This window comes from Crassostrea angulata, chromosome 2, assembly GCF_025612915.1.
Source record: "Crassostrea angulata isolate pt1a10 chromosome 2, ASM2561291v2, whole genome shotgun sequence".
Taxonomy (NCBI): domain Eukaryota; kingdom Metazoa; phylum Mollusca; class Bivalvia; order Ostreida; family Ostreidae; genus Magallana; species Magallana angulata.
In genome coordinates, this window is record NC_069112.1 from 10,678,419 (window position 1) to 10,750,507 (window position 72,089).

Here is a 72,089-nt window from a genome sequence, read left to right on the forward strand (position 1 = left end):
TGCACGACTTATTCAAATTTCATAATTTCAAATCACATGTAATTAATCCAAATATGTTAACAAGAAGTGGTTTTGAATATTGAGGTCCTATCTCTTCTTTCTTTGTCTCATATAAGCTACTGATTAAAGGTATAATGACAGTTTAAATGAGTTTAATGAATTAAAACGACAATTTGGGTTTAGATTTTTTTAAAGTTTTTGTTTATTTTCATAAAACTCATAAGTATCCCATAAATATCCACAGTATCCATACTGTTCGTACATGGTTTGCTGTCATATTGACAGCTTCTTTTTTTTCAAAAATTAGTTTTCCGATTTTAATATTTACAATGCTTCAGTAGAGCATTTTTGTTAGGCATCAAAATTAGAGTGTAATTAGTTGAGTTATAATTTTCATAAATATTATCTTTTTTAACTCTGGCTTAAAATTAATTATATGGAATTTTTATAAGCTAAAGGCATATTTTACAATATTAAGAAATGCGCATTATAATCAATGTTGAACTATTCACTTGTAACGATAACAAATATGGTTTAGCCGACACATGTTTGGTCAGTAACCAAATTGTTCGTCTCTTGTCCCCTAAAGCAAAGTGTTTCTATTGATTTCATAAATATTCATCTTTTAATATCTGTTATTACACATACTTTTTTTGCAAATTTTTGAAAGTTATTTCATCATTGCAGTACAGTATTTTGATAGGTTATTGAAATTTCTTCTCTTGGTGGACCAAGTTCTTGATAGTGTTGATCTTCATCAGTTTTTATAACTGAGTCTGCGTAGTGTTTGGACCTTTTCCAGCATGAAGAGTTGAAACCAAGAATAGAGACCCTCTTGGTGTAAATTCCCCTTAAACAAATATGTTAGACAGTGAAAGCGATGCTTGTGAGAATTACAACACACATATTGAGCTATTATATCGTGTAATCAATTTACTTTATAATGTAAATGAACATCAGATTTCTAAATACATAAGACAACGATAAACTTTGAATACTTTGAACAGTGAGATTACCTAAAGAAAGACTCACCATACAGCAGCCGGTGAACAAAACAACGTTTATTATTACCGATACTAGGAGAAATATGGTTGATATTGAGATTTCTTCATCATCATTTGAATTTTGTAGAACATCTGTAAATCAACATTAAAATACTGAGATCAGTTTTATAAAACATTAGATGAAGATTGCATGAATAATTTAAATGTATTGTTTATTACTTACGCTCATTAGATGGCAAATTAGTATATCCCGGATTACAGCCATGTTTGCAGTGTCCATTATGTTTTTCACACGAGGAATTGTTCAGACAGTGACCACTACAGTTGTTTACACAGTCAAAACCATAGGTTCCGTCAATACACTCTGTAACAGAAACAGATTATTTAAGATGATGTACCTTAAATTATATAGTCCCTGAGCAAACGTTGAGCTAAAAAAATTGCAAATACAGAATGACCAGTGGCATAACACAGAACGGAATTGGACGAACGGTAAACAGTGGGCGCACACAGCACGCAAATGGTGTGCAAACGCAAAAGCAAAGTGAACGGTGGAAGCACAGAAGGCGAGATGAACAATTAGTTCAGAATAACTCGGAAGATATTACCTGGCAGTATCTCAGAAAGTATACAGAAAAAGACAATAAGATTTATTTTGATTTATTTAAGAACGTGGTCTAAAATGTGAATTAAATTATATGCATTAAATTCTAGACAAGGTTTGAAAAAAAGTATTGAGAATGAAATTGAATGTAAACGTATGCTCAGTTTAAGGACATTTAATCCTTGGTAATTTTTTCAAAAATCCTTTACAGTGTGTATGTCGAACAGTTTAACTGTTTGTAAAAAAATATTAAGCTTATGTATTAACGTGGTTACAAAAATATAGCAAAATGCTTTTAAAGTTTAAAATATACAATAACATTGGAGAAATTGGCCTCAAAATCTATGCAAAATTAAATTGATATTAAATTTAAATCATGTCCATTATGACACATGTTTCTCCCTTTTGCTTTCAAATAAAATCATTTTATAATATTTTTATGGGCTGAAAAAAACCCTAAAGTTTCTTTGTTTATCATTCTAAATTGTTAGTATGCTAAACGAGTGTCATGATCATTTATTTTTATATATTCATGTCCAATATAAACATTTTAAGACGTTTTTTCATGAAGTGACGAAAAGCAATTCCTAAATATCCTTATTCTTTCAATATTCATTTAAAAAATAAAATGTTCTCTTTGGTGATTCTTGCGTGATATAGAGGTTGCGACATTGTAGAAACAATACATAATCTGCTCTAGCGTGTAATGTATTTTTTTATGCTACCTTTATAACCCGCATGAATCATTAAAAACACAACTTTATTGTTTATATTTACAGTTTATATTTACATCTTTTCATTGAAAAATTTATGTATTAATTTTAAAAAATAAGTTAAATTGAATAAATTACTCTGCTAATGTACGCCAGTACATTAGCAAAAAAAAAAAAAAAAAAAAAAAAAAAAAAAAAAAAAAAAAAAACCCCAAAAACCCCTAAAAACCCCCAAAACAACCCAACAAAAAACCCAAAGCAAAACAAATCAGAACAAAAAAAAACCAAAAAACAAAAAAACCCCACAAAAAACCCCCCGAAAAAATAAAACCCAAAAAATAATCAAATAGATAAAAGCAACCTAAAACAACCAAATCGTTTCTTATGGTTATTTTTTAACTTACTTAGGAACTCACAAATGTTAATTTGGTGAACTATATATATACTATGAACAGTCGCGTTTGAAATCATCTTTCCGTAAGTTCTATAGTCGATACAACGACCTTGTCAGCAAATACAATCTTCCACTTGGTCGCATGCTGACTGACGTTTTTCATACTAATTGTTAGACCATAATTTAATCATCTAATTGTCCACGGACTTCCTTTTTCCCCTGATTACGACAAAGAGCAAACGGCGGGTGTAACTGGTCAGAAGAGGATGGTCCCTCCTCCTAGACACCTGATCCTACCTCTTTTTTCTTAAACATCCGTCCTGCTCTGCTTTGAATTCGTATTTCGCTTTTTGTTGTTTTTTTTTAGATGATTGACTTTTCATTTTAACTATATATATAAGTAAGTGGGAATTTTCTTTTAAAAGCTGTCGTTTTGTGTTTAAAATTTATGATTAAATAATAGTATTTACATTCATTCACACTATCGAGAGATTGTTTACTCCGTTAAACTATTAACTATCAAACCCACAACTTTTCAAACTTTCTTTGAGCCAAAAGTTTTGTTATAAAATACTTTAAGACACTAAATCCATAAGATTCTTTTTCTTTCTACTAAAAAAAATCCTGGCGCTTTTTAAAACGAATTGACATCCTTGCTGTTTCAAAGGTATTTCCCGTGATATAAAGATTGTGCCTCTGTTACAAGAAGACCCTGTCCAACCAGCATTACATCCTTCGTCACGTGATTACAAGTATCATTGTTTTTACAATGGCATGCGCACAGTTGACTGCAGTTTACACCAAACCAGGTTTTTTCAAATTCTGTTAAGACTCCCCCCCCCCCCCCCCCCGAAAAAAAATAATAATTAAAATCAAAATAAAACAAAACGTCATCACTTTTTCAGGATTTGAAAATTATAAATCACCATTATAAATTATAAATTACCACTTAAAACTATTTATGGTTTAAAGAGTATATATGTCGAATTGATGTAGGCTGTTTGTAAAAAAATGTATATTTGTTAAAGCAGAATTGTATCCACGCTTCATCCACGCTTACATGATAAACACTTTCCATCGTGAATATGACATGTGTTCCGCTAACAGTTTATTTTTACTATATACTAGCTACCTTCTGTGCAATTGTCCCCCATCCAACCTGCATCACATGTACACAATCTATCTGTTTGTTGACACGTGCCAGATTTACAGTTAGGAAAACAAACCAGTGAACAATTTCTGCCATAATATCTTTCTTTGCAAGCTGAAATATAAAACTAAAGCTTTCTACAACATGATCGAATTATCTTATGCAACCTATGATTTTTTTCTAAAGTAACAGATGATGATGACTGGTTTTTTTTCCTTTTTGTTGTTGTTGTTGTAAACAAATAAGATATTGATTCTTCTATGAAATCGTACGCGTTTACTTTAACCACATCGACTTATATAAGTTTTATATTAATTTTGGCTAAACAGGTGACCAGATTTTAATGCATTCAACTTTTATCTGAATATTTGTATTTTAAAACACAGAGACAAACTGCACACATGTAGGATGAAAATAAATGTATATTGTATGAAAACTTCTGCAAAAAGCAAGTTATAATTACGAAATCTTACAGGAACAATAGCCATCTGTGTGTCGACATACTATACAGTTAGGAGGGCACCTCATGGTGCAGTTTGTACCGTAGAACCCGTCAGCGCATGCTAAAAAGTAAAAACAAAATATATTTAGATAAGCAAACATGAGCCAGCAAACATATATTTCGATGTTTTTGCATTGGACTTTGGTTAGGAACACATAACAATGTTATTTTAATGTTATAAACCCCAAACGCGCAAAGTTAATACAAATTATGTTTCAAATTATTTTTATTCATATTGATAATGATGAAATGTTTGTTAGCTTATGAAATGTTGCATATCTAAAAGCAGTAGAAACTCTGATCAATATAAGTGATTCATATTCGTACAATTGTTACATAGTTTTCCCGTGTAGCCGTCTTTACAACCATGAGGACATACACCGCTGACGTGGTCACATGGTGCATTGTTTATACAATGACCGCTGCATCGTTCACTGCAATTTGTTCCGTATTGTCCAGGTATACATACTAAAATAGAAAACACAATTTAAGATAAAATGAAAATAATTGATTCATTTTCTACAGCAGTTAACATTGCTGTTTTCACAGAAAACTCACAGAAAAATATAATAAAATATGTAAACAATTTACCTTTGCTACAGTCCCTGTTAGTATATCCCGGGTTACATCCCCTGTCACAGTGCCCAGTCTGTTTATTACATGGAGAGTTGTTCAGACAGTGACCACTACAGTTGTTTATACAATCATATCCATAGGTACCGTCACCACACTCTGTAAACGTTTAATATATTTCCACACTATAATGTTTATGTAAATAATCAAAGCATGTTTTAGCACAAAACATGCTTCAATTATTTACATTATCAAAGCATGTTTTAGCACAAAAAGTTTAAATAGATTACATTCATGTATCTTAAAAACATCGGGCACACTCTCCTTATTGATGAGCAAGAATATTGGGTTTTGGAGAAATTCTTTGTACTAATAATACTCTAAACAAAAGTAAATGATAATGTATTGCCTTTAAATCCAGTATCTAGCAAAATGACATTTTGACGATAAATGTAGACAACATGCCATTACATAGAATTTTATTTATATAATTGTTATTATTTTTTTATTAGAAAATTCATACATTTGTATCAATATATATTAGATATTTTATTTTAAATTTTAGCAATAAAAACTATATAAATTTTATAGTGATTGACGACAAATAGAGCCACTACATAGAGTTTTATTTATATAATTGTAATTATTTTTTTTAATCAAAAAGTACATACATTTGTTTCAATGTATATATTTTTTTGATATTAGCATAAAAAATATGTAAATTTAATAGTGATAGAAAAAAAGAAATAATAAATAATTACCTTTTTTACATATATATCCAGTCCAACCAGAATTACACCCTTTGTCACACTGACCAGTCACGTGATTACAGAAAGCATCGTCTCTACAATGTCCTGAACACAGTTGGCTACAATTTTCACCAAACCACCCTTCTTTGCACTCTATTTGATAAAAAAGGCCCTCTGTCACAACTTTACCTGGTAGTAAACATGTATAAAAACATAGTTAAAGAGTCAATGTATTTTACACAAAAAAATAAGATTGATTATTAACTCTTTTTCTTATACATCGTTAAACTATCACTTTACCTATTATATATGAGTTTTTTTTTTACTTGAAATCGATATACGTCCTACTTGTTTCACACGATATTTCAGTCCATCCGGGTTTACATGTATAACAGTTTCCATTTTGTATGTGACATGTGTCGTTTTTACAGTTGGTGGGGCATGTCATGTTACAGTTACTACCGTATACTCCAAATTTGTTGCACCCTTTATTAAAATTATAATAAGAATCATTAAATTATGATATCATATTGCTGTGTAGAGTTCTAGCATTTTTAATTTAAATTCGTTGAAAATGTCTTCAGATCGAAATTCCATAATATTTCAATTTTCCTTAAAAAACGACTTCACTTCTGCTGTTAAAACACAATGTACCAAACACCAAGCAAACTTTCATGGATGATAATATGAATGTTCATGTTTACAGTATATGTGTTTACAATTTTAAATCAGTTTTAGAAAATTGCTGTTCTCGCCGTTACTCATTTACTAACGCTGTGACCTGCCATTTTAACATGTTTTTTAATAACAAAAGAATTTCACCAATAATGGACCATAGATATAAGCATTAAATGAAATATTTTTAACACCGTAGTGTCAATAGTTGCTGTCACTTGAGCATACAGATTATCATTACACGCTAACAATAATTATCTAATTAATCTGCTCACCTAAAGGCAGTTATTGACACGACGACTTCGAAGTATCTCATTTAAAGCAAAATCAAATTATAGCATGTTGACACTGGATGCAATTAAAGTGTGTATTGATGACGTAGAACAGCCAAGCATTGTGTTTTAAGCGATTCTTCATTGAGTTATAGTGAGTGTAACGTGATATTGAGAAATTGATGTCTGTAGCAATCACCCATATATTGTATGTGCACAATATATTTGCACAAAGCAAATGAAGTACGTCTTCCATAAGGCAACATCAATATGGATATAATGTTATCTAATATCCTTGTTCAAACTTTTAAAATATAATTTATACCTTACTTCGTTTCGTGTCGTGTTCATTGTAAATCCATGTAAATAAGTAAACAATAATGCGATATATTATTTCAAAGATTTTTAAAAATTGAAGTCTAAACTCTTCAAACTAATGTCCGCGTGATGCATGTTTGATTTAAAATATCTTAAAAAAGATGTTATCGATTTACTTTTACCTTCCTGAATACTCGTATCAAAATGCAAAAAGTTAAGTAAACCAGTAGAGAAACTTAGAATTCGGATTGGATTATCAAAAATCTGTTACATTGTTCGATTTTTCAAATAGTGTTTATAATTTTTTTTCTAAATGACGATAATCCCAATCTTTTGTAACGATATTTGTTATCCAAAAATTTTAAAATAGGCCATTTATCTAATATTTTGAATGATTAATAACACCTTAATTAAAAGGCAAACACATACTCTAAAGAGTTTATAATCCCATTAGTTGGAATTTTTTGCATTTAAAGTAAAGTAAACCTTACGACTTAAACACAACAATTACACAACAGCTTGTTTACTTGTATTTAGTGTCAAACACGCCACCCAGTAAAAGCGTGAAGGTATGTACAAAGTACAGAGTTAGTGCTGCGGTTAAATGCAATGCAGAATTATATTTGAATATATGTGTCATTATATTAAAAGATCATAGAAAGTAGCTTACCTTGTATTATTACTTCACACATTTCATAACAACAGTTTCCAGTTTATATCCGTCAGGGTAGATAACTCCATCAAGTCGTTCGTTGTAAAAGATAACGTATCGTCCATGTTCTATACAAACTGTTGAAAAGTTAAGGGGCGGTAACTGTAGACCGTCTTTGTAACACAGAGTAAACCCTAATATGTCACCAGTATTTGACACATACAGCGAAAATCCAGCAAAAGGACCACGCTGTCGGTTTTCTATAAAACAATTTCAAATATATAATGGATGTTGGGATAAGCGAGATATTTTCTTAAAATATGTAACTAAAGAGCGTGGTCAACAATTTCCCCGCTAGTTCTTAAAAGATATGATTTGCATTTCCTAAAATGTTCCATGGATATCACAGCTCACCTTGCCGTAATAAAAACCAGCTCAATGAAGTCATATACCCCCGATACAAAAAAATCTGGACATTGGATTAAAGTCAGATATGCTTATGTTAAACAGTGAACTTCTTTTGTAAGTGTATGGTTTCAAAGTCATCACATATTGAGCATTGTACTTCTCAAGTAAATATTAAACACCTGTTTATATGAATTTAAACTTAAATCCTACAATGAATCCCCTTTATAGCGAAAGAATTGATCAGAGGCCACAGTCTAAACAATTGAGAATCACAAATAACTGAAAAAGATTATAACATTTGAGTTTTTTTGAATAATATTTTTTTTTTCTATGTAAAAGTCTGGCCCATGCAGCCCCGCCCAATTGTGGCCTTTCTTTCTACCCGATGATCATTATTTTAACAATCCTGAAAGTAAACAACCTAAGGATGCTTCCGCACAAGTTTCAGTTTTTCTGGCCTATTGAGAAGGTAATTTTTTTTTCAACGCATTACTTTGTAAACAATAAACCCCTGATTATGGCCCAAACCCTACACCCTGCAATCATAATTTAAACAAAGCTGAATTTGCTTTACACGAGGATGCTTTCACAAAAATAACAGATTTTCTGGCGAATTGAAGAAGAAGATTTATTGATATTTTTTTTCTATATATCCCTATGTAAAAATTTGACTCACCCCAATTGTTGCCCAACCCCATCCCTGGAGATCATGATTTGTACATACATTACCCGGGGCTGTTTCCACACAAGTTTGATTTTTTTGGCTTTTTTGGTTTTTGAGAAGAAGATATTTTATATTCCTATGACATGTAAAAAAAAAAACCCCTGACACTCCCCAAATTTGTGGCAAAACCCTACCCTAGAGAATCTATATTATGGTTTATACAAATTAAAATCTATCCTATCTAAGAATGATTCAACAAAAGTTACATATTTCTTGACCTATTTGTTTTTATAGAAGAATTTAAAAAATGACCGCCATATTGTGGTCCAATACTACCCATGGGGTCATGATGTAAAACCTCAGGATGTTTCCATAAATGAACACGTACAATCTAAGTCTTATTTTTGTTAAGATATGAATGGAAGCAATTTGATCTTATTCCTAAAAAAATTTTCATACTCTTCAAAACATTTAGACGACAGTAAACACTTACAAAAACTGTCATAATTTTTGAAAATAATGTTGATGCTGTAAATGCTGTACACACCACCCACATCCACCTTCCACCACATCGTTTTATTTTTAGAGTTACGTCCTATGTCTATTGTCCTCATACACGTTAGTGTATTTCTATCCACGGCATTGTCTGCGTCATACAGCGTCTCACCAACAAGGTAAGTCATCGATTGGGTGGCAGTTTTATGGTAAGATAAATCATCTTGAAATGCTACCCATAGGGTCATGATTTAACACCTCATGATGTTTCCATACATGTACGTGTACAATCTAAGTCTTAATTTCTTTTAAAGATATGCATAGAAGCAATTTAATCTTATTTCTAAACAAATTATCAAAATCTTCAAAACATTTAGACTACATTAAACACTTACCAAAACCGTAGTAATTTTTAAAGATAATGTTGATGCTGTAAATGGTGTACAGACCACCCAGATCCACCTTCCACCACATTGTTTTGTTAGGAGAGTTACGTCCTATTTCTCTCGTCCTCATACACGTTAGTGTATTTCTATCCACGTCATACAGCGTCTCACCACCAAGGTAAGTCATTGATTGGGTGGCAGTTTTATGGTAAGATAAATCATCTTAAAAAAAAACAAAAAAAAAACAAAAACAAAGTAAATTAGCTACTGAAGCAATAAATACTTTTCAGATAAAAAAGAGGAGACAAATATCAACATGTAAAAATTCAGCTATTACGTCTATTATGTGAGAAAACATGTAATACCAGAGCTAATTTTGAATTTTAAGAATGCAATATTAAAATATTGGTACATGCAAATAAGAACAAAGGAAGCCTTTTCAAAAACGAAAGTAATTTTTTACGATAAAACGCAACATTTTTTTAGTTAACGCTATCATTCGTGTTGAATCGCAAAAACTGAATTGATTTAATTTCATTCAGAACAAATTAATAGGTTCATAAAGTTTCGACGTTCCTACATTATGCTACAATCATCCATCAATCTGTCCATCGTACGTGATTTTTGACTTTCTTGCTTTTCTCATTGTGCCCACCCCTCTATTTCTAATTGCATTTCAGGAAGTTGTTTTCTCAGGGTTTGAGTTCTCAAATTTTGATTGTTACAAAGTTCAAGGTCATGAGTAAAATTTGTTCTAAACACTAAAAGTATTCATGAAATGATTTATTATTGACAAACCATTCGATATTTTTACTATATTATGGAAATAAGCTCAAACAATGGTTGGACTTTTAGCAAAACAGAGGAAATTCGGACTAAAATTTTCAAATTTTGTTTTTCACTGAAATACTTTTGGTGGTACTGTAATATTCAAAGTTAAGATTGAAAATTACAGTACCACCAAAAATATTTCAGTGAAAAAGAAGTCAACATAATTTTGCATATTTTCTGTTGGTTTTATCTCACTTTTTCGTTTAGATATTCGAATGGCACACGCTACAAAACTATTGAAAAATGCTTAAAAACAATAAAAGACACCATATCTCAAAATGGTGATTATTGACCTTATATAACTTTTATGCCTGCAGAGTAAGGTCAATATACCTAGCTAAACGAGGGTTGTCCCAAACTAATGTAGACATGACACATAATTAAAAATCTGTTCACTGTAATTTCATTAGACTTCTATGTTTTCTTCAATGACTCTTTGGCAAACAATACTGAAAAATTCAATTAAATCTGTACTTTATTTATCTCTCGAGAAAATGAATAATCGTAACAACAAGTTTTGTCAGGCGGCGCTAAGTGCGACGTCGAAAATTTCCAATTTTACGTTGTTGCCAAACCCTCCACATCGTTTACGATAACATTAACGTTTTATTTCCGAAAATGTCTCAGAAAAAGATATTTTCATTGAACATGTACCCTGAGTGCACATTCAACATATATTTTAGTTTATTTTTTTTTTTTAATATTTTCTAAGTACAAACGATCTGTCGGCTCCAAACTTGCCCTGTATTACTTGTTGTCTAACGTCCGTCTTGCCGAAATGTGTCGTTCAGCATTTTGACGTCCACTGATATCGTTCGGGGTTTTCTTTTTTCCACTTATTGTCATCATACTTGTTCAAATATTTTTAATGTTGTTTAACTACATATTCACAAAACGCATTTCTAATCGATTTTGTTATTTTTATTTACTCCAAAGCCGCTTAGGATTTATTTCATGGTCTTTACCTCGTAATTTTCATTTCATTGTCTTGATTTTACCTTTTTGTTTTTGACATTGCGCCGCATGTAGAATTTCTGATCTAACATGCTTTCATTTCACTAATTTAATCTCAAACAATATTTCATTTTAAAACATTATTTGAATGCAAATTTCTTGAACCTCTTGTGGCACAAATTTCAACTTCCTTTGTCTTCGATTAACTGAATAACGCCACTTGTCTACGCTATTTTGGGACAACCCTCGTAAATGTTTTAGTATTATCATCATTCAGTTTTTTTGTAAAATTGAACCAAAAAAGGGTAGGAATTTGAAAACTGAAAGAGGAAATTCGGACTGGAATACTCATAAAAATTGTGAATGAAAACTTAATGCTTTGTGTCTGTTTAGTGTCACTGCCATTCATTAACTGTATTACATTTTTAAAAGAGTTAAGCAATTTGTATTATTTTCACAATTAAGGAAACTTTAATCATACTGTAAAATATTTAGGGACCTTTTTTAAATTTTCAAAAAATATTCAATAGCCATTAACTCAAAAAGTAGGTCATTAACTTACTTTTTTGAAAGTAAAAAATAGCACTACCATGAAAGGTCAATAGATGGTTTTTCGTTATCATCAGTGGATTTTTTTTTCATTCTGAGTAAACGTATACCTCAATTTGTTTCCCCAGACCGAAATTAAATCATCAAATGAAACCAATAAACTCACACATGAATAATCATACGCATTCTTAAACTATCGTCCACAATGTTTTTTAACATTGTTAAATATCAGCGACATTGTCTATTAGATATGACTGAGCGTCATGATTTGCCATTTATAGTAATTATTTAGCTATATCACTAATTGAGTAAGTGATACTTATTCAGCTTTTTATTTGGTCATGTCATTCTAAATAGGGCTTATAATGTATGTGAATAGTTTATACTACTCGTCAGTTTAAAATTTTGAAATAACCTTTTCGCGGAAATGTTTTTACATTATTAGTAGATGATATCACCTTCATGTATTGAAATTGCTGATATCCCAAAGACTTTAATACCAAAGAGCTTTCTGAAGATTTCTAAATCATTGCATGTGTGACAATCATGTCATTTGTGACAAATATTATTCAATCTTTAACCCGAATTATATCCATATAACTTTCGTTTTTTTAGCCGGTCTTATTGTGTAAGAAATGGTCAGGCAATTGTTACGGTGCATAATACCGGATGTTGACTGAACAACGCGGGGGTGTTAATGAAGCATATGGAATCTGTGTTGAATGTAATTCCGTGAAATCACAAATCTTAATCATTATGTACATATTCAAATATCTAAGCAACGAAACGTAGATCAAAAACAAATAAAAAATACTGAAGACAATATTTTTCCAGAAATTAGTTTGTGTTACGTAGATTTACACATTGATGACGTCATGACTAAAAGTTGAATGTCGTGTGAATTTGATCGGAAAGCATTGTAACCATATTCAAAATATAACTAATCTAAGAACTCTAATAAAGTATTGTGGGGTGATTTATTGAGAATTGAACATAAGAATACAGGGGGGATATGTTAGTTTTATCAATCATTCGCTAAAAGGTATGTACATTTTTATTTCTCGGCCAGGCTTTCCTCTGCCGTTGTTTACGATGTAAAAATCCGACCAGAACAACACTACCCCGTATATATTGAACTTTAAATTGTATACGTATCGTTAGTTTGATCAATGCTTATATTGAAAAGTACTGCTAGAATCCCATGGTGTGTGTTGAATTGATGCAATTTGCCGTTTTCCGTGCAAACTATATAAAAGTTGGGAAGGTTTTACTAGAACCGGATAAATAACTTTTTGATAAGGACAAACATAGGGTTCTAGCAGCTTATTATATTTTGGAAAACGCGAGGTAATGTTGTTCTATTTCATTTTATGTTAAGGAATATACGTAAGCTATTTATAGTTGTCACGTCATAATGTACCAATGTGGCAGTAATGTACTACCTGATTTTATTGCACTGACATCTATTTTAAAGGATAATACTAAGTTGTTGACCTTATTCAAAATAATTATTCAATTTCACGATAACAGTCAAAATAAGACGCTAAATTGCCCATATGCTTCCTTAATAACACCCCGCGAACTGTTGAAATCGTTCTTAGTACATAAATGTAGTTCCAACTTAAAAGAGAACATGGAGTGCATAACATGCCATTTGGTCATTTTAGTTACATCTGATATATTTAAACATAACATTGTACTCTTTTTCTCAGTTATAATATAATTACTTCGAGTTTGCAATTTAATGTTGCTGAGCGGCGAAATACACTGTTTACACTTGTAGCCTCGATCATCTCGTTGTCAAGCTGAAAGTATATTGACAGATTATTGCGGGAGTTTTTTAGGGAGCATAACTTTGCAAAAGTAATCTTAGTTAGGTTGTAAAATATATTACCCTCCAACCATTTATTTCATCGACGATATCAATATAAATATGTATAAACGTCCCTATAGACTCAGTCAATTCATTAATAATGATTCAATGTGTCTTATTTAATTTGTATTAAGGTCATATCATGACATATTGGGCATATCATATGGACACATCAGATTAGCTCGGATATCTGTACTTTAATTTTTTTTTTTAATTTACTAGATAATTAAGTATCCGAAATATACTTCAGTAAGAACTTATGAAAATGTAGGCTCCAAAATTTAGATTCAAAGCGTATGGCGTACATTTGCACATTTGCACAATTTGATTATTAATTTTTACATTTGCAATGCTGCTGTATTTGTTATAGCTTTGAATCATGATTTTCTTTTGCAGGTATACCGTCTCGAAAATGTGTATGCACATACCGCTGCAGTTAAGAGACTGTATACTTCCAAGAATCATGATGTACTGCTTATATTTACATTATTTTAACTTCATGCCTTGTCTGCAAAAGTTTATATTTATGGAAAAGCAACAGTAAAAGCCACAAGCGTGAACTTTGATTTTCGCATGTGACTTTGCAGTTTACAGCGTTCAACTTTGGTGACGTCATAATAAATTTTGTAATTTTAACCGTTAAGTTATCTGTGTGCTTTATAGTGTTATGACTGCCGTAGCTTTCAACACACTTTACAAGTCAAAAATATGTGGAATGTAAATATTCTGACTTGAAAGCTAATCATTGCCATGATTTAATTGTTTCTTTGCATAAGGCTGAACATTAAAAGAAATGGAAGAGTGACATTATGCTCGTAGAATATCATTTTTTTTCAATCAGACGTTTGATAAAACCTTCATCATGCATGTCGGTGTCAGTTGAGGCGGTTTTTTTTAATAAGCACTCGTTTCTGCAGGTTTCTGCCCAATTTTTTGGGACATGTGGATGGTCCTTAAGTGATAAAATATCCTATAACAATGCGAGATGAAAATAGCTTCTCAAATAAGAAACTTCACACCAAGCATTTTTTTTAAATAGCCATCAATGCAATTATGTATGCCTTTAAATCCTATAATGCATCCTGCGATGAGGTCCTCTCCGTTATATTAATTCAACGTATAGAATATCAAGAATACATGTAGGTACTAGTTCTGCTATTGTTTCCCAAACACCTTTTATTCGGCTTGATGTTTATATCGATATCGACTTTGCAACCCATCTTTACGACCATTAGCTGAGACTTCTTCTTTCCCTTTACTAATTAATAGAAGCAAGCCATATTTCAGGGCATTTGCCAAGAAATACATGTACATGATGATAACACGCTGAGGAACTAATTATTTCATTAAGTTAATCAAAGTAAAAATGGAATGCATATATTAGAAAGTATGACTCCATTCATCCTCCCAAGTCAAGAGTTTTTGATACACTCCGCTCTACATTAACCCTTGACCGAACAGACAAAACGTATGCAGATTAACTCTTGTGCGATCTAAAGAGAATACTCATTAATGCACTATGGTGACCTCTTGTTCTGACCAATCAGAGAATGCATATCAAACTGGAACACTATAAAAAAATGGCTGCTCCCATGAACAAGTTGTTATTTGTGATCGGACGGGTTTACTTGGACTAAAAATTGATGGCAGTAAGTTAATCACTTACCGGTCTGTCTCAAAATTATTTGACAACGGCTCAACATTGATCAAAGCACAATTAGCATAAGTCTTGAAACAACTTTTTTAATAGCTCAAGTGAGCTATTCTGATCACATTTTGCCTGTCGTCTGTCTGTCTGTTCTTTCTGTCTCTATTTTTTTTTTTTTTACATTTTGAGCATCTTCTCCAGAACCACTAGGTCAATCTTAACTAAACATAGCACAACGCATTCATAGGCTAAGGTGATTCAAAGTTGTGAAAATTAATGATCACGCATTTTTGCAATAGGAGATTATTAGGAATGATTGAAAATTTTCGACAAATTTTCCAAAATCTTCTCTCACGAACTATTTAGCCAGGGAAGCAGAAACTTCTGTGGAAGCATTCCCTGGTAGTGTAGATTCAGAGTTGTAAAAATCATGACCTTTGGGGGTAGGGTGAGGCCACAATGGTAGGTGGACGAATTTTCACATAGGACTATATAAAGTAAATCTTTAATAAAATCTTCTTCTCAAAAACCAGTATGCCAGGAAAGCTGAAACTTTATAGCAGCATCCTCAAGTAGTGAAAATTCAAGTTTAATCAAATCACGGGGGGTAGGATTGGGTCACAAGGGGGGGGGGGGGGTGGAGACAAATTTTTACATAGGAATGTATAGAAAAATATCTTTAGATCTTTTTCTAAGAAGCATTTGCCTAGAAAAGCTGTAACTTTAGTGAAAGCAACTTTAGTTAGTTTAGATTCAACTATGTTCAAATCACAATTTTTATGAATATTGTGGGGGCACATTGGGGATTTAGTTGTACAAAGAAAAACATTTTCATAATTATATTTACAAAAACTGAAATGTTTTTATATTTTCTTTTACTTATATGCAAGCATTTTATATATTGCTGATTCTCTAAAATTGTTAACTTTAGCCCCTGGATAATTATTGGGCCTCACAAGGGGTTCAGAGTTTGATTTAAGTTCATATCCTGTATATAAACAATTGTTAAGGGTCTTTTAAAGAACTGTAATGCTGAATTTAATATGATTCAGAGTTTGATGTAGGTCTATATCATGTATATAAACAATTGATACGGGTGTTTTTGAAAACTGCAATGCTGAATGTGATATGACTAAAAAATCATCCAGTTAGAAAAGGGACTTGATTATAAATATAATAAGGTGAGCGATGTGGCCCGTGGGCCTCTTGTTGGATCATACAAACTATTATGCAACAGCCAGCTTGCGAGGTTTATAACCACGTCAAACACTGCCTATTCGGTCAAGAATCTATGTGTAGCAGAACAGATCAGAAACTCTTAACTTTGAAGATGGATTCCATTGCATTTATCAAACTGAGGACTTTAAAAAAATGTACATAAAAAATTGTGAAAATGTAAAGTATATTGCGTGAAATAAAAAAAAAAATAATTGCGTTTAATCACAAAAATTATTGCTCTCATTTCGCAGAAATTAACCGCCATAATAAATTTGTGTTTAAATTCAAAATCGTTTGCGTTAAATCGCAATCGTCTGCGTTTTAAAACCTACATTGCAGATACACGCAAAAAATGCGTTTAAATACCACGACTGTAGCTTTCAAAAGCGGCAACTTTTGCGTTTAACGCAATAGATTTATTTTTTCATCAAACTGACCCTAATAAGCTTCCGTAAAATACCCACTTTAACAAAAGTAAATTTAAATCCTCTTTAAACAGAACTCAAACTCAAATGATGCGAAATTCACCTGCGTACAGTGTAAAAATAATTTTAAGTAATGATTCTTACCATATGCTGCCACAAGAAAACCCGCTAAATATGTTTTAAAAGCAAGAATGTTCATTTTTTTAAATTCCACTTTACCCGATTACCCGGAAGTTTAAAAAAAGTAATATGTGTGGTGCCCGATTTATGAAAAAATCCAACTAATATTGGAATAAAGAACTAATTTCATTTGGTTTCGCTCTTAGATTTAACAATCAATATTTGATTTTTCCAAGACAACAGTCCGTAGATCATAGCAAGTAGTAAGTTATTGCCAGTGGTTTTATATATAATGAATTGATACTGTGTGTTTATACTCTTTTTAATGTAGAGCATTATCATCATGTATACATACATTTTTTTATTCTTTTACAATTAAATGAGTTATACTGGTAAGTAAACTTTGAGACCTGTGTGTTTCTAGTTTATATTTATTTGCTGTTAATACTATCAATTTTATATGACAGGATTTAGTATGTAGTCATACGAAAATATACCCAATGCATTTAGATTTAGAGATTTAGTATTAAGCTCGTAAAGCAATTGTTAAAACACAATGCTACAACGTAAAGTTACGTCATAGTATGTTTTTGAAAAAGTTACATAATATATCATCGTCTACAAAAACAATCACAAATATACCAGAAATTTTGTTAGACATGATAAGGAAATAAGCTGAATTACTCTTATGATTTAATTTTTCATATTTCATAATTTTATTGCTTATGCCATATCATTCTTACGAACAGCCAACCTTTTAGTGCTTCGAAGGTTTCGAACAGTAAATGATAATGAAACAAAATGTAAACAAATTCATTTAGAGGTTTAGCAACTGACACGCATTGCATATTGCCCAAAACTAGATAGAGTTTATTGAATTTTCAAACCAACAGTAAAAATGCAATAAAACGTGCCAACAATTTATATGCGTTATGTTAAATCAATTTAAATGTAGTTATTTAACTCATGGCTCACTTTTGATTCAAGTTAACCATGTGACGAGCCGCTCAGAACTGAAACAAAATGATTCTACAATTTTGTTTTTTTCTGGTTATTTTCCGTTCACCCTTGTAGATTTTATCATTATAGAATCTTTCCAAATATTTTGTGAATTAAGTAAAAAAAATCGGCTGATTGTTTTCAAAATAACTAATCCAAACGTTTATGTGGTGGTGTTTTGTTTGTTTGTTTGTTTGGTTTTTTTTTTGTTTATTTGTTTCTTGTTTTTTTTATGTGATCGGATTCGGCCTATCACAGTTATGTACATATGAGGCATTCGGCAAATTTTACTATTTGCGCACGTATTGTGCCTTGCACTATTTTATTTACTATGCTATGACAACCCTATTTAAATCTTTAATTAGACTTATGTTACTAAAACGGTAATCTTATCCGTTCGCTCTGAAAATAACACATTTATAGAGTTACATGCATAATAATTCAAATCACGTTTCTTTCACATATGCGTAGGAATAGTAGTCGGACGTTTACTTCGCTTACTAAAAGTAAAGCTCATCCATGCCTTGCCATTTCGGAAATCAATAAAACGGTGCTATATATAGTTCACTCCATGTTGCGTATATTACTAGTATATTAACAGAGCTGACCAATGATACATGCATTTGATGCCGATCATTCCTTTAAAAGGAATACTTGTTTTTTATTTCCGCAAACTTTCTCTAATAGAGAATGTTATAAGTGGACAAAAAATGAAAATGGTGCAATAATAAAAAGAATTATTAATAAGGCTTAAATGGATATTGATAAATAGAAGATTAACAAACAAAATGATAAACAAATGACAAAAATAGCCTTGTCACTCACAAAGCAACAAATCATGCTACGTTGTTGAAAGATCAACAATCTATTAAATGAACCAGTCACATAGTTAAACTATGCTCATTTACTCGCATATACGCATGTGAAAATGTACATATAATATGCATGTAAATCAAACTTTGGGAAACAAATCATCTTTTGTACGAAAACAAAAACATTACAGTGAAATATTTTAATAAATTAAAAAAAGCATCACATGTCGTTGTACAAAGAAAATGACCTCAGTCAAACACTGAAATAATCTGCCAAAAAACATCAATTTGGATAAATGTTGATAGGGATATTAAACCTTGCAACCATGATGTTACTAAACAGCATTGTATATCCATGTACATATATCAGACAAGTTTACTAACAAATTTAGAAGTACAAATATATTAAATAAGGAAGTTTAACTTAAATGTTTCGTGAATTGTTTACAATGATAAGGATTGGTTTTTACATTTATGTACTGCTGAATGAATCTGAAATGCCAACAGTCTAGATGTTGATAACAGACTTCCGTTTTCGAAAAGAACCAGAACATTTTAAAAGTTAATTGGAAAAATTAATTGGTTATCTTTTGTATTTTTTTAATACCTACTTAATCGGATTAATCAGTTTTATAAACAGTAACAATGATTCAAGGTTCGTTTTAACATTTTATAATTATACATAACACAAAACCAGATTAGAAATTAGTTCTAAACATGAATAATGTCCAAATTAAAACACGAGAACAGGAAAAACACACTACAAATAGTTTAGTTAGTGGGTAACACATAGTTAAATCAATAGTTAAACTCAATATCAATGTAGGAAATGGAAATAGGTTTAAAAGTTAAAAAATAAATTGCTTTTCTTATAAACAAAACCACAAAATCAATATAAATGCAGACTACAGTTTTCGGATCGAAACATTTACATATACATACAAAAGACAATAATATTTTCATATCAGCCAAAAAAAAATGATCATATTTGTACTAAGAGAAAAGAAAATGTTTTTGTAAAAACTAAAGTTTTCAAAGGTTACAATTGTTTAGTGTTCAATTATGTATCTTCAACAATTAGTGAGTTACACATAGTTAAATCAATAGTTAAACTCAGTATCAAAGTAGGAAATTGAAATTAGTTTTAAAGTAAAATAAAAATTGCTTTTCTTATAAACAAAACCACAAAGTCAATATAAATGCAGTCTACAGTTTTAGGAACGAAACATTTACATATACATGCAAAAGACAATAACATTTTTATATCAGCCAAAAAAAAAGTGATCATATTTGTACAAAAAAAGAAAATATTTTTGTAAAAACTAAAGTTTTCAAAGGTTTCAATTGTTTTGTGTTCCATTATGTATCTTCAACAATTTCCATATACACAGTCATTCAGGAGATACTCTGCCACGGCGTCATGACAAAGCTGGTATTCCTCCTTTAAAAAAGAAAAACATTCCAATTTTTCACCAGATACTGTGATACATGCATACATGTATATTTGAATGTATACAATACGTACAAAATCGTAACAACAGTTAACTTGTTTAAAAGATAACACATTTTAAAGTAATAAGTGTCGGCTATTTTCCATGATTTTTTAACTAAACAGTTAGGAAAAATTGAAACCAAAAACAAAAAAAAAAACAAAATAAAATTTAAAAAAAAAACAAAAACGCTTACCACAGTGGAGACACACTCGGGTCTCCGTATCTGGATCTGACGTACAGCTGTAAAGATGTCCACCTCTCTGTCCACGGAGATCTGTTCCAACACGTTGTATACAACAAAGAATGGACCACAGCGTGTAGCTCCGTCACTTAATTGTAAACAAAATATAAAGCTTTAAGTTGATTTGTTCAAAAGAATAATAGGGCACACCTGTATCCCCTATATGATTGATATTTCCTAAAATGCATGATGTTTTATGTAGATAATATATAAAATAATGTTTGAAAATTTGTATTTAAACTACTTGTTATTTGGTAATATTTACATTTTCAACTGTGATTGCATTACGAATCAACTTTTGAACCACATAGCCCAATATTTTCATAAAAGATGAGCGACACAACATGTGCGTGCATTAAAGCATAACGGATAAACGGCATTGGCTACGCTTCGTAGCAATACATAGCATGCGCTACATGAAAAATTGGTGGTTTTGAAATTTAGTTTTAAAGAGTAGAAATTGAAAATAATAGATATAAGCAATAAGAAACCACTGTTTGAATATTATGATGTAAAAACTTCCGTCGGTGCGTGGACAAACTTATCATTACACCCTTCGAGCTTTATTGGATTTGATCACGCCCTGACCAAAATTATCACCTCATTATACACAAAGAATGCTTCTTTATTCCTTACAAAAACTGTATATGCTCATTTACCTTATAATAATGCATTGCGTAAAATAATATCTAATTTTAAGGTCACAATATTATTCTAATACATTTTGATATAAATTGGAAAATCGCTTTTTCATTTTTTAATTCTTTTATATGATTGTTTTATTCTTAATGTAAGTAACAGTTTTTTAATGGGAAGTACCCCATTCGATCATAACACTTTAAACGCTCAGTGTTACCTCGACAGAACTAGAACCCGTCCCTTTTCGTTCGTCTTTTCAGTTTTGACAGCCTTGATTACATCCAAAAGAATTCTTTTATCAGAAGTTTTCTGTTTTTCTCTCCATTTTGGGCATTCCAAAACAGTTATGTCCATTTGGTTAAACCCCTGAACAAAATAAAAACACATGTTTGAATAATAATAATGTACGTTGCTGCACCATTCCTTAAGATATCTAAATTATTTGAATGTTCGTATATTTAGTACTAAGTTGTTACTGAAATAAAGTTGTTGTATGAATGCTGTTATTCCTTTTTTCAATACTTTACTTAAGTTTTCCTTTAAAAATATACCGTTGGCTGTATATTTAATCTGTTAATTGTGACGTTTGAGGCCTTAGTGGAGGATAGGTTCTTAATGTCGAACATTCCATCAAACTTTGTTTGGCCTTCCGATGGATACCATTTGGATGTCTGTAAAACAAATTACAGCATGTTCCGAATGTGAGGTTTACAGATATAAAGATCAATAGATATATGGATAAATAGAGAAGTAGATAAATGATGTTAAACAAAGACAAGATTTCCCATACAGATTCGATGTCCTTGAGTGGACACAGGAAGACGACAACACGTGCGTCAAAGTCCTTTATCAGTCTGAGAAAGTCCTCGGTGTTGTCTGGTAGAGGGTACTGGGCGCTGATAAGAGAGTCTTTCTCAAGAAAAGACTGTATAAAACACATAAATTGACAAAAATATATTGTATTCGAGTAAATTTTAACTTCTTTAGTTTATGACAGACACTTCATTTGACTTGCCTTGCGTAAAAGATGTTTTTAATAATAACAATTGCTATTTATTGAATTTGAAAGGAATTTATGTTTATAGGTAAGAAAAAAAAGGTCAACTTATATCAACCTCATAATATCAAATTCATTATATCAAAACCAAACGTGTATATATTTGTTATATTCTACCTGGAGAAGAACAGCGTTGTAGTATGTATTATGATCCTTTATGTAGGACAGATGACACAAGAATTCTTCAACTACAATATACACAAGTGTAAAAAATTATAATCTGTAAAAGTTCGAAAAATGTGAAATTGATTTCATTCTTTGATGAAAACTTTTTTGATTGTTTTCACCGATACAAATTCATTCAATACGATATAGTTTGTTGACGTATTGGTTTGATATTCTTTACCAGGAAGTACGCTCTCTGAGTAGTTAGCCGATATTTGAGCCCGGCCAGACATGTAATCTTGCTGTGTATACTCCTTTCTCAGAGACAGTAACTCCTACAAATGTATGTTGAAGACTGCATTCTTTTAAGCTTATTGATCAACTTGATGTTGGAACAAAAAGGGAACAGATGAGTAAGTAATAAACACTATAACAACAACAACAACAACAAAATCCAAGTGTAAATCTAAATTTCGATGTTCAGGTGTTTCTACCTCTAGATCGGAAGAATATAATTTCTTCTGCTCTACATCTCCACAATTGGTATAACAGGAATGTTCTTGGTAGTAACTCAGAAACTTTTCTGTTTTCAAACATTTGGACCGACCACTGAAGGCGTCTCTAAGTGCTAGATATACCAACCTGTACTGGTCCTTAGAGAAAAGAAAGTTATTATATAGATACATGAAGGGATAATGATATATTTCAAGAAAATTTAAAAAAACCCATAAATTTACTTGTATAACTGAACATTACGTGAAACGCTTAACAGTTAAAAATGATTTTGTCGAGGTTGTAATTTTGTTCAGATTGTTTTTTCAAAACAACATAGTTATTATTTCAGAAATGCATTTAAACCACAATAAAATAAGTATAATGAATGTTTCATGAAGATTTTAAATAATCTAAATGTACTTGTTTTAAATATCATTATGTTAAACGGTACACGTTTTTAAAAATAAATGTTTGATGAAGTTTGTAAATTTGTTTAGGTTGTGTTTTGTAAAACATCATTCGACGTATTGGGCGAGATATTTGTCACAAGAAAAAACATGTTGATCAAGGAAGAGACCCGTGAAAAGACCTTAAAGGAAGACTGTTTGAATCACTCCATATAAACAAAGACAATAGAGTGCTTTGAAAGAGTGAAAATTGTTTCCTCTAAGTCAAATGTCATTTCCTTGATTTCAAATAAGATTGATTATACTTAATTTTCTTCCAATCAAGATGTAAAATTTCAATACGAAACCTTGATTACATAACATAATTTATTTTTTAAGGAAACTAGCATTCTGTTATCAATCAGTAAATTAAAAAAAACCTGGATTGAGGATATCATTAAGAAGGAAATATTATCCCTGCGATAACAAAATCATTTCATGAACATGCACAAATGCGGTTTTAAGCAACCAAAACAAAAAGCCTGCCTGCTTTTTTTCTTCACTATCAAATAGAACGAGTAACTGCTTTGTAGATTATTTATCAAATAAGCGGCAGGTGAAAATATAGGCTGTAGAGATAATGTATCGGAATGTTATTTAGTTTTTGATTTTTTTAAGTGCAATTAACGACCATAATTTATAATGATTTAACTCTTTCTCAACTCTATCACGAATGCACAATAATACAAGCAGGATTTACTAGTAATTAAATAACAGTGTCTTTCATACAATATAACAAGGACAATCTGGCAGTCACAACGAGATGATGGATGCAAAGTAATGAAATAAATAATATATAAATACATATTACCTATGACACAATAAACAAACATTGATATTAATTCATAACTTAATATAAATAGTACCTGTTTAGGAGGGTAACAATTGAAATTGACAATCCGAGAACACCATTGACAATGGTGTTAGAAGGATGTTATTTTCAACTGTTGCCCTCCCAAATAAGTATTTTTTAGGTAATTTTACTGATTGTCATAATTTTAAAGAAAGCTTTACTAATAACTTAAATTCTACGGCTGACAAAACACGCATAATTTTTGCACATGTGGTAGATCGTTGTGTTACCTTTTGTCATGTGTTTTGCTTACGCTGAGGGTTATAGATCGGATTATAATCTGCGTCTAAACGAAACAGATTTCGATATTTGACTTGAAAGTATAATAAGACACTTGTTGTTAGTTTATGTCTACTTTAAAGTGAGGTAAAACTGTAAAATGTTTGCATATATTTTAAATTAAAAAAACACCCTACATCTCCCTGAATCATGTTCATTCTGTCCTTTCTCATTGTTCTGACGTACATCGGTACGTTGATTTTACCAGTTCTCTCCCCTTCTCGGTAGAGGGCGTCTAAGGCAATGTACGTTCCGGTCCTACCAACTCCTGCACTAAAATCAAATCAAACAATGAATATTTTTGGAGATTTTTCTGGTAAACCTTACTTTTCATTTTTTTTAAAACTCTACAACATTGATTGTTGATGAAACTCAGATTTTGATAAGAACATTTGGTTGATAATAAACCAACCTACACCTTTAACATGAACATTCTGACACAACATACGCAGTATTTCGTATAAAAATATGTGTCAGCTTTAAGGGTGTGAAAGGTTTATAAGACTCTATCCTATTAGTTGTTGTTAGCTATGAAATATGTGCTCAATCACTGTAAGATGTACAATACCACCCCATCCTACCCCCCCCCCCCAAGAAAAAAAATCAGTGGACGTTTGGTTAATGTATTATTGTCTTCAGTGTTGTGCAAATTTAATTAACCGGTAAAATGTTAATGAAAATGCTCGGTATATGTTTTGTCTCTTAGACGTGGATATTAATTTTTATTTTAAAAGTGGCAGTAATCACTTATTACCTGCAGTGTACCACTGCGTACTTCCCAGCAGAGTTAGCGGTTGCTCTAATCACCTGACGATGGAACACAACCAAACTTAGAGAATCAGCCACTCCATGGTCTGACCAAGTGGTGTAGTGGAACATCGTCACGTGACGGTCTGTTCTGGTCTACAAAGATAAGTTATACTCAAATTATAAAGTATTCAAATAATTCGTGTTTTGGTATATTTTACCTCCAACTCTCCCCCCTATAATTACATGTTTTAAAAGAACATAATCGATACTAATCTTTATATAGGTTTACTTTGTTGTATTATTACACATCCATCAATTTTTTAAAGCTGCCTGGTCCGATTTGACATCAAACTTCGTGACCACTGACCACGTTTATACAATGTTATGCTAAGTATGTATATAAAACAGGACATTGCAGAACATTTCTCAGCCAATAAAGCCATTAATGATGTTCACAAATTTTTTTAAAAAACAAAGGACACAAAAGAGTATCGTGTAATTTTTGCTTCATTTCAAAATTCGCCCTTGACGTCGTGGCTGCTATAATTTTACTACGACTTTGACATCGCCGCATATAAAGGTCATAATGTTTTGGCACCTCAGAAATAACCCTTTATACATTTTGTTCACATATTTCTGAAGTCGGCTTTGTTAACAATCGAAGCGCTAAAATGCACGTTGAAAAAACCTAATCTTTCGGGGAAAGGAACCAAAACGGTTTCCATTTTTAAATATTCCAATGATACATTTTGGTTTGTATTTTATGGCCATAAAAAAATTATTCTATTTACTTTTAATATTTCTAAGATTTAAAAGAGATCCATTCTACATGTGTAAACAGGCGAAAATGCTTAACTTTCTACGATAGTTGCTTTGTATGGATTTTTTGGATACTGTAATAACCACAGGGCGAAAAACCATCTTTAAGCAAGTCCTTAAAGGTGGCTTAAAGGTGACTTAAAGGAGCTTAAAGGCTATACAACCTTTAAGCCGCCTTTAAGTCACCTTTAAGCAAGTGCTTATAGGTCCTTAATGTCCAAACTTCTTTAAGCCACCTTTAAGCCATCTTTAAGCATCTTTAAGTGGCATTTACGCTCTCTTTACACTGCCTTTACACTGTCTTTAAGTGGCCTTTAAGTCAATATTGATCAAGCTGAACAATAAAAACATATATTAAATGCAAAAGCTCTTTTATAGAGATGGGAGGGGGTCATCCGAGTGATAATATAATTTCCAAGGAAGGGGGGGGGGGGATGTTCCAGGCGGTTTTAATTGTCGCTCCATTAAACACAGATCGCTATCATCAGCACCGCTCCGATGGACACAGATTGCCGTTATAAAATTCTTTATAATATTTTTTGGGGTTTCAAAATTATTGTAGGGATGAGCGCAGTCTCTGTATCTTAATATGTGCATAAAACTAATTAAAGTATGTTTGTTTCCTATTATAAATTAATCTGTGAAAAATCTCTCTCTCTCTCTCTCTCTCTCTCTCTCTCTCTCTCTCTCTCTCTCTCTCTCTCTCTCTCTCTCTCTCTCTCTCTCTCTCTCTCTCTCTGTTCCTCCGGTTATTAAACAAAATAAAGATAATGAACCAAAAATGCATGATTTAATTTGATAATCGGTTTAAGGTTTGTATTTTTTTTTTCAATTTTCATTATTTCTAACTCTAGATCTGCTAGATACATGTTAAAGATGAAAAGACTCTCAACTGCCTTTGTTATATCGGGCAGGATATTACTGCTTTGTTTGTCTAGACATAGTTTTGTTCGTTTGTGTATATCTAATTAGAGTCTATTGTTTGTCCAACTTAAGAAAACCCCTGGAACTAACACAGAATATACAAGATATACACAACAGTTGTGTCGTGTGCCCAGGTGCATGTTTGTGTATATCTAATTAAAGTCTATTGTTTGTCCAACTTAAGAAAACCCCTGTAACTAACACAGAATATACAAGATATACACAACAGGTGTGTCGTGTGCCCAGGTGCACGTCAGGGTTTCTAAAGGCGTTGAATCTTAGTATGTACGAGTATACGATAAGTCTAGTGAATAAAAGTTAATTTACATTTGTAATTCATTTTCAAAGTATTATTTCCTAGCTCTGGGTTTCAAAGATGTTACGTCTACAAATTAACGATACATGTATGTAAGAGTAAAATCTTGAGGGTAATTAATTAATGTACCGGTGATCATAAATAGGGGTTGATTATTTAAATATATGTATAAGGGTAAATATGTCAAATATACCCGGCCTGGCACATCATACAATTGTATATACAAGTCATTTGCAATTGCCACATGCAGTAAATACGTCACCGGTAATTGGTAACTTTGTTTGTTACAGAATTGATAGTTTAAAAATCATGTACATACAATTACATGTAAATATTTAAACATATTGGAACGGCGCCGCGATCATGAAAACCGGGAAATTGCGGGAAATTGAACAAATACCCTAATAGTATCAATGCATTTCATAAAAGAAATGATTTCATTTTCTTTCTTACATTTTTATAGCTATAAATTAGATGAACGTATATCTACTCGGTTTAAATTTATTAACTAAGAAAGCCTACTATAGTGAACCTAACGGTTTCCATTTAGGTATAATATATTTTTGTTCACTGAAGACCAAGTTCCGTATTTCATTCTAAATACACGCATGCATGTAATTTATAAATTAGATATAATTGATTGTTACAAACTGAATGGTTTGTCAAAATCTTTTCAAGTAAACACATTCAATACAGTGATTCAATATCCACTGATATATAGGATATAAAAACGCCCATATATATGTAAGTTGCTGTGGCGCAGAGGAAGTGTGGTGATGCTAGTAAACTAAGGGTCCCGGGTTCAATTCTCGCCCTGGCCGGTGTTTTTTTTTGTGTTTTTTTTTTCATTTTTCTTTCTAGAACAAAAACCGTTTTAATACCTTTTCTTTCACAAAGTTAATACATTTTGTTGGAAATTAAGCACAAATTTGAAATAAATTTTTTTTAATGGCTTAAAGGTGGCTTAAAGGTAGCTTAAAGGTGGCTTAAAGGTGGCTTAAAGAAGTTTGGACATTAAGGACCTATAAGTTGTCCTTAAAGGTGGCTTAAAGGTGGCTTAAAGATAGTCTTTAAGCAGCCTTTAAGCCATCTTTACGCTTCTTTAAGCCATCTTTAAGCAACTCATATAGCTTAAAGGTAGCTTAAAGGTGGCTTAAAGATCGTCTTTAAGCTACCTTTAAGCATCTTTAAGCTATCTTTAAGGAAAACTTAAAGATGGTCGTTCATCCTGTGAACGGAGCCATCGTACGATGCAGCTGTAAAATATCTTAACTCATTTGATAAAAAAAAAGAATAAAAAAAAGGAACAGTTACAAAAACGAATTTACAGATAAGTGGTTTTGGAGCCTGTAAATTCACGTACATTTGTATTGCATCTTAAAACAAAATCGGAATTAAAGGTCTTTAAAAATCCGTTTTACGAATTGAATTTTAATTTTTGCTCGTATTTATTTTTTATGTTTTTTTATAAGGGCAAAATCATTTTGTAGAAACCTTAAATATAAGGAATGAAATTTCGAGTAAAAAAAACTCTCAAACAATAATGAAAGGAGGCTTCTTTACTCTTAAATTTTAACAACGCGTTATAAGTGATTTACATATCGGGAATCTGAATAAATGCTCATCGTAAAAATGGATTGACCACCGATCATCGTTTGAAAGTATTAGCTAACTATATTTATTTTGATGAAAAAATATTAATATGAAGTGTCCTCTCTACAACCATTTGTTGAAGAGAAGGTCTAAGAATTTTTTATTTAAGTTGTAACTTTGTCTTAAAAGACGTATTAAAATGAGCCTCAAAAACTATTAATTCCTACGATATATATATTTTTTTGTATCTTTGGAGGTACATTGAAGATATATTTCCATTGAAATATAATGTATACTTTTTTAAATTGAAGATATTCACTTTTTCGGAACCCTACCACACTTCTCAAAAGAATTTAATTTATGCTCATAAAACAGACAATACACAATGAAAACAAACATATACCAGGTGTTGACATTTTTTCTATGAAATTATAACGTTAGTGTGTATCCATAGACACAGGAGCTCCCTGTAAAGACTCGATTTATCTTGTTCTAAAAATAGATCTCATGCCGACTGATAAAAATAGGGTACCTCTTTTGAGGTAAAATGATTAATGTGAAAAATTCAAACTTTTTCTCAACAAATTGTTGTAAAAAGGACATCTAGCAATGTTCAAATGACTTACTTTAATGTAATCACATTTTAATGAGAATATTTCATTTAAATTTTATAGAAATTAAAAAAAGTTTGACACTACAAATTGATACTGTTTTAGGTATAATGCTTTTTATAATGTTTTAGGAGCAAATTGTCATACTTGTTTATAATTGTTTATACAATAAATTAAAATATTGATGATTTACATAGATTCCATAAAATCATCTTCAAATCACTTTACAGGGTATAAAAAGACATATACATATTATAATGCAAAATAATATCACTATGAATATATTCTAACGGTGTGATTTATACCCTGCCCACTTTTCTAATTTTGTTGTGTTTTTAAAGAAGGTTGTTTCATACACGTCAATAATAATGCGGAAAAATACGTGTATCAGAATGATTCGTTCATCTACATAATCTCATTTGATTGGTGTTTTAGACGACATGAGGGGCGTTATGGGCTGATATTGCTTGTGCCAATTAAGTTTGGGTCCCCTCTACTGATATCTACGAATTTCTATAGGGGTGTGTGATAAAGATATTTAGTATACATCATTATTTTAAGATAAAAAGAACTATTGAGAACTTTATTCCCCTGTTGTAAGACTATATGTAAAGCAGGCGACATCAACATCGATAACATTTCTGCTCGGAAAGTGTGATCATAGGATCATGTAAAAATCGAATAAGCGCGTGGAAAAGAAATGAGAAGCATGAAATAGACTCGCTAAGTTAAAGTAAGTAAAATATTCAAAATACTAGTTTCTTTGGTACGAAGATATTCAAAACTATGTAGCATTTATTTCAATGTGATTTTTTGTTTTCCTTTAATTTTGATTAGGTTTGTTACCTACAATGTTATGTGAAATATTGTAATAATTCATTTTTTACTACATAACACATATTATGTACTTATAATAAAATAGTTTTTTTTATTTAAGTACAGGACAAGAACTTTTCTTCACAAACAACGCTTGATCACTTTATTTTAAAATTAAACATTAATTGAAGATATAAAAAGCTGATTAAAGCAAAAAATAAGTAAAAAAAAAATGGCTGATAGTAGCTTTTAATACTGTGGTTACTCATACTTTACGGGATTTTTATTATAAAGATGTTTAGGTTGTTTTATTCCATAATAAATACTAAGACGTCCAGACATTTCAATAATTAACAATTAATATGCATAAACTACATGTACATGTACTCAAAAAGACGAATGAATATGATTGATTTTAATTTTGTTTTAAAAGATACCGAATATACTTTTAACGGCGATATCCATGCATATACACTGGTAATATCCTATTTCAATTGTTATACCGATTTGTTGTGTATCTTGAATCGCCTGATGATGTACTCAGCGTAGGTTTTCTCCTCAAGATGTCTGACAGTCAACGTCCCGCCTTGTAGTTTGTCGTTAATATCTGGCCAGTACTGGGCACACTTGTTCTGTCATTATAAAAAAAAAGAAAATATTTATTGGAAGTGTAAAAAGAGTGCCAATATCCCATTCAAAACTATGCATAACTGAGCTTAACATTTGGAAAGTCAAGAAAAAAAAATCTATTAAACATCCGAGTGGCCCTTAGCTATTAGGATGATTTGGCTTTTGCATACATATGGAATGCTTTGATTCTTTGACCCTGAAAATTACTTAACAGTAACTAGCATTGACTGATTTTAAAATTGTCATCAATTTATATATCCTAAAGAGTGTCACAAGAGACCCACAGGTCTTGGCAGCCACTTGAGTATCATAGCCTTTAGATCAATCTTTCAGAGAGTCCTTTGTTTGCATTTTAGGCTTCCTTTAGGAGGATAAATTCTAATCAAGATTCCTCTGACTGTTACTTTTATTATTTGACGTTTGCAAACATAAATTAAATAAGGTGGGGGACTTTTCTGTTATAATATCAATAATATTCACAGATTCATTAACAATGCAAATGACATGCATACAGATTATTGCTACAAACACACAATACATGAAATGACAGTTATTTTTAGATGAAGTTATTTTTTTTAACGGACGACTCAAGACAACTAACAGCAATAGCTTACATAATAGACTTAAAAGACATAAAAACCATGTTTTAAATGGCTATATTTCTCACCCACAAATAAAAGGGCACAACCTCAGCTTTATAAACAGTTAGTTTCACAATCTAAGAAAATGACATTGTTGGAACAATAACAATGTATTTAGAAAAGAAAATATTACAAAGTGTTTTATATTTTCACTATGTGGCCATATTGGCCTTACCCAATGGTATAAACCCCTGACTCAGGGGACATATATTTTTGAAATTCAGGTAAAGAGCTCAATTGGTATCATCATATTTCATTTAGTTTTCTTCAAATTATATGGGAGTAGAGAAGGTTTTCTAAGATTTCCTAAATTTCACTATAAAGCCATTTTGACCCCGCCCTATGGCCTGATCAACTAACTAAATGGCCATAGATTTAAAAATATTAATAGATAGATTCATTAAAATCACAACCATTTCTTTAGTTTTCTTTTAATATATACGGAAATAAAGAAGTATATTTTCTTAGATTTTTTTTTTACATCTTCACTGTATGGCCTATTGGCTATACCATAGGGTCTGAACCGCTGACCCAGGAGCTATTGATTTTACAGTTTTGGTAGACTGCTTCATTGCACTGTATGCACTATTATTTTTTATCAAATGTGTGGAAGTAGACAATTGTTTTTTAAAGTATCTTTTGCTTTACATATTTTGTCCCGCCCATGAGACCCCGTGGGTGGTAAGGTAAGAACTTTAACAACTTTTACTCCTCGTATTCTAGAGATGCTTCAAATTAAAAGTAGACCTCGTTGTTTTAAAAATAAATGTTAACAGGCGACCCACGACGCACAGACGAAGACCAATTGCAATACGCCACCTGACTAACTCGTGTCCTAAAAAAGACGGAAACGCAATCTTTGATTGTCATCGCGTCGAGTATTAATGATGCTATTATAGAAGAAATATCAAAAGCAATGATCATAGGCATTTATATCATATGTATATAAGCAGGGGATACCTTTGTTCCCTCTGTCAGATTGGTTAAGCAGACAATATTGCACACTTCTTCTTGCCAAATCATGGTCCAAAAATCCGCTATTGTTTTTGGTTTTGGGCCTTTCAAAAAAATATAAAATAACAAGATGTAAAAATTTAAATATTAAAATCAAAATGGTAGAACTGTATATAAAAAGGTCGATTCTCTTATAGGTTACCCTGGGTGGCAATGTATGTCCGTTTTTCTTTAGTATCCTAATAAATACAAAAAAGACATTACATACGAATAAAATCATTTAAACAAAGCTTTTACTGATTAAATACACTTACTTAACAAGTTAAATTTAAGCACTGAGCATATTTTGATGTGGAACCGCTTTTGTTCCAGTATTAAAACATCATTTATCAATTTATGCACACGCTACAATATCATATATTTATGTTTATGAATTATTCTTTTATATGAAAGACACATTTAATTTAATTAGATACTTGCTTCAATGTAATTAGCATTGATGTATCCCCCTTGATCGCTGGCAGCGGTTTTTAGTATAACACGTGAGTGATCATCTAAAACCAGAAAAAATAAATTATCCATCGTTTTTGTGCATGCTTTACTATTAACATTATTTTAAACGGTTAAAATGCATACAGGGGAATATAGTTGTGTATCTATTTTTCACTTTATTTTCCGGTTTCTTTCCCTCTACGCATGGATGAAGCTCACCACGAGGTATGTCCTGTAATATTACATATATATCTTACTACCTATGAAATCCATCTTAAACAGTTTAAAAAAATGACAGTAAATAAAAATAAAAAATAACAGAGAATAAATCCTTACATGATATTCACTTTTAAACCCATTGTTCTCATTTAAAGACATGTTTGTAATTTGTGCTTTCATATTCCTGACAGAAATGTTCTTATTAGTTGGAGGACCTCTTTTTGTTTTTTCAGGCAAAGCATATGTAGACTCCACGACGTCATTTGGGTACAAAGCTTGTGATCTACAATCTATCATTTATAAAGTGTATTTTTATGTTGTTGTTTTTTTTCAGTAACTGATATAAGAAACCTCATCAAAAAGGGCATGAAAAACAGAATGAAAAATATGAACGAATGTATGGAAATTCTTACTTGGTAACTTAGGCTGTTCTACCATAGAATTATTAGTACGTAAAGGCTTTGTTTCCAAAAGAAATGATTGACGTTTTGCTATCGCTGTTGATTTTCGTCTTAGGCTACATAAATGGAGTGTAACAAATTATAGGAAGTAAACATTAAAAAAAGTCATCGGTAGTTAGAACAACTTAAAGAAATCATATTAGTTAATTGTGCATATACTTTTAATTATTGATGATGAAAATTATCTCTTAAAAGAAATAGAGAAATACATTTCTTCCTAATTCATTTATTAGCAAACTTTTCGTAAGATTCATACCGTATCACAAAAAAAGATACGATAATTCCGATAATCACAATCACGCATGTGCCAAGCATGGCTCCAATTACAGATATATTCTCTGACGAGGAAACTGTTTGGGGATGGCTTTTAGCTTTTGAAGAAACATATTGAAAAAGAAAAGTTTGTTAGATACAGCCAATATAATGACAACTATATCTATCACTTTTGGTACTTAACATATTTCAAAATACATCAGAATCAGTCAAATATACCTTCATCACATTGTTTTCCCTCTATACAACCATAAGTACAACTGCCATTGATTATGTCACATGTCTGGTTGATGCAGTAAGCATTGCATGGAGACTGGCAGTTTGCTCCATAAGACAACACACACTCTGATTAATTTATACAATCGTGTAATGTTCAAATGTTAGGTTTAAAAAATAAAATAACAGAGTTAAACAGTTTCATTTTATAATGTACTATAAAGAGTTATTGTTCATATGACCAAAAGCTAAACTTACTATAAGGTAATGGTATTAATTGGGATTTTACATAATATCCGTCTTTTATAAGTAAACAATTATATCACTTTTCTTTAATTTACACGTTTCTATTTTCATTTCAAGGTTCCAATGATGAACTGTAATTGTATTTTTAATTGACATGGTTTGAGATGGTTGACAGTTTGTTATTGTCATTTTGTTCATGTACACATATGTTATATGAAACTGTTGGAAAGATAAATTTTTGCAGAAACAATTTCAATAAACAAATAACAATACTGAATAGTTGTCGTTTCGATTATAAAACATTTTTTTGCAAAACGTCAAAGCGTATCGTTGAACATAGGTAAAAACAAAAAAAGAAATACAAGAACAACGCGGGGGTGTTAAGGAAGCATATGGGCAATTTAGCGTCTTATTTGACTGTTATATTCAAAATCGTGAAATTAAATAACTATTTTAAATACGATCAAAAACTTAGTATTATCCTTTGAAAAAGATGTCAGTGCAATAAAATCGGGTAGTACATTACTGCCACATTGGTGCATTATCACGTGACAACTATAAATAGCTTACGTATATTCCTTAACATAAAATGAGATAGAACAACACTACCCCGCAGTTTCCAAAATAAAATAAACATACCAAGTGAAGGCAAAACATCTCAGTTTAATCAAAACTGCTGCTAGAATCCTATGTTTTTCTTAATTCAATAGTTATTCATCCGGATCTCGTAAAACCTTCCCAACTTTAATAAAGTTTGTACGGAAAACGGCAAGTTGCATCAAAACAACACACAACATGGGATTCTAGCAGCACTTTTCAATTTAAGCATTGATCAAACAAACGATACATATAAAATTCCAAGTTCAATATATGCGGGGTAGTGTTGTTCTAGTCGGATTTTTATATCGTAAACAACGACAGAGGAAAGCCTGGCCGAGAAATAAAAGCAAATTTACATACCTTTTAGCGAATGATTGATAAAACTATTATCTCTCCCAGTATTCTTATGTTCCATTCTCAATAAATCACACCACAATATTTTATTAGAGTTCTTAGATTAGTTATATTTTGAATATGTTTACAATGCTTTCCGATCAAATTCACACGACATTCAACTTTTAGTCATGACGTCATCAATGTGTAAATCTACGTAATACAAACTAATTTCTGAAAAAAATTTGACTTCAGTATTTTTATTTGCTTTTGGTCTACGTTTCGTTGCTTAGATAATTGAATATGTACATAATAACTAAGATTTGTGATTTCACGAAAATACATGTAACTCAGAATCCATATGCTTCCTTAACACCCCCGCGAAAACTCACAAAACCCCCTTTAGAATTGTTTCATAAACTGCAAGAACATAAAACATTTTTTTGTGAATTACAAATAAACTGTGTTATATTTACCTGTGGTACAATTAAAATCCGTATAACCTGCAACACAAGTACACGATCCGTCCGTGTGCCGACATGTGTCAGCTTTACAGTTAGGTGAACATACCCGGGAACAATTTCTGCCAAAATATCCTGTCTTGCAAGCTAATGGTTAAAGATACATGTATATATCATAAATGACTATGATATTATAATTAGGGGCAATTAAGATTCGGTAAAGATTAAACCAAGTTAAAAAAAATCATAGAATAATTGAATAAGTAGTTAACTTTCAAATGCAATAATATTGTTTAGTATGTTTTATGACAGTCTTTAGCCAAAAACCACTTAAGCATTTTTTACTCCATGCAACTGTCTGTAATATCTATAATGATTATGCATTTATTACTTGGGTTTTATTTTGTTTTCTTAGTAGTTTTATGATTGTTTCTTAAAGAAATAATTAAGGGCATTTGCAACGAAGTGCTCCGGCTTTTAAAAATCCGCACTTGCATTTTCTCTTTTATACAATGAATTAGAGTTACCCCTCTTGAATTGCTTTCCAACTGGGAGTAATCTCCCGTAATATGAGCTCTTTTTGAATATTATGGTAAAAAAGCAGTGTTTCCGAGGTAAACAGAATAAGATGAAGCGGTATTCATATATCGCTCTGCGTCAACAAGCAGGTTACATGGGCCTCAGAAAAGAGAGGAGCAAATTCCTATATGGCAAACATTGTGAGAAAGATTTTAAATGACCTTTCGTTTTCTTATTTACTTTTGACAATCGTCAGACAGACGACCGAAGGGGGGGGGGGGGGTCAGACCTACCGCAACACCTTCAACATATTGATGAGCAAACTAAAAACAAAGAGTAAACCAAATATTGATTAACTCCGATAGTCTTTAACAAAAGACAGTAGACCGAAATTCTTTCATTCATTTATTTTCATACCTATTGTTTTTGATATTATATTACAATACATACATACTTATATGCATGAAATATCATATACACATAAACTATTCATAGCTACTTTATTTTGTGGACAATGAAATTGTTTCCATATTAAACTGACCTCATTGCTAAGTCAGAATTATCAATGTCTCACATGTTAATTATTAATTTGTAAAATAGACATTTCTGACAATAAATAATGGTGTGTTACTTTTGCTCTCTTAGAGCACGCCTAAAGGCTAACTAGGAATTCAAAAATATATTAGAACCTTCTTCTTTCTTAATACCTCAAAGATAAGTATAAATAATTATTAACGATCTTTATTATTTACTGTGTGTGTGTACGGTGACAAAATCAAGGACGGTAACTCTTGAATAGGAAAGAGCAAATTGAGGTTCACACTTTTCTGAAAATATTGGCCCTATATTTCATTATAAGTAGGATATCATATAAAATCGATTTACAATAATATGTATCATTTAATTTATAATCACATATCCCACTCACAAAAAAATTGCTCTTTTCAAATATTAATTATTGCTATTTGTTCCTAGAATTACATTGAAATCAATGTTGAATGCGAAATTAATATTTTTGGAAATCTATACTACTATATTAAAATAATAGACTCGAATTTTTAGTCTTTAATACCGAGAAATCGGAAGAATACTGTCTTTTGTTTTATATATTTTAAACATCTTTGGTACTTGAAGATTACCAATTTGTTTTTATTTTTTCTCAGTTAAGCTTCGCTAATTAATAATCAACGAAAATTCCTCAAAAAATCCCGGAAATCACCTGGATTTTTTGGATTTTACAATCGTGCACTTGCGCAATACATTCACACTAACGGGATCTTTAGTTTATATTTGTTTCCACAATATCACATCTGCCTGAATAAACTCAGAAATGATAATACAAATACGGGTAAATTTTCATTGGACTTTTGCTATATATTTTGTTCATATAAATTAATGATTTCTTATGAGAGAAAGTATAAAATAACAAATATACATTTCAACTAAGCACTTACTTTCATCTTCGTGATGACAAAAAATATTTGATTACATGCAAAAATGTTACATTATAATTGTTAGGAGAGTGAAGATAGAATATGTTTTATCGTAAAAATGAATAATGTCCTACAGACCCAGTTTTACAAAGAATATACGATTACGTGTACGTTGGTGAAAAGGTGTTGAGTTCTTCCATTCTATGGATTAAAATTTTTAGTTGAAAGGTATTTGCAGTCTCAAAAAGGTTTGTTGTGATGTATTTGACTGTTATTTTCAAGGCAACATCATTCATTAACTTTCTCCAAAATCGTTCCAGAGCGATTCTGCAATTTTCTGCTACTTTACGGGTATAAGTAAGGGAGGGGCTTTTCCCGAGACACAGTTAGGTTATTCAAACTAAGGAAAGTGTAGTGAAATTAATAGCATTATTGTAGGCTTATAGCTTTGTTATGTAAATGTCAATAATAAGGTGTATCGATGTACCTATTTCTAAATGTTCGATATGCAATGTCAACCCGTGCACGCACGGGTCAAAGTCTAGTATTTTTTTGATAAGGATGGAAAGAGGGGTCTGTAGTGTCTGTTGTTGTGTATATAGACACATATAAATTCATTTAAGAATTTATGAAAAATTGTGTCCAGAAACCAAGAACGTTGCCAATGCCATTAAGTTATCGAAAGTATCCCACTACATCACAATACCGATTTTTCAATATTTGTTCAATTTTTACATAGATTTTTTGATAACTAGTATTTTTTTTCTTTATGTAGATCCTGTAGACAATGTCAATTTAGGATTGAAACAAGAGGCCCAGGGGCTTCATTGCACACCTGATCAACAATATCCTTAACTCTGATCATCTAAGCATTAGAGGATAAAATATCTTGACAACTAGGTACAGTAGATCATGCTCAATTTTTAAAAAAAATCTGCCAATTTTATCCACATAATCTTATAATAAATACTACGCCCATTTTTGTTGTTGTACGTGTAAGAAGATAAATATATATATATATATATATATATATATATATATATATATATATATATATATATATATATATATATATATATATATATATATATATATATATATATATATATATATATATATATATATATACCCCCTTTCCCCACTTTGTGGCCTAACTTTTCTCTAAGGAATCAGGGTTTGACTAAAGTTTAATCCCCACAACCAGTGATCTCAGAAAAGTGTCATGTTGTAAATTTTGAATCTACCGGGTGACAGTAAATACAAAATTTACAACATGACAACTTATTTACTGCCACCCAGTATATTCAAAATTTACAACATGACACTAGTTATTGCTTTTTTTGACCAAAAACTTTCCTACAACATTTTAAAAGTTTTTCTTTATACACTCCTTGGTAAAAATTAATCCCTTCATTGTGGCCCCGCCCAACCCCCAGGGATCATGATTTGAGCAAAACTTGAATCAACACTATCTGAGGATGCTTCAACTTTAATTTGAGCTTTCTGGCCAAATAGTTTTTAAGAAGAAGATCTTTAAAGATTTTCTTTAATATTCCTATGTAAATATGCATCCCCCTATTGTGGCCCTACCCTACCCTGAGCAGTAAACTTAATTCTACACTACCTGAGGATGCCTCCACACAAGTAAAAGCTTTTCTGGCAAAATAGTTTTTGAGAAGACTTTTTAAAGATGTTCTCTATATATTCATAAGTAAATATTCATCCCCCTATTGTGGCCCTACCCTACCCCCAGTGACAATGATTTGAACAAAATTATTATTTAATAATCTGTTAACGTAATGCCTCTTGTCATTTGTATGATTTAAAACTGCGTTGAACAACAGTTTTAAGGGGATGTATGCAATCGATGCACTTGTTAGTCCCCTACCGGTTTTCACCGGAGGGGACTATAGCTTTCCCCTGCGTCCGTCAGTCCGTCTGTCCGTCTGTCTGTCTGTCCCACTTTAGTTTTCCACACTTTTTTTCTTTATGCGTTTGAGGAATAATATGAAATTTGCTGAACCGCTTCAAAATGTCAAACTACAGATGAAGTTTACATTCATGTAGCGTCTGGTTGACATATTTTCGAGAAAATTATTTTTTTATATTCCAATTATTTAATGTTCGGGTTCGTTCTCGGGTTCGTTGTATATTGAAAAAACGGAGACAGTATTTAGTCAGCAATATTATCGTGCATCTTGGATAATTCCTTTTAATTTTTCTCACAAACAAATAAGTTCTATAAAATAGTTTTAAGCATTGTGTTGTAAATTTTATCGAAATGTTTTTTTGGTATTGTTACAATCGGGTTCGTTATCGGGTTGGTCTGTTGATTCGGGGTACAGAAGACGGTAAAGAATGATATTCTGCATAACAGTCCATCGTTTTCACAAACTTTTATCAGCAATTACCATGTGGACTTGTCGAAATTACAGGAGATAAAATAAAGAGTATTTCTATATCAACTACGTAGTTCGAATTTCCGCTGATCTTTTATCTCTGAATAAAGCATAACATCTCGTTTATGATAGTTTTGAAATAGATGTATGCTTCGAAGCTTTCATAGAATAATACAAACCGGTAGGGGACGTGTATTGCTAATGCAATACTCTCAGAATGCTTGTTAAAATTAGATAGCATCACACCGATTCTTGAACAAAATTTAGCAAACTCTATTATTATCAGGCATTGACTTTGATCGCCTTATTTGATTATGAAGTGGTTCCCTTTACCCAACCCAACAATAAAAATTAACTTTTAGAGACATTAGGAATTGGTATTTAATTAAACAGTAATGGACTTATTTTCAAAAGATGGTCAACACTGTTAACAACTGGTCTTTACAAAAATTGTAAAAATATTTTCATAATTTATTTCATGATAAACAATATTATTTATAGAAGAAATATTTTTTTTAGGATTAGGGTAAAACAATGCGCAAAAATATTGATGTGATATTACCTCGAATGTGTACACCTCATTTTGCATTTTCTTAACTGCATAGTTCACATGTATCGATAGTTATATCAATGCCAAAATTGAAAAGTGCTGCTAGAATAATGTGTCCTTCAACAAATCGTTTTTCGTGGATCCTTCATATAAACAGGTTTTTAGAGAACTAGACGAAAAACAATTTATTTGAGTGGAATAAAAGGATTCTAATAGTTGTTTGTTTTAAACCTTTGATGTTTGTCTTAAACCTTTGATGTTTGTCCGTTACTTGATATCTTTGTTTTTGTAGAAACCACGGGATCAAAGTTTTGGACTTCTGGCCCCGTGAAACACTTAATTTCGTAATAATGACTTAGCTATGGTGTTCGTTTAGATAAACAGCAGTACAATTAACATTTTTGCTTCTATAATTGATTTCAAATTATTGTTTCAAAGAATTATTAAAAAAAACCGCTTGGCCCCTAATTTGCTTGGCTAGCCTTTTTATTTTTTTTTTATATCAAATGAACATCCATGTAAAATGACATATTTTGAATTACATGTTTTTACAAAATATTTAAACAACAAAAGATAAGACAGAACATGTGCGACAATTTTGTGAAAATTGTGGTGCTAATATTTAGGTTCAGACGAGCTTAGAGGCCTTGCGCTGTTTTCATCCTTGGAAGCATGGGGATACATCTACAAACATTTACCTACAATCCCTTAACATTGTTAGCTTCTACTTTGATTAGTTTCGAAAGAGATGCATGAACAAAATGACCCTTAAAAATTTACAAAATCGCCAATATCTGAAACAAAAACTGACGTCATTTTTTTGTAAATTAAAATATATGTACCACCAATAATGCTCTATTAGTCCTGAAAATATTTTGCATATTGGTTAATCAGTTTATGACTTAACGCTATTTTTTAACCAATAACGCGGAATAAAAATTTCCGGAAAAATTGACTTAACGCTATTTTTTAACCAATAACACGGAATAAAAATTTCCGGAAAAATCAAGTTTTCAACCCCAATAGCTCTTTAATGTATAGTCCGATTTTAAACGGATTTCAGTTTCATTTTTACCTTAAATTCTGAGTTTTGTATCTTTAATTATGAGCAAATAATAAAGAGTTGTTATGAAAGGATTTTTGTAGCCCTCTTGGTCCCTTATTTGTTGGATCACTCCTTATTCTTGATATCAAGAATTGGTTTCGTAAATCTATATATATTTCTTCAAGAAGTGGTCAAGAATTGTTGACCGTTCTAGACATATCTGAGAACATGTTTTTCTTAGGGTTCGACCCTTGAATCCTATCCTGGGCCATGGAAAATATTTTAAGGTGACATTTAGTATAGAACATTCTTTTCAGCAGCTTTCATTCAACATTACAATGCTTTTCAAAATATTTCTCCTTTTCTAGTTATAAATGAACAGAATTTAGGATTTCTGGCCTCTTGAAACTCCATATTACGTAATAATTATACGATTTAAGTATGTTTTTTTAAGATTAAGAGCCCGACTGGCTCTTGAATTTAGGGACAAGCCCCTTTTTCTTGATATCAAATGAGAGGTCTCCAAAATATAAAGATATTTAGTTCAACAGGTGTTTGAGAATTATTGACCGTTGTAGAGATATCTGAACAACTTTTTGTTTAAGGACCGACCCTTTAACTCCGTATCAGGGGTACCAACAATATTTTTTTTTAGGAAACATATTGTTAAAAACATAATTCTGAGCAACGTTTATTCTACAATGCTTTTCAAAATATGTGTTCTTTAGATACAAATGATGAAAGATTTGGACTTCTGGCCCCTTGCAACTCCTGATTACCTAAAATAGGATTTAAGTGTGGTACTAATCCGATAAACAGCTGTACAATGAATATTTGTACTTGTATGATAATTAACTAATTATTGCTTAGAGCCATCTCGGCCCCTAAATCGAAAGAACAGTCCCTTTTCCTTAAATATAAAATTAAGGACGTGTAGTTTTAAACAAACTTCTCGTTTAATGATTTAAAAACATATTTACTCATTCAAAACTATTTCAGAAAATTTCAAAAAAATAATTGTTGCCAATATTCGAGCTCAGGCAAGCTTCGGCGCTCTGTGCATTTTTCCAAATATCAAATTAATAGGATCATCAACTGACATTCATATACTATTCCTAGACGTTTTAGGTTTTTATCTTAATTATTTTTGAAGGAGGTAAGTGGACCAAATAGCCCTATAAAATTCACTTCCTTTAGAAACGGAAAACCCTTATAATAATCTAAAAAAACAATAGAAAAAACCAGAGGGTTTTCCGTCGGTAACGGAAGAGCCTAGAAAAGAATAAGAAACCGTAGAATAACAATAGGGGTTTCCGTTGGAAAGGGAAGACCCTAATTAAAATCAACACAAAAATGTAGAATAACAAGAGGGTCTTTCAAAATTAAATAACATCAATATCTTTTAATGTTCTATCAGTCCTGAAAATGTCATGCAAATTGCTTCAGTAGTTCACAAGTAATAGCGTCCGAAAAAAGTCAGAAAAAAATAATGATAGAAAGAAACCGTAGAATAACAAGAGAGTCTTCGTTGGAAACGGAAGACCCTAATGATAATTTAAAAAAAGGAAACAATAAAACAGCAAGAGGGTATTCAGTCTGAAAAGGAGACCCTAATAATAGAACGAAACTGTAGAAAAACAAAAAGGTCTTCCGTTGGAAACAGAAGATCCTATTGAATAAATCACCGAACATTTAATTCTGTTGATTTGACGACAGAACTTAGTTTAACGAAATACATTTATCTTTGACCTAGGTTAGATCGTTTATGCAAATGAACAACTAATCCGCAAGTAGACCCAATACTACAAAACGAATGATTATCTTTACATTTATTACAATGGGACTCCATATACCCGTCCTGACAACCACTTTGGCATATTCCATTGACATGGTTACATGGTTCATTGTTTGTACAGTAACCGCTACAAAGCTCTCTGCAATCCAATCCAAAATGTCCGGATGTACACTCTACGCAAAGAAGGATGTATTTGACAGCTACATTATAATCTAATTAAAATCATTCGACGTTTGCACAAAAATGATCCATACAAAGGTTGATACAGAATTTAAAAATAGTTTCAAACAAATATCTGTCAGTTTATTTACCTTTGTTACAGTAAACATTGGTATATCCCGGGTCACATCCCCCGTCACAGTGTCCAGTCTGTTTGTTACATGGAGAGTTGTTCAGACAGTGACCACTACAGTTGTTTATACAATCATAGCCATAGTTTCCGTCCTTACAGTCTGTAACAATGATTTATACAAATCTATTCCATCTAATAAACAATATGATTAAACAAATTATAAGTTATGATGTACTCTCTATTTTTAATAGCCATGCATATATATATATATATATATATATATATATATATATATATATATATATATATATATATATATATATATATATATATATATATATATATATATATATATATACTGTAGACGTATTTTTTCCACGGGTCATAATTCCGCGGAATCACAATATCAATTTAATCCGCGGGTAAATATTTACGCGGATTCTTTGAATGAAGAAAAAAAATTATTTGAATAATTATTATAGAATTTAGTTCTGAGCGATTTTCATTACCGAGAATTTTTCCAACTTTGGACTTTAATTGTATATATATATATATATATATATATATATATATATATATATATATATATATATATATATATATATATATATATATATATATATATATATATATATATATATATATATATATATTAAACGAGTTTTCTGTCCCGCGGGAAACAAGTATAGTAGGGTTTTTTTTAATTCTTCTGTATGCTGTGTTAATGGACAGATTGCTTTTTTCTTTTTTACATTTCTTTGAAAAGTTTTAAAAATTGGTAAGTGAATTTCAAAGTACTTGTACTACCTTCAGTACATTGTAATCCTGTCCATCCAGCAGCACACCCTTTATCACATTGACCAGTCTCGTGATTACAGGACGCTCCGTCTCTACAATGTCCTACACACTGTTTACTACAATTTGTACCGTGCCATCCTTCTATACATTCTGTTAAAAAGAAAAACAAAGCACACTTGTAAAGCCTTATTATCTGTTTATATTATTAAAAGAATACCCAGTTACAAATTACGAATATTTGAAAGGACTACGGATCATGCTCGTCATCTTACTCGTGGTACAATATATTCCAGTCCATCCAGGTTTACAGTTAAAACATTTTCCACTCTGTATGTGACATGTGCTTTCTTTACAGTTTGAGGAACACGGAGTGTCACAGTTACTGCCGTAGATACCAAAATTAATGCACCCTGTGTAAAACGTAATAAATATACACAATAAAGTATAATACTTGATATTAAGAAAACCGACTTAAGTTTTAATTTGACATGATTTTGCGCATTCTAGTAAACTTCAGTGTATTATACCTTTTGCGAACTGTTCTCGGTACCATTTACTCAATTGAACACAATAAACAAAATTTAGAGATAAAATGAGCGTTGATATTGCTTTTATGACGTATTTATTATATGCAGCTTTGGAGGAGTACATTATAAGAAATAGTATAAAACAATAGTAACCAGATGCAGTCATTAGACAGTAATACCTGCACCAAATGTATGCCCCTGAATAACACTGTTTTGTACCATATTTAATAAAAGTCCACATGCAATTTTCGGTGATTTTTAAAAATCATAATTTTCATAAAGGATGAGATCCCATCCCATAATACACATGAGCGGCCCTTTATGTACAATACGGGGTTGAACCGTTTGCAGGTGAATGTTAAGTAAATCAGTAATTTAAACATTTCATGTCATAGAAAGTATGGTATATACAATTATTACAAACAAAATTTAATTATGTCCCCTCCTTTCGGCAGTTGCAAACCTTATATGTATATTTGTGATGTTCAAACATCATAGTGAGAATGGATTTGGAGAACGGATCGGAGTGATAGGTCCAGACCCCCTCCTCTAAATAAATTAATCTATCTTAATAGTAAACATACCTTGAACCCCCCCCCCCCCGCGCTGCAAACACAATTACATGTATTACTATCACCCCCAACCCCTTATCCCAACCCCCACACTCCTTATGGATAAATAAACATCAGAATATTTTGATAACAACGAACTCTCGATTATGTAGTTGCAACACAGAAGTTTGTAAACAGTTCAAGATAAATGGCAAATCTATTTGGATATTTATATGGATAAACGTGCGTTATAATCAACATTCTTTCCCTGTGACGTTTTCATACTTTAAAATTTTATAAAACATGTTTTTGGCAAACAATTAAGTTTTTCTTTTTTGAAACTTAATTTAAGAATAGATAAGCCCAAGCAGGATTCAAACTCTTCACTTACAGCCACGTAGTTAACGCGTAACCCATACAAACCACAAAATGTGTGTATTACATGTACATGTAAGCAAGTATAGAGACATCATTTTTGAACCGTTATGAGTTATAATAGGAAGGAAGAGGTCCTTTAAATGTATTATGATGCACCAAATGGTGTAAAGTACATGACCTCGAGGAGCCGTTTTAACCCCCCCCCCCCCTCCCTAAAATGGGAAATGATGATACATTTTGATAACTTTTGAGAACCCCATCCCTATACCATATTTACTCTTGTTCTTTGCATGTGTCATTGCGCTTCAAATGGTATATAGGTTATGCCCCATTGGAGACATCCTGACCTTCCAGAGCTGGAAAATTTGACATCACTGACCTGCTTGTTTTATTATATCAAAATATGGCTGAATACATATCTAGGCAACCTGGATTAATCTTATCAAATTCTTGATATTCAAAATGTTTTTATTTCAAATCAAATTGTAACTAATTTAGAAATTGTCTACTTAAAGTGCAAAAAGGTATGCAGCTTGGTCCAATTTTTTTTTTCGTAATCCCTCTATTCAGTGTGACCATTGTGCATGATTAAAAATAAATTTCAAAAACCTTTGCTTAACCAAAAATACTGACAACAAATCGTAATCAGTCTGAAATCGCATTTTAAGTGCAAAAAAGTCAAATTAAATTCGCCTTAACTCAGAGGGATGAATACTGACCTCCCATTATCTTTGTATAAGTATGTTTTGTGTACAGATTTCAATGAAATACTTTTCAAGAAATTCTTGATACAAGAACATTGAGGAGTGGGATACATTAAGATGGCCCTCGGAAAGAACAAGATTAGTAGATTTTCTTAAAACTTTGCAAATAGACTAGAGATGGTGTAAATTACATATGGAAAAAAATGAGTTTTCCTATTTAGGTTCCAAAACAACTAAATGAAATACCACTGGTAGTAAATAAAATTGGGTCACTTTGGCATATTACATATTACATATTACACTAAGCGAGAGCGAAGAAGTGCTGGGTTGCAGTAAAAGAATTTGACGAATGAGTAACGATGTTATTTTTCAGCGAACTAGCAATTATAACGCGTTGCTGGGTTTTATATTCTCGTTTGGAGTAACGCTTTTACTAACACATTTATGTATGAGACTAATAGCAATGCCAAAAAAAAAGAAATACAAAACACCCCCCCCCCCCCAGCTTAAAGTAAAACATGGAGAATGTGAAGTCGAAAAAAAACCCGTAGCCAAGTTGATCTTGTGAACAACTTCGTCCACTATAAGTTTCTCTCGGCGTTTTGCATCATCATTTATCATAGTTATTTGGTAGGTACATTTATGTACCCAGCAAAATAAATCCTAATTCAGTTCTTTTTTTGAAATTGTATTTTATTTCTTAATTTTTTTTTTGGAGGTTGGGATTGAAGGGGGGGGGGGGTGTATTAATATGTCTTGTTCGGCGGCTTTATTAAGAATACAATCCATATTTTTTTTAGAACTAGAGCTTATAATTGGCACATTTTATTTAAAAAAAATATGTTGAAGGGTAATAGTACATAATATATTACTCCACTTCAATGAATATGATGGATACATACGGGGTGTAGTAGAAAAAATATAAAAATATAACAAAAGATATGTTTATCCCGCTGACCATGTGTATGCAATGAAAGAAAACATTATTAAGCACAATAGCTTATGGAAAATTTACTTTTTTTAAATGAGAAATTAAATGGTTCTATTTCAACAAAAGGACCAGGGGCCACATCGCTCACCCGAGCCTTAACTTTGATCGAATTATCATTACAGTATCAAATTAAAATATCTTTACAACTAAGTACAGTAGATCTTGCTAAAAAAAATTGAAAATCTGTCAATTTTCATCCACTATTTTTTTTTTTGGTAAATACCTAGCCCCTTTTGTTGTTGTACCTCTAAGAAGATTTTTCTCTAATCCTATATACACTCCCCCCCCCCATTCTGTGGCCCCACTTTTCGCTAGGGAATCATGGTTTCATCAAACTTAAATCTGCATTACCTGAGCTTTCAAACAAAGTACTGAGTTTTGGACTGAGAACTTTCCAAGAATATTTTTAAAGATTTTCTCTGTATATTCCTATGTAATAATTCAACCCACAATTGCGGCCCCATCCTACCCCCAGGACTATGATTGTGCAAACTTGAATTTACACTACCTGAGGATGCCTCTACACAAGTTTAAGCTTTTCTGGCCAAATAGTTTAAAAAAGAAGATTTTTAAAGATTTTCTCTATATATTCCTATGTAAAAATTCATCCCCCATCGGCCTCACCGTACCCCGGGACCATGATTTAAACAAACTTGAATCTATAGAATCTAGGGATGCTTCCACTCAAATTTGGGCTTTCCTCGCCTAATAGTTTTCATCAGAAGATTTTTAAAGATTTTCTCTATATATAAAAATTTATCCCCCATTGTGGCCCCGCCCTACCCCCAGGGATCATGATCTAAGGATGCTTACACGCCAAATTGAGCTTTTCTGTCCTAAAAGTTTTTAAAAAAATAAGATTTTCTCTTTATATTACTTTCTCGCATTATCACCGGTGTGAGATCGGTTTGTCCGGTGTGAGACAGGAGTGTGAGATTTTTCTGTCTTACACTGTGTATTACTACGCTGTTTTAAAACGTAAACAAACGTTGTCTGCTGTAGGGAAATGCAAAATAGTGCATTGAGATTATCCATTAAGTAATTGTGTTGCATAATTAATTACAATTTTTCATATTTTAATTGAAAAAAACTGTCGTATGCTTTCATTTAACTTGCACTATTTGAAGCACGCGGAGGGATAAACCGAAAGTAATCTTTTGAACGTCATAACAGAAAGCTGTCAAACATCATTTTTTAAAGCTAATATAATGCGAGAAAAATAATCATTCATTATATACTCGTGTGGGATAGTGAAATTCCACCTCGGAGCCAAGATTCAAGGTCTAGGACTCGGCAAAGCCTCGTCCTAGACAGTGAATATTGTCCCCTCGGTGGAATTTCACTATCCCACACTCGTAATAATGAATGATTCTATTAGTATAAAAATTCATACCCCAATTGTGGCCCCATCCTACCCCCGGGGACCATGATTTGTACAAACTTGAATCTACACTATCTGAGGATGCTTCCAGTCAAATTTGAGCTTTACATCTTTTTTGGTAAATACCAAGCCCCTTTTGTTGTTGTACCTCTAAGAAGATTTTTCTCTTATCCTATATACCCCCCCCCCCCCATTTTGTGGCCCCATGGGAATCATGGTTTCATCAAACTTAAATCTGCATAATCTGAGATTTCACACAAGGTAATGAGTTTTGGACTGAAAACTTTCCAAGAATATTTTCAAAGATTTTCTCTATATATTCCTATGTAAAAATTCACCCCCATTGTGGCCTCACCGTACCCCGAGACTATGATTTAAACAAACTTGAATCTATACGATCTGGGGATGCTTCCACTCCAATTTGGGTTTTCCTGGCCTAATAGTTTTCAGAAGAAGATTTGTAAAGATTTTCTCTATATATACAAATCTATACCCCATTGTGGCCCCGTCCTACCCCCAGGGACCATGATTTGAACAAACTTGAATATACACTACTAGTATCTAAAGATGCTTACACGCCAAGCTTTTCTGGCCAATTAGTTTTTAAAAAGAAGATTTTTAAAGACTTTCTCTATATATTCCTATGTAAGAATTCATCCCCCATTGTGGCCTAACTGTATCCCGGGACTATGATTTATACAAACTTGAATCTATACGTTCTGGGGATGCTTCCATTCCAATTTGGGCTCTCCTGGCCTAATAGTTTTCAGAAGATTTTTAAAGATTTTCTCTATATATAAAAATTTATGCCCCATTGTGGCCCCGCCCTACCCCTGGGGAGCATGATTTGAACAAACTTAAATCTACACTATCTAAGGATGCTTACACGCCAATTTGAGCTTTCCTGGCCTAATATGTGAGATGAAGAATTGTATATCATATTTTTTAAATACATATTTTATATATAAGTTTAAAAATTCAAATAAAAAATAAAAAGAGGTTCCACTGGGGATTGAACCGTAGCCGCTGGAAGTGATGACTGATGACCACTGTCTTATCCAGTAGGCTACGGACGCTTATGTAACAAAATGTGTTTTTTATTACATCATGATACTGTTAGTTAATCTATAAGAAAATGGTTTGAACATTTTGAACACATATGTGAATTAGTATTATTTTGATAATGATAATGTAAGGTACTTTTCATATAGTGTACGGATATAAATAGTTTTTCTTGAAAGTAATTTTATAAAGAAATTGATTTTTTAAGATTTTCAATTATCATAGAGATTATAAATTTCGGACAATAGCCATTTTGTTTGTGACCATTGGTAAGGCCAGTTGTGAGTTGAGAAAACTTTTACATTATCTACCAGTGCATGTAATTGTACAGTTGTATACAGTATATACAGTTCCTTTCACCCTTATTTAGGGTAGGTACTTGTGAACTTTGAGAAATTATTGATTATGGCATTTACATTTTGTCAAAGTATGTTTTTAATCTGCAACATTGCATATTCAATATTGTATTAGGGTTATTTCTTTTTATGACATCATTTATTAAATATAAGATAAGTAGAAAAACAACATATTGTAATTGAACATATGTGTCATTATAGTAATTGAATTAATTGTGATGCCTAATTATTGTGAAGTTCATATGTGTATTGTGTTTTGTAGGAGCGTCACCATAATAATATCAACAATAGTTAATAAACGAAGTACATACATATACCATACTCGTTGTTCGTTACAATAGTTTAAAAAGAAATGTGTTTTAAAGATTTTCTCTATATATTCCTGTACAAAAATTCATATCTCAATTGTGGCCCAACCCTACCTCCGAGGACCATGATTTGAACAAACTTAAATCTACATTATCTGAGGATGCCTCCAGTCAAATTTGAGCTTTTCTGACCTAATAATTTTTTAGAAACCCACAATTGCGGCCCCGCCCTACCCCCAGGGAATATGATTTTGCAAACTTGAATTTACACTACTCGAGGATGCCTCTACACAAGTTTTCAGCTTTTCTGGCCAAATAGTTTTTAAAAGAAGATTTTTAAAGATTGTGTCTATATATTCCTATGTAAAACTTGATCCATCTGTTGTGGTCCCACCCTACCCCCGGGGACCATGATTTGAACAAAATTGAATCCACACATCCTGAGGATGCTTCCATTTTAATTTGAGCTTTTCTGGCCAAATATTTTTTGAGAAGAAGATTTTGAAAAATACCAACAAATTTGCAATAATACTTAATTATCTCCCGTTTAAAGAGGGCGAGGCCCTTCATTTGAACAAACTTGAATCCTCTTTACAAAGTGATGCTTTGTGCCAAATTTGGTTGAAGTCTGCCCAGTGGTTCTGGAGAAGAAGAAGAAAATGTGAACAGTTTACAATGACAACGCCGCCAACACAAACGCCAACACCAAAGCCAACGCCGACGACATAAAACGGACAAATTTTGATCAGAAAAGCTAACTTGAGCTTTCAGCTCAGGTGAGCTAAAAAGATGCAACAAGCAGTTTACCACAACCTATTTTTGAAATATCGAAATGTGTTGGAGATATATATTGCTCATTTATTTTTGAATATTTGAACTTTAGCTCTTGAACTTATTTTAATGTTTTTGTTGATATAAGGATAAGAAATAGCTTCATAATACAAGTACCTTGTACTGCAACTTCACATAACTCTGTAACGACATTGGTGAGTGGATATGTATCTGGATATTCAACTTCCTTTAACCGTTCGTTGTAGAATAACACATAACGTCCGAATTTTGTACATATTGTTGTAAAGTTCAGGGTAGGTAACTCAGGTCCATCCTTGTAGCAGAGAGTTGAACCCTTTATATCAGCAATAGATGATACATCAGTGTCTGATACATACAGCGAAAACCCTGCAAATCTTCCTCTTTGACGGATGTCTGCACGAAACATTGAATACACTTACATTCCTTGAATTTTTTTATGCAAAATGATTCGTAGACTGCTAAACAGTTTTTTAACTCTATAAAGAAAGCTTTAGTATATATTAACAATGATATAATAGGACATAAATATACATATCATTCCAATCATCATAATGATAAGTATTATGTTGTCCAAGGTATTTACGTTTATATCTCAGAGGAGTACATACCGTAACCGTCGTAGTTTTTAAACTGGACGTTGATGCTGTAAATGCTATAAACTCCACCAAGATCTACTTTCCACCAAACGGTTTTGTCTGGGGAGTTGTCTCCTATGGTATTTGTCCGCATGCACGTCTCTGTGTTTCCATCAAGTGCTTTACTAGCCTCGTAACCCGTGCCACTTGGAGGGTAATGTGATTGGGTTGCGATTTTGTTGAGAGATATTTTATCTGGAGATATGAAATATAAGGAAAGCTAGATCAAAGTGGGAAGCAGTAAAATTGTTCTAAAAAATAAGAAAACGAGACTTTATTTCTTGTACGAACAAATGCAATAATCAAATACAATTTTTGTTAAGATTCGTGTATCCGATGAAAACATAATTGTCTAATATATATATATATATATATATATATAAATATATATATATATATATATATATATATATATATATATATATATATATATATATATATATATATATATATATATATATATATATATATATATATATATATATACCGATGGAAAAAATCGGCTTTGACTGTCTCACTAAAAAGTAATTACAAGAATGTAGACAGTTGATTTGAGAAAAAAGATTTTAACAAAAATGGCATCTTATATTTATAGATTAAAATTTACATCCATTAAGTATGATTCCCTCTATTTCTTACGAAAATTGATTGTAATTCACAGCTGTATAGAAAAAGACAGGTCTGAAATCAACTCGGTCCAGTCCTAACCATGCTATTTACCGATCGGTCGAAATCTAAAGAAACCTAAAAAAAAATCACTGATTGCAAGAACTACCGTATATCAGGTTTTTTTCCGCGTCATGTTTTTTCCGCGATTCAGAACTTAGAACTGTATATAACATTTTTTACTATTTCAAAGGCATAGTGGAAATATTATAATATTCAAGATTGTTTAAACTTGTGAGGAAGGAAGGTAAAAGTATCTAAATTGCCGCTCTTAATAATAAAAAAAATGGACAATAAAACCATTTACTCGATTTCCTTAATGTTAAATAATTACCGATAACTATTTTCAAAGTCGCAAACAGTCATAAATAAATAGATCATGTACCGTTACAGATACCAGTAGCTCAGGTATAATTAGACATCGGATTACGCAAGAAAAGCGACCATTTTAATAAGCTTGTCAATGGATTATGAAAGAAATTACGAGGCTTACATACTTGTTATCTGGCGCTTGTACGCCGATCCCGCAATTTCTACCTCTAAACTTACTGATCACAGTTCATTGTACTTTAACATACCTGTTTACTTCATAAGAAAAGAAAGAACTAATTTATGAGAACAAAACTTTGTATACGCTGATATATTTTCTGCGATTCGGAAATCGTCGCGAACAAAGCGGAAGTTGGATACACGCGGAAAAAAACTGATATATGGTATATAATCATGATGATGCCAAACTCAAATTCCCATATCAGACGCGTTGGCTACAGCTTTCATCTATCGTTCTGGTGTACATTAACAATAATTTAATGATCTTTGCTTACTTTTTACGATCAATTCAATTTATTAATTTATTAAATAAAAGATGTAAATATAAACAATAAAATGCTTTCTTCGGTCTTCGGTGATACATGCGGGTTATGGCTATAAAGATAGTTACATTTCATAACGCGGGTTACATCGCTACTTTTTTTTTGGTTTATTGTTTAAATATACTAGTACACACCTAATTAAGTGTATCAAATACGGCAGACAAACAAAATACAAAAGGCACCCCACGTGCTGAATCTACACTTCTAATCAATCGCTTTGTAAGTTCACGCATACCGTTGTATTTTTGTGAAGCGATTTTTTTAAACCATCATCGTTGAAATATGTAAGCATTTTCACTTTTTTTTTCAAAATGTAAGATTGCAAGTAAATTTCAATAAGACTTCTGCATTAGTTATGTCTATTCGTTTGCACGTATTGATTGTACAGTGCCGATAGACATAGCTAATACTCTGCAAGAACATTTTTACATATTGACTAAATTTAATTTTCTTATTATCGATGTTACACGATTAATGAATCTCTCTCTCTCTCTCTCTCTCTCTCTCTCTCTCTCTCTCTCATTGAATACAAATTATCGATTTTAAACAAAATGACAAATTAAATGATGCAAGTTGCATACAGTATTCCGAAGTTTTAAGAAATATCGCGATTCTCGGATTATTTGTATTGCTGTACATTGTAATAAATACACATTGATTATCATCGAAATTTGTATCTTGCATAAAAAAGAAAAGACGAGAAACCATTATCTATGAAGGTGAATTGTACGGCCATGCATGTTATTAATTGTAAATGTCGCACATGTAGTGTTTATATTTATCGATAAACATGAATTAATTTATAAAACGGCAATTTTATCGACTTGATATGAAACGTATTATAGAAGTATAATGATTGCGTTTACAAACCTGTTTAATTTTGAATCATGTACGTAACTGACTTGAGATGAATATAATCGTATAAAATGCTATAAATCCATGAAAATGTGGTGAGTTTTCAGGCATTATATGACTGATTTTTTTTCATGTAAGTTAGCTTAAAAAGTACACACAACATGTGGATTTGGGTTATTAAATTGCACAAGAAAACAAAATATGTTGCGCTCAAATAATAAACAACTTTTTCATTCGTATATGTAAACATATTATTATGTTGTTTCATTAAAGGCACTTTACATGAAAATGTCACTAAGAATCAGGTCTTCCCATGAAATCAAATGCGATACATCAGAGTAGATTTTTACGCTGTCAGAATATTTCTCAAACTCTTCTAATCCGTTAATTATAGCTTTTTAATTCGTTAAATAATTTCAAAATTTGATTGCAAATTCTTAAATTGTAATAGAATATGCGAGAATTTATTTTGTATGTTGGCAGTGGCACTATAATTGAGACATAGCCGCTTCATTCGTATTCCTTCCTACTAATTCAAAAAGTGTAGAATCGTCTCCCGTGAGGTGAACTACCAAACTTATGATTTGAAATATTTGACTTGTATTGTTTCACAGTAATTACTGCACAGATAACTGTTAGATTTGAACAATACTGCTCTGCATCGATTCGGTATGTCTCAGCCTTCAACACCTCTTATCAACAACGAGTGTGCAGTGTAGTTTTTTTTTTACTTTATTAAATCATACATGTATTGCTCATGCTAACTAAAGTTGTATAATTTTACTCAGAATACTTTATAAATCATCATCGGAAATCCGCGACCAGTTGCGCATTCAGTTAACAGCGTATGCGAGACGGGTTTTTGGTTTTTAACAATGATTTTTAAAAAAGCGATTTCCCAATTAAAGAATATTTTAATCACACACTAGAATGTAAAAAAGCAGCAATTTTATGACGTCTCAGCATCAACTTTTGTGCAATATTTACGCGTTCGAAATGTGTAGATATTGACGTTACATGTGATCATTTATCAAATATTTATTTTTTAAATCAACAGGTAATAGCGAGCGCAGCTCGCCGGCGCGCAGCGCCGGCGCGAAGCGAGCTCTACCGGCAAGGCGTGTGTGAATAGAAAATTCGGACTATATAGTTGCACATTCATTCAACGGATTTTTTTGGCGTCAGTAAATCGGACCAGTAATGCATCGTTTTAATCGTCCCAGTAGTTCCCTGTAATCATGGCAATTTTTATCACTTCACACTCTCACGAGAATCAGCAAGACAAATTTAGACAGTAAACACAATAACGATGTAAGCGACATACAGTCAATGTTACCTCTAAAGTTCACCTCAGTACACTTTCAATCAAAAATAATCGTGTGACGTCACAAACGTTTACACATTGATCCGATATATTTTTTCGGAGTCAGTAAATTTTGACCCACAATTCATAGTACCAATGGTTTCCAACCTCACGTTCCAACAACACGTTCTCCCGAGAATCAAAGTAAAACCTTTGAAAAGCTTATAAGATGTGTAATTTTAAGAACATCATGCTTTTTAAGTAAATAAAACAGTATACTTCGCATACTTTTATTTCTCAGGGGAGTTTAAAAGAGTAAGACGACACTTAACCAACGTCAGCTTTGACGTCACAATAAGCACTGATAAGGGGAAATTACTCTAATTGAAGTTATTGTAAATCTGCTGAAATGACCAAAATCCTCTTAAAATCTTGCAAAGGCTAAGATAAAGAACAGCTGACGAATAAGGACATTTCTTCAGATACAGGAAACAGTTGTAAATTGCACTAATTTGGATGAATGCTCACACATATTTTATTCACTATAATTACGGTAATTTCCTGAAACGTAACGTTATACGTAGCAGCGACTTTTTTTAAAGGGGGTGGGTCGGTGGATGGCAGCCTCATCCAAAAAATCTTCGCAGGCAAAAAGAAAAATAAATCATGAAAATTCTAATCCTTCAGCTCTTTAGCAGTTCAATGGTTTCTTTATTTTCACTTCCATTTAATACATGCGGGGGGGGGGGGGGGACAACACCATGTTCTTTTAACATGATAAGGAAATATTATTTAAGCGTAAATTAAAAATAAAATTAAACATTAATTATTTTTTTTTAAGTGGAGGGGCAAATCCATGGTAAGTCGATTTTCTATGTATAAATTGACAAAAATGAAAAAAATTTTAGTATGGGGGGAGCTCTATGATGAGTCAAGTTTTATATGTAAATTTAAGAAAAAATGTCTACTGCAAAAAAAAAGGGGGGAAATCAATCAATCAATCATAATCACAATCACTTTAAAAGAGGAGATGCAGTGCAATGAATATTTATATATTAAAATCTTTATTATTTAACAACATTGTATCTGAGATTAAACTATTGTTCTACATATAAATAAATAAATTATAACAAATCTTATAAACTATGAATAATGAAAATTTACTGAAAAATAGGTATGTTTTATTTTTTGGCATTCAAATTTCACGTTGTTAATTTTATTTTATTGATTTATTAAAATTCATTGTTTGATCACATGCTGTGCTCGCCCCAACGGTCGCACCGTAAAACATATTATTTGACTGCAAAAATATTGATCGCAGTATTAAAACAAGGCCAGACTCTAGTTATTCAGAAAACACAACATAGACGCAGAAAGAAAATAGAGACAGAAAATTAAAAAACTGCGTTTACAAAGCCGCAACTTTGACGTTGTTTTCTGAGCATTGTGACGTCAAAAGATAAGGACCCTTTTCTCATGACGGCAGTCATTTTTTTTCGCTAAATCTAGCAATGACGTCATAATAGACATTGCCGTTCAACGTTCAAGTTTTTTGACGTCACGTTACTATGTTACCATTATATAGCTTCTGAAGATTTTTAAATGAAAGCGCTTAAGCTATATTGAACTTTTTTCGTGTTTTCTTATTTAATTTTTTCTATATATATATATATATATATATATATATACATACATATATATATATATATATATATATATATATATATATATATATATATATATATATATATATATATATATATATATATATATATATATATATATATATATATATATATATATATATATAATCACTTTTAACTTCTAAAACAAGTCATACCGTATGCAAATGCTGCAAGTAATCCAACGGCATAGAAAACACAGTGATTACAATTCATGTTTGTGATACAGAACTGTACTGTTCACACCGTCAGTCTACAACTACACGAACAGGAAGTTTCTGAAGTAATCTGTACTTTTTATGGAGTGCTGTTGGTGTAATACGCGGGCATATTAAGACTTCCCGATTGATTTTACAGCAATGTGTAGAAAGTAAATCGTCTGTACTTCATATGATATGACGTCATAATTAACTTTGACGTCACGATATGCATTCCTGTCAATAGTTCTAAGGGAATGCATCGTTAAAAGCGAATTCTTTCATTTACTTATAGAAAATATACATGTACCCATTTCCGCCCTGTGCGATATAAACCGAAAATTTGCTTACCTGTGTGATATTAGATTTATATCACACCCCTCTCCGTCAATTTTTGGATGTTATATCATACCCCTTTCCGGTAATCATCGGCTATTATGACGTAGAGTTCGGTATGCGTCGTTGAACTTCGATCTCCGAGTATGACACATAATAGTTATGTCGACGGTAACTTAGTATACAAACAATTGGCTCAATAACATTAGGAAAGTTTATAAGAGATGGAAAATAAAGACAAGGGGGGGGGGGGTTGTTAACAATAACCATTTACCACGTGATATTTTTATTGTTTCTTTAATATTTTCTTAAAGTATATGATATAAAAATCATAACATGGCAATTTTTATATCCCATCTATATTAGCCTGAGGTCGCTGTATATCAGCCCGAGAGCCGCCAGGATGCAATATAAAAATTGCAAGTAATAAAACCGCATGTTTCCTTTACACTGCCGTTAATTCTAGTCATACATAACAGGTGCAGAATTCATTAATTTTAAGAACCAGTATCAAATTATCGGCTGTTTTAAAGCTTCGTTTTAAGTAAAAGACTATTTATAAAATAGTGCTTTGGTGACTCCCCCGCAGGTTAAAGATCAACACAGTTTTAAAATATTTTATATTGGTATGAAATATACAGTGTAAGTACCAATGTGAATCGAGCTTGGAAAACCTACGGATTTACCCCAATTTTTTAAAATTAGTAAAATCATGCATTATTTGGATGATTCTGTGGAATGTTTCAACAATATCTTTCATAAAAGAAATATCTATTTCAAGCCCAAGCAAGAACTTCAAAGCATATGACATAACAAAGGATTTATCTTTAAAATATTTATGATTTAGTGTCATTAATCCCCTGCGCAGATGCAATTTGAATTTGCAATATTAGGACTCGCCCGTCACGTGATTACAAAATATATATGACATCACAAAAAATGCATCAAGTATTACGTTTAACATCGTTGTCAATAAATGTAACAGATTTAATAAACAAGAAATAATCCCGGTCAAAGTATTTTTGCGATGATTTAAATAATATATCATTTTCCATTCGCATTTAGCATCGAGATACCTTAACATTGCTGCGTTAGGATATTTACATGTATCTATCACTGTCTTTGAAGCATGTGTGTGTATTTGAGGTATACGAGGGTTATTCAGAAACGGCGTAGACTGGTAATTAAATTTGAAATCTTGCTCCTGCAATTTCATCAGTCGACTATCTTCTGTTCATTGATTATTTTGTCTAACAAAACTAAACATTTTATATTTGCTCTTTATTGATCTTTCTAACGAAGTAATATTAGTAACCACGAATTTTGCTGGAAGTAGCAATGTGTATTTTGCAGTCTTAAACGTCGTTGTTAGACCTTTCACATCATTTGCAATAACAGTTCCGGTTTTGGTATTTTTTTTTTTTTAGCAAAAATGTCTTGGAAACAACATTTTTTAATGTACATGAATCATACACATTAAATATGTATATCCACTTAAACTTTAACAAAACACATTAGTAAATCAACTTACCAATACATAACAAGCCCTGTATTATACTTTTTTGGACCTCTGTTTTCCCCAAAATGCCATTCATACTTTTTCTTCATTTCTTTCTGTACTTTTTTTTTTGGAGTGATTTTAACTTCTTTGAATATTTTCTTTTTTGCTTGACTAATTCATCTGTATGTCACAAAATATACTTTTGATCAATAACATTGATTGAATTGGCAATTTTTTGCATTTTCCAAGCAAAATCCTCGTCGGACTACCTCTTTCCATAATCCTCAAATTTGAGCCCCGTTTTTGGTAAGAGTATATATAGTAAAACTGGGTGGCCATCTTGGTTGTAGTATTATAAATGCTATAGGCCCCGTTGCTGGTAGGGAGACATACTAAAACATACCGGCCATCTTTATTCTGTAGAGCGCCCCTTTGTTGGTAATAGTGAATCAAGTCAAGTATGTTTTTTTTGGTTGGTCTAGACCGTACGTCAAATAAGAATAATATAATATTCATAAAATATTTAGAAGCTTTTATAACTGTGAAGTAGGAATTGTTTTCTAGGAAATGTCAAACCTGCAAGGGTTTATACCTACCACTTTCTGACAATAAGTTATCGGAACACCGAAATTTATCACGGTGGGAGACATTACATAAAACTTAATGAGTGAAGAAATATTCTACAGAAGTTATGTTAGTCCCGAGCTTCTATTCAAACACTGAAACTGAATAAATGACTTTGATTATCGCTGAAGAGGATTTTTTCTCCTTTAGCCCTCATTTTCTTGCGAGGGAACGTAGAAAAATGAACAAAAGAAATCAACGATTTTTTTAAATCTTTTTGTTAATAAACAGAAGAGAGTCAAAATGACGTCTACTTTCTAACACTGATTTCATAATATATAAATAAAAGTTGATAAGTAGACCATATCACCAGTAACAATAGACTGGTACGACGATATGGACGTAGATCCACCTCCTGGAGTTCAAGAAAGACTTAACACAAGGCCGGGTCTAATTTGTCTTTTACATGAATTTCTACTGAAATAATTATTACTTGAAAATCAAAAAAAATCAGTCACACCGTTTATTAAGGGGCGTATCTTAATGTTGATTATTTATTAACAAAGGACCCAATAGAATTTTGCTTGAAATGTAACAATTTTGCACATTTTTAAAATTTGTCTTTAAACTTTTTCCCTTGGGATTGCTTTTTTGTTTTTGTTTTTGTTCTACATATGAACGTTATTGCTAAAAATAAAAAAAAACACCTTTTACCCCCAGGTTTGTTCCTGGGGTCTTATCAAAGTTGTTTTTTTTTTTGGTATGCCCAATTTCCAGATTTGTCAGCTAGAAAACTAGCTACAGCTAATCGTGTACTCCTGGATAAAAAAAGGTTATCAAGGTCTTCCGTTTCCAACGGAAAACCTTATTGTTTTCGTTCGGTTTCTTTTTCTCTATTATTATTATTAAGGTCTTCCGTTTCCAACCGATGACCTTATTGTTTTCGTTTGGTTTCTTTTTCCCTATTATTAAGGTCTTCCGTTTCCAACGGAAGGCCTTATTGTTTTCGTACGATTTTCTTTTTTCCTATTATTAGGGTCTTCCGTCTTCAGCGGAATACCTTTCTATTATTCTATTGTTTCTTGTTCACTTTTCTTATTATTCTTTTTTTTCTTACCGATTTTGTGCAGACGATTTCTCAGAGATGTCTGGATCGATTTCATTCAAATTTTCAATATAAACGTGTTTTTATCTAAAGCTGATACTTTTTTTTGATTTTTAAAAACGCTTCCGGTCAGAAGTTATCGTCCGTTTACGATTTTAAAAAGTCAATTTTGTCTGTCGGGTTTCTAAAAAACGAGTAAAGATATAAGACTGAAATTTTCAGATATGATAGATCTACCGTTATTCTAGTGCACCTCGGTCAAGAGAATGTCCGCCGTCACTTCCGGTCGTCACCGGAAGGAAATTTGAAAAATTGAATTTTTCGACTTTTTTTTATTTTTTTGAAATGTTTACACCGTATAGTGACCCTCTTACTGATTCCGAATATGTAATTTGTTTTGAAATCGATCATTCTCGAGAAATTAAACGTCAAAGTTTTGAAGCGAGAGTCCGATTAACTCAGTCGATAGAGTCGTGGACATGGCCAAGGCGACCCGGGTACCAGCCCCGAGTGCCGGAATTTTTTTAAAACTATTTTTCGCTTAGATCAACGGTTTTATCTTTGAATTGATAAGTTTGATCTAATCTATTCAAAAATCGGACGGAAGACCCACTCGTTGCTCACAACGAGATCGTGTCTAGTTATTCTTTTTTTCTTACAATTTCTGTGCACGCGATTTCTCAAAAACGGCCTGGCCGATTTCAATGAACTGTCAGATCTGTTAGATTATGATCTAAACCATATAGGTTTTTTATGATATTGATGACGTCATTTCCGTTTTTGAGAATTGACGTTTTAGCGATTTTTGTTGCTTGTTGTAGACTTGTAATTTTTTTTTCATTTTGATCTGTCTTGAAAGGCGCCGAAGCTCGCCTTGACCCGGAAATTGAGATAAAAAAACGTCGTAATTTTTAGTGGTTTTCTTTAATTATCTCTTTTCTGAAAAATATTTTTTTAAGACATGTAATGTAAAAAAAGTTTTTATCTGCAAGACCTTTTTTTGAAATTATGAAAAACGGGCTGGCCCCTTAAATAAGGGGATCAAAGGGCTCTAAATCTTTAATTTGTAGCCCTTTACTGAGAGATATTTTGTGAAATGTTATAGAAGCAAATATGTTTATCTCACAGTTATGTATCCAAGCAATGTAATGATTTTATTATGTGTTACTTAATTAGGGGTTTTAGGGACCAAAAAATCCAAAATTTTGATCAACCATATCTCAGAAAGGAAAAATATTTTGTAATGCAGTGAAGACGAAAAGTTGTTGAAAATGATGTTCTTAACAAAATTCAACCTTCAAAATTTCGTTAAACGGCCCCTATAGGGAGATAAGGGATCGGCCCCTAAAACCTTCTTTCTCATATATCTCCAGAACGGTAACGAATTTCTTAAGGTAAGGTTTGCGGTAACAGGGAGATAACTCACACATTTTCATTGTGACATAACACCAACTACCCTTTATTTCAGTTATGACGTCAAAATTTATATGACGTCATAATTGATTCCAATTTTTTTTTAATTTCGCGTTTTTATTAGTTTCAATGAAAAAATAAGAGGACGCACGCATTTTATCAATTTCCACGAAAACGAAATCCGCATCATATGGTTTTGAATTGTGTTTTAGAAACATCAGATTACACATACTCTAAGATACGTTTTTCCTGAAACCGGTGGACCTGGAAAGGTTTCAAATAAGATGTTTTCGTTTACATAATAGTAGTCCAAGATTAAGACTTTTGTTGCATTTTATTCTATTAATAGATAGTTCATCAGAAATTAATAAAGTGATTCATGATATTAATAGTGATATTATTTTCGAGCATTTTAAGCATAGATAACCCCCATAATAGTCACATATAAAATGTACATATTTTCACGAAATTGTTTACATTTCCTCAAAATGAAAATTGTAAATCATGAAATTTGACATTTTGTAGTTATACAACAGGGAGGGCAAAATTCATTTGAATTTCATGAGAAAAAAGACTTTAGTATAATGAACAAAATGGTATGTAACTTTGGTACAACCTCTAAAAAATGCAAGCCGCAAACCTTACCTTAACACTTGTTGAAGAAAATTTGTTTAGAATTAAATGACCTGTCATTTGATAAAAAAAAAGGGTCTGGCCCCCTTAAATAAGGGGACCAAGGGGCTTTAACGTCTTTAATCTGTAGCCCTTTACTGGGAGATATTTTGTGAAATGTTATAAAGGCAGATGTGTTTATCTTACAGTAATGTTACCAAGCAATGTAATGATTTTCTCAATCAGTTACGTAATAAAGGGTTTTTAGGGGTCAAAAGTCAAAATTTTCGATCACCTATATCTCGGAAAGAAAAATATTTTGAAATGCAGTACAGAGGAAAAGTTGTTCAAAATAATGTTCTTAACAATATCCAACCTTCAAAATTTCGTCAAACGGCCCGTATAAGGAGATAAGGGATCGGCCCCTAAAACCTTCTTTCTCATATATCTCCAGAACGGTACCAATTGTTAAACACTTGTTGACAAAATGTGTTGAGAATTAAATGATATTTCATTTGTTATCAAGAAAAAGGGGCTGGCCCCTTAAATTAGGGGACCAAAGGGCTCTAAAATATTTCATCTATAGCCCTTTAAGGAGAGCTATTTTGTGAAAGGTTGTTAAAGCTAGATTAGGTATAATACGCTTATACATCCTAACATTATAATGATTTCCTCTTGCGTTACCCAATTAAGGTTTTTAGGGACCAGAGGTAAACAAGTTTGATCTTTTTCATCTGAATTGGAAGAAATGCAAGTATTTAAAAAAGCAAGAAAACTCATTAAAACCGATACAATAAAGCAATAGTTCTTCACTCCTTTCTCCATAACATGTTTTGTTGTCGAAAATCACAGTCGATGAAGTCATATTTTATTCTAAAAATCGAACGGAAGACCTCCTCGTTGCTCACAACGAGATCGTGTCTAGTTATCATTTAGGTCTTCCGTTTCCAACGGAAGACCTTATTGTTATTGATTTGTTTCTTTTTCCCTTTTATTATTTTTTTTCTTACGCTTTTTTGTACAAGCGATTTCTTGAAAACGACTCAACCGATTTTTCGGGAAAATTTCAGATCTTGTAGATATTGATTAAAACCTTATATATAATTTTTTATTTTAATGACGTCATTTCCGTTCGGGAGATATTGACGTTTTAGTGATTTTTAGATGGTCAGTTTGTCCTGCTATCTCCCACTAAACGAAAAAAGATATTGAATTTAAATTTTCAGGGATTGTAGACGAAAGATTGTAGATGTGTTTAAAGGCATTTTTGGTTGTCTGGCTTCAAAGGCGTCGAAGTTCGCCTGGACTCGAAAATCGAGTTTGAAAAAACGACGTGATTTTGAATGCTTTTCGTTTCTTATCACCTTTCCTGAAAATATTTTAACATAACATATAGAGCAAAAAAAAAATTATATTTACAAGAGCTTTCGTTTGATATAAAAAAAAAGAAAGGGGGCTGGTCCCTCAAATTAGGGGTCCAAAGGGCTCTAAAGTCTTTCTTCCATAGCTCCTTACTGAGAAATATTTTGTAATATGTTTAAGAAGCAAAAATGTTTATTTTTCACATATAAAACTATACAGTATAAAATTTTTATCATGCGTTACGTAATAAGGGGTTTTAAGGGGCCAGAAGTAAAAAAAACTTTGATGAATTATATCTCAAAAAGGACAAATATTTTGAAAAGCAATATAGAATAAAAGATGCTTAGAATAACGTTTTAAACAATATTCAATCACAAAAGTTTCTTCATCTGGCCCCAATAAGGAGATAAAGGGTCGGCCCATAAAACGTCCTATCCCAGATAGCTAAAAAACATCAAAGAATTTCTAAACACATGTTGAACAAAATATGTTAAATATCAAAAGACCTTTCATATGATGCCAAGAAAAAGGGGCTGGGTCTTCAATTAAGGGGCTAAAAGGGCTCTAAAGTCTTTCTTCCATAGCACTTTACTGAGAAATATTTTGTAATATGTTAAAGAAGCAAAAATGTTTATTTTTCACTTTTAAAACTAAACATTATCATTTTTTTATCATGCGTTACGTAATTAGGGGTTATGAGGGGTCAGAAGTCCAAAACTTTGATGAATCATATCTAAAAAAGGACAAATATTTTGAAAAGCAATATAGAATAAAAGATGCTTAGAATGATGTTTTAAACAATGTTCAATCATAAAAATTTCGTCATCTGGCCCCAATAAGGAGATAAAGGGTCGGCCCCTAAAACGTACTATCCAAGATAGCTCAAAAACGGCCACGAATTTCTAAACACTTGTTGAACAAAATATGTAATACCAAAGGACCTTTCTTTTGAAATCAAGAAAAAGGGGCTGGCCCTTTAATCTAGGGACCGAAAGGGCTCTGAAGTATTTCTTCCATACACCTTTACTGAGAAAGATTTTCTAATATGTTAAAGAAGCAAAAATGTTCATCTTACACATATGGAACTATATACTGTAAAAACTTTATCATTCGTTACGTAATTAGCGGTTATGAGGGACCAGACATCCAAAATTTTGATCACATATCTCAAAAAGGACAAATTTTTTAAAAAGCAATAAATTTTGAATACTAGATGCTGAAAATAAGAGCTCTTAACAATATCCAACCATCAAAAAATACATGTTTCATTTGAAGTCAAGGTTTTATCCCCTGTTCTGAAAATCAGAAGGAAGTAATATCTGCGTTGCTCGCAACGATTATTTTTTGGTGTATACCTGATTTCTTTTTATACATAAACAGAAATGTAAGTAAAATGTAATTTGAAATATATATATATATAACATTAAAATATATGCAAAAGCTGCATTACTGCTCAAACCTCAGCTGAAATAGATGCTGACGGAAAGAAAATTGGGGAGAACGTATTCTATCACATCTAATTATTATAATACTTGCATGCAAATTTCATCTCTGTCTTACCTTACACGCATGCATGTTTATGATAAATTTGGACCACACAATATTTGGAGTATAAATATCTAAGTATCATTTATTTCTGTATTAAAATCATTTTGAATTTCCCCCTTACCCCCCAACCCCCCATTTATATGCACGTAATACTTTTTGTAATGCTTTTTGCATTCTTGTAATGAAATTCAACCCAGGCAATGATCCTGTCTGGCTAATCCGATAAATTTGAAAAAAAAAAATATGTGAATTCCAACGATTAAATCAGTCGGAGGTCGGGAGAGGATACTTGCAAAACGAAATATCTTTGAACGAGTTAACAAAATAAAGATGATGTTAATCGGATATGGTGGCAGGGGATAGTTTTTTTGGTCGAGGAAATGTGAGGCAGATAGTGCTCATATATGAGATTTAATTTTTCAGTGGATTTCTAAAGTTGCTAAAATTGGTTTGCATGCAGGGGACACGTGGTCCCGACTCTTGAGAATTTTTAAACATTTCAAAATAAAACAAGTACAACTTACATATAGCACTATAAAGAATAGCCAGGGACGGTCTCAACATTTTCTGAAAAATTGCCCTTTTTTCACATTTTCACGGGTCCAGAACCACGCTCCAGTCCCGAGCAACTGCCTTAAACTACCATAGGATTGGTAGCTTAATGTATACCCATGCAAATAATCACCAATTGATGGGGGGTCAATCACCTTCTTTTCGAGTGACATTTCGTGTTCTGAACCCAACCTACTTTTCAAGCACAAAAACGAAAGTGAAAATTTTGGCCACAGTTTCGCATTTTCATTCCATATCTGATGAAAAGTGCTACCAGTATTAAAGTGTCATACATCAATGAAATTGACATGAGCTATCCACAAAATGAATGCAATAAATATTCTACCAATTTATACCCCGTCAAATAACCAGTCAAACCCCAGGTTCTCCCTTTATTTCAAACCCCAGGTTCTCCCTTTATTTCAAAATTTTGACCGGGTCTTTCCTTCGAAACTATCCCCTGCCACCTATACTCTATTTTTGTCGTAACGGAGTTATCAATGGTTAGGGAAATGGCCGAGGTGTTACGATTGGATGTGCTGTCATTATCTAATATTAGCACAGCTGGCGTTGGTAGAAGAAAAACTACGCAGTTAAAAGATCACCAGCAAAGATTTTTATTCGGCAATCGAAGTTGAATGCTATAGATACTTGGACATCAAAAGAAGTAGAGGCATTTATCCAAGCTTAAGTTTGTCATTGATTTTTGTACAGAACACATCTGACGAAGTGCACAGTGTAAGTTAAACCTACGATGCGATGATTATGAAATACACGCCATTACAGCCATATGGATATCGACGTTCAGAAGGCAAAGGTCGACCCACAGGGAACTGATACGATTTTTAGTGGTTTTTTAAAATTTTTGTTTATAATATACAAATCAAACATGGCGATTACAATCTACAGGGGACTCCCAAAACGTAGTCTTTGGCTCCATCATGCATTGCGGTAAAATGGCGTTCCTAATGTAAACAACCTATGAATTATGCCCCGTAGTTCTAAAAAAAATCTCTTAAATTGGCCAAAAACACGACACAAATTAATTTTAAACATTCAAAAACATTTCTGAACGTTTATGTGTCATGTTCATAACTGTTTACTTGTAAATGATGTAAGATAAATTTTTAAAATGGAAAATTTACCCATATCTTCGTTCACTCGTTACTGTAACTGAATAAAAATAAATTTTATCGTATGATATGATTATTTATCATTTTTTTTTAAAGTATAGTGTCCCTTACATTATTTTCAGGTTTAATTATTTAATTATGTTTAATAATTATATATTTAACAAGGTTTTCTAATATCGGAATCGTTGAAGCGATTATAATTGTTTTGATGATAAATATCTGTTTAATATAAAGAGTTACTGTCTCTAGAGTGAGAATTTGTTTAATTTTCTAGGTTTTAAAACAATCAATCCTATATTTACAATACAAATAAGATGTTTTTAATCATTGCTAGAGCAGCCAGTTTTTGTTAGCAACCGGGCTCTTTTCCTTTATGTACTTATCAATTTGTGAGTTTGGTGACTTTAAATTGTAACACAATACGAACAAAAATACAATTTATTGCAATTTACCTTATAGTAACGATAAAATTCTATAAAAATTACAAAAATATCACTTTTTAAGCAACGTCCAAACATCCAACTCTGGGTATATGTAACTATCTTAAGTGCAAATAAACACCAATTTTGTGCAAATAAGATCGATAGTGAATTATATCCTGGGTCTTTTAAAACATGTTGGAAGTTTGCCAACACATGCAGCACTTTGCAAGATGATTTTTTGTGGTCCCCATGTATTTATCGAAAAATCGCCATTTGTTGTACAAGTGCGAATGCATAGACTCCTGAAAAGGAGTCCAAAATACTTGCAGAAATTCGCATCTGTTGACTCAGTTTTGGGAGCTCATCTAGACTGGATAAGAGCAGGTTTTTAAAAAGTTTAAGGACAAAAAGATAATGACAAGCCTTTTTGGTCGACCTTTGTAATAAACATCTGCTTTGACTGGTACAATTTTTCATAAAAATACAGGTAAGTTTCAGGTGAAAGATTTAGACATGCAATAATTGTTATCACAACACAATTAATACCTCTTGTTCTGAACCTATATAATAAAGCTATGCCTTCAAAAACCTCATAAAAGAAACAACGAAAGCGAAGAAAAAACATTATACTAGCGGCGCATATATAAATGACAACACCTTTTCAATGTTTGTTGTTAATAAATTATGTCTTCTTATATAGGTTATAATTAATTTCAGAGCAATAATAACACGAGAAAAATATCTTAATACAGTAAAATGTTTCGCTCTGTGGAGGGTGCAAAACATCGAGGTGCGAATCATCTCAGCGCGAAACAGAATAGGTGCGAACCATCCTGGGTTTTGTTCATAACATGAGCGCTTCTGGTTTGGTTGATTCTCCCCCATTTTGGATTGTTGTTGGTTGTTGATTGAGATTAAGACACACTTATAGCATTGTAGAATTATATATAAAAGGATTGTGGGTCATGGACAATTCAAGTCTGTTTATTGATCTTTTAATGAAGAAGAGCTCTATATAAAAAGAGCTCTGTTGAAAGCTTCTTCATAATGGAGATATATCTCCTTGCTTGTTAGTCCCCTACCGGTTTTCACCGGAGGGGACTATAGCTTTCCTCTGCGTCCGTCCGTCAGTCCATCCGTCCGTCCGTCTGTCCCACTTCAGTTTTCCACACTTTTTTTCTTTATGTGTTTGAGGAATAATATGAAATTTGCTGCACAGCTTCAAAATGTCAAACTACAGATCAAGTTTACACTTTTGTAGCATCTGGTTGACATATTTTCGAGAAAATTAATTGTTTATATTCCAATTTTTTAATGTTCGGGTTCGATATTCTGCATAACAGTGCATTGTTTTCACAATTTCCACAAACCGGTAGGGGACGTGTATTGCTTATGCAATACTCTCAGAATGCTTGTTCATAATGGAATTATTAATCATTAAATATAATGTAATTAAGACGTTGTATGATCCAAAAAACTATACAAGTATTTATATTTATCGAAACAAAAACAGTTGTTGAAGTATTTAAATTAACAAATAGACACATTAATGATAAAGTAATAATTGGCTGACTAAAATCACTGATAAACAGTACATATAGAATGACTTTGGTATAAATATAAATACCAGATGGTGTCCAAATTGTGTTATATGCAGAAAATTAGAAGATGGGACAGAGGTGATAGTTGGTGTATATATAAAAAAAAAATTATGCTGTTCTCTTTTAAGTCTTTTGTTTAAATGCCCACAGGGAGACTTTCTGTCTGCCCCTGCCAATGCGGGATGAGAGGTTGTTTTTTAATAAAACATGTTTACTAGCCACCTTTGTTTTAGTTTATCTATGAAACCATATACACATAAAACAAGTTAACAAATATGGGAAATTTATTTTCAACTATTTTCCTGTACCTTTTCAATATCATGCACTCTATTATGATCTTTATAAGTTTTTCGCTATAATTATAGGTGTCATAGTCATTTTTGAAAGATTTTAGGCAAGAGGATGGTCATCACTACAATATTATAATTTTTTTACTCCCTAATGAAACTTAATTAAATGCATATATGAGACTCTTCGACAAGTTTGTGTAAGGGCTATGATACTCAGGTGACCGTTAAGGTTTATCGGCCTCTTGTTTATTGAAGGCTAGTAATGTCAATTGCAAAAAGATGCCAGTAACATGACACACTTTCAAAAAACATTAATTCCTTGTGTATATGTTTCATCATGGTATATCGATTTCAATCAGTGTTTGTGTCTTCATGGAGAAGAAATATTGGATACAAATCTTCAAATTTCATATCATTTCATGACATATTTATTTTAATTAGGTATTCCATAATTATTGTCCATTATTCTATGTTAAATAATAGCTGCGCTTAGGTTATGAAGAAATTGGGTTCTAAAAAAAAATCCTACTTTTATTTGATCTCATCAAGTATATTTTACTAAACTACTGTAATCAGTAGAAATTTGAAATGTTAAGAGCACATTGTTGACTAGCGGTATATACATGTATAATTATATATGATACTCAATTGGATTGTCGGGAAAAATGATTATCATAAGAGTAGCATACATGTCGGGCCTTATGTGCAAGCCGCATGAAGAGGTTAGGTGACGTGAGTCTACTTTACAACTTGAGTTGAATAATCACTGTATTGAAATTGTTTGTTTGAAGATGTTGTTTCTCTTTATTTTATCGTCCTTCCTCGTACATTAAGTGTTGATGTCCTTATCAGGGTGAACACTTAGAAGAAGTTTTGTTGAGTCTATAGGGGGTATGATGTTATAAAAATTGTTTGTTTTAGGTACTTTTGTGCAAAATTTTTTATGTAAGAGTTATATCATAATTAATTATAATTTAATCATATTAAGATAACTTAGAAAGAAAAAGTTAAAACTCATGGGCTTCTTATTTCACACAGAGGTTGCTTTTCAGTTATCACCTGATGTGTTTTAAATTTGATCTAAGGTCATGTGGGCAAGTTTAAGGTCACTGGTAGAAAAACTTCAAAATTAATATCTGTTCTGTATCTCTCAAAAAACTAAAGAAGTTGTACTTCAAACAAAGATTGATTTAACAAGACAGTCTGTCAAGATTTTGACCAAAGTTCATTAGGGCAACTTCACAGGGGGTGGGGGTCTGGGTATCATCTGTGAGCGTTCTCACACTGACTCACAGTACCTCTAATTGGTATAAATATAGTAGATGAACAGTTTGCAAGTCTTCTTTATTGACTGCAAGGAATTTGTTGAAATTTTATAAGTATTGAGGACACAATATCTAAATTAGGATTTTTTTTACTGTTTTCTAAAATATCTAAATATCTAAATTAGTAGAAAAAAAATTGTTTTCTGTTTTCACTGGGAATTTGGGTGATGGAATTTAGAATTTTGCGACAGACAAGAAATAAAATGATGTGCATATCTGCATTAAATTTTCTATCTGATGATTTTTATAAGTTATTCTCTTT

At 31.9% G+C, this 72,089-nt stretch overlaps 1 protein-coding gene and 1 pseudogene across 1 annotated transcript; both read right to left on the minus strand.

The window, feature by feature from the left end:
• Positions 1 to 305: 305 nt before the first annotated feature.
• LOC128172987 (protein draper-like) lies at positions 306 to 17,256 on the minus strand (annotated as a pseudogene).
• Positions 17,257 to 19,268: 2,012 nt separating this feature from the next.
• Positions 19,269 to 58,129, minus strand: LOC128173031 (receptor-type tyrosine-protein phosphatase alpha-like). Its single transcript, XM_052838783.1, has 27 exons — positions 58,025 to 58,129; positions 52,462 to 52,683; positions 51,989 to 52,246; positions 45,055 to 45,192; positions 44,792 to 44,932; positions 44,004 to 44,144; positions 43,725 to 43,865; positions 35,967 to 36,098; positions 34,315 to 34,440; positions 34,079 to 34,193; positions 33,775 to 33,878; positions 33,479 to 33,651; positions 33,287 to 33,374; positions 33,131 to 33,204; positions 32,853 to 32,889; positions 32,657 to 32,754; positions 30,929 to 31,057; positions 25,351 to 25,499; positions 24,734 to 24,869; positions 23,018 to 23,176; positions 22,765 to 22,858; positions 22,536 to 22,606; positions 22,152 to 22,286; positions 21,913 to 22,032; positions 21,579 to 21,727; positions 20,675 to 20,810; positions 19,269 to 20,429 (listed from the first exon to the last, which is right to left on the minus strand). The coding sequence occupies exons 1-27, from the start codon at positions 58,080 to 58,082 to the stop codon at positions 20,358 to 20,360; spliced, it is 3,396 nt and encodes a 1,131-aa protein (XP_052694743.1). The 5' UTR covers positions 58,083 to 58,129; the 3' UTR covers positions 19,269 to 20,357.
• Between the last annotated feature and the right edge of the window lie 13,960 nt (positions 58,130 to 72,089).

What these genes read in the sequence shown, in the direction of transcription:
- LOC128173031 (XM_052838783.1), bottom strand. Translation starts at nt 58,082, where the DNA reads ATGAATTGTAATCACTGTGTTTTCTATGCCGTTGGATTACTTGCAGCA. An exon ending in TCAATGCTAATTACATTGAA is followed by an intron (nt 32,890 to 33,130) that starts GCAAGTATCTAA and finishes TGTATTTATTAG; the next exon opens with GATACTAAAGAAAAACGGAC. An exon ending in CGGGTTCTAGTTCTGTCGAG is followed by an intron (nt 20,811 to 21,578) that starts GTAACACTGAGC and finishes TTTACAATTAAG; the next exon opens with TGACGGAGCTACACGCTGTG.